Genomic DNA, 72,089 nt, shown 5'->3' with positions numbered 1-72,089 from the left:
TCATGTGGGCACAGGTAAAATTAGCAGAACAACAGGAGAAGCAGTTGAGTAAAATGAACAGTAATACCCAAAATCAAGGTTCTGGGGTTGGAGTGAAGCCCAAAGTAAAAATGAGCCGAGAGGAGGCCAAAAAGAAGTTCCCCTGTCACGGGTGAGGACAGATAGGGCACTGGAGAGATGAGTGTCCATACGCACAGAATGGTAACATCCAAATTGATGATTTAAATCCACAGACGCAGAATGAAAAACCAAGAAAGACCCAGCAACAGGTAAAACAGAATCAGTTGCCCCGTGCACCTAGACCGAGTTTTAAGGGCAAAGCACAGCAGGGTGAAGACATCGAGGTGTGGGGAGGAAAGGAGGATAGAAATGCAGCAACTTCGCAATTTTTGTTGAATGATACCTTCCTCTGTGATGAACCTTACTGACGGTGCCTGAGGGGGGAGGACGAGGAGTGCGTACTTGGCGCCTCCTTGCCGGTAGACCAGTCTGGGACATACATTGAAGGAAAGGTTGAAGGAAATGATGTCACCTTTCTGTTGGACACTGGGGCTACCCGTTCTACTGTAAGAACAGCAGACCTTCCAAACCTACCCCTCTCGGGAGAAGCGATCCAAGTAGTGGGCGTATCTAATCAATTGATTAGTACCCCAGTTACCGAGCCCATGGAGATTACAATAGGGAATTTCAAAGAAATGCATAGATTTGTTGTCTGTGATTCCAGTCCTGTAAACCTATTGGGACGTGATTTGTTGTGCAAAATGAACTGTACCATCTTTTGCACACCAAAGGGCGTCGAAATACAAACCCCAGATGAGGATGGAATATACAAGTTAATGCTAATAAGACCTGACTCAGAAATTAAAAGACTGACAATACAAGACTTACCTTGAGAACTCCAACAGACAGTGAAACCAGAAGTATGGGATTTTACTGGAAAAGATGTAGGATTAATGGCGAATGTGGACCCAATTAAAATAGCCATAAAGGAGGATGCAGTTTACCCAAATACTAAACCATACAAAATGAGTGCAGAAGTGAAAGCAGGATTTGCCATTGAAATAAAAAGATTGCTAGAAGCAAACATCATACAAGAAGTGTTGAGTAGTCCTTGTAACTCGCCCATAATTGGAATCAAGAAACCTAGTGGGAAGTACAGGGTAGTGCAGGACCTAAGAAAGCTAAATAAAATTGTTGTTCCTTGCTGTCCTATTGTACCGAACCCAGCAGTGATCTTGTATCAAATTCCATGGAATGCTGAGTGGTTCACCGTTATTGACTTATGTCACTCATTCTATTCAATCCCATTGCACCCAGACAGCAAATTTCTATTCTCATTTGAATTCGACAGTCACGTGTTCGTCTGGAATCGCGTCCCTCAGGGGTATACAGAAAGCCCCTCGATATTCAATCAGATTCTCAAAAAGTGCCTTGAATCCTTGGTTTTACCTGGAGAATCAGTTTTAGTGCAGTATATAGACGACCTCTTGGTGGCGTCTAAAAGTCAGAAAGACTGTGTTGTTGACACCATTGCCTTGCTGAACCACTTAGGTGAAGGAGGACACAAAGTATCACCTGACAAACTACAGTTCTGTACCTCTTCAGTAAAATATCTGGGGCACCAGATAGAGAAGGGTATCAGGAAAGTTACTTCAGAAAGAATTAGAATAATTTGAAACATCAATTACCCAATACTCAGAAAGAGATCAGAATGTTCCTTGGAGTTGTAGGATACTGCAGACAGTGGATTGTGGGATTTGCAGTCCTAGCAAAACCTTTGATAAAAATTACAATGAAAGGAGCAAAGGACCCAGTGGAATGGGATGAGGAAAGCATGACAGCATTTACAAAATTACGAGAATGTCTGTGTACAGCTCCCGCATTAGGAATGCCTGATTATTCAAAAGAATTTGCACTGTTTTGTGATACACGAGACAATTGTGCACTGTCAGTCCTAACTCAAGAACATGGTTTGACTAGACGTTCAGTAGCATACTTCTCTGCTACTTTGGATCCAGTGGCTGCTGGATTACCCGGATATCTGAAAGCAGTAGCTGCAACTTGCATGAGTCTTGAACAGAGTGAATCCATCAATATGGGACATCCTGTAACTGTGTATTTTCCACATGCATTTGTAATCTTACTGACCAGAACTAAAACCCAGTATCTCACACCTAGTCGGCTGACTAAATATGAGAGGATCCTTGTGGGTGCAGCAAATGTAACCATTACTCGGTGTAACATACTGAATCCAGCTACCCTATTACCAGATTCACTGATTGCAGAAGCAAAGGGAGAGGTTGAGCGTGACTGCATTGACCTGACTAAGTTTAGTACCAAACCACGCCCAGACATCAAGGAAATGCCCCTGCCTGACGAAGATTACAAGCTGTTTGTAGATGGCTCATGTCTGAGACATGAGGATGGAGGCCTAAGTGCTGCTTATGCTGTAGTTACAATATCACGTGCCGTAGAAGCATTCTATCTATTTGGTGTAAAGTCTGCACAAGTAGCCGAATTGATTGCCTTGGCAAGAGCCTGTAAAATTGGGAAAAATAAAAGAGTAACCATATATACTGACAGTCAATATGGTTACGGGGTTGTGCATGACTTCGGCCAATTATGGCTGCAAAGTGAGTTCCTGACTTCTTCAGGTACTCCTATCAGAAATGGAAAGGTGGTACAGGAATTACTGGAAGCAATCCAGTTACCAAAAGAATTGGCAGTGGTCAAGTGTGCTGCTCACGATCTGGCGATGACAATGTGACAGCAGGTAATCGATATGCTGACCAACTGGCCCAACATTGTGCAAGACATCAAATGTCAGTCAATATCAAATTGGGGGGAAGTGGAAACAGCTGCCAACTTATGGTGTTTGAGAATGTACAAACATGGGAGGAACTGAGAGATTTACAGAATGCAGCAGGACCAAAGGAAAAGAGAAGATGGAGAAAGTTTGGTTGTCAACAGAGGAACGAGGATGGTGTCATTGTTTGCTCTGATGGTATGCCTGTGTTGCCTGATAGCTTGCTTGCTCATATGGCCCGGTTAATACATGGAGATGCACACATTGGTAGGGATGCTATGGTTCGTGTTTTCAAACAGACATGGTTCAACTCGGAATTCAGGAAAGTAGCAGAGGCACTCTGCCAGAGGTGCTTGACATGTCAGCAATACAATGCTGGGAAGAAAACAGTAGTTTCACTGGGTAAAATAGGGAAAGCAGAAGGTCCTTTTATAAGATTACAAATTGACTTCATTCAGTTACCCCCTTGTAGAGGAATGAGATACGTCCTTGTCATTGTTTGCCTATTTTCAAAATGGGTAGAGGCTTACCCGGCAAAGAAAAATGATGCCATCACTGTAGCCAAATTGTTATTGCGAGAATTAATGCCTAGGTACGGTTTTCCAGTCACAATTGAATCAGACAGAGGTGGGCATTTTCAGAATGAAATAATTGGTCAGATCTGTGAAGCATTCAAAATTACCAAAAAACTGCACTGTGCATATCGCCCAGAGGCTTCTGGAGTGGTGGAACAACTGAATGGCACTATCAAGTCGAGACTAGGAAAGATGTGTGAATCTACTGGCATGAACTGGATAGAGGCTTTACCTCTTGTCCTAATGGGAATCAGAAGTATTCCAGACCGGAAAACAGGCCTGACTCCCCATGAGATCCTGATGGGAAGAGTAATGCGGCAAGCATGGGTACCAGGACACAAACTGATAAGCATTTCTGATGATTTGGTACTAGAGTACTGCAAGCAACTGGGTGACCAAGTGCGTTCTATCTCTCACCAGATTGGGGAAGACGCCGTCGCCAGGCCAGCAACTCCAGTCCATAATCTGAATCCAGGTGATTGGGGGGTACTAAAGAAACACACCCGTTCAAGTTGCCTTGCACCGAAGTGGGGAAAACCAAGACAAGTGATTCTGGTAACCACAACAGCGGTGAAGTGTGCCGGTGTGCCAAAGTGGATCCATGTCAGCCATACGAAGAAGGTAACCGAAGACGAAGAAACTGACGCTGAAGGTTGTCCAGCTGAGGGGTCTCCAGATGTTGGTCCTGAAGTAGCTGATGACGAACAACCGAGCACCAGTCAAGATGAATGGATCCCAGTAATCGACCTGACATTCAATCCAATAAAAACCAGAAGCCAAACATACTCAGACAGAGAGTGGGATAGTGAGGAAGAGACAGGAATAGAAGGAGATAATCAGATTATCAAAATCCATGTCAAATCTGATGAGGAGGAAGGCCATATAGGGACAGAACAGGTTATCGACACACCTCCAAGAACTCCTGAGACTGAAAAGGGACAGATAAAAATTAGGGCGAAAGTTCAAGCGGAAGAAAATCAAAGGTTCGAAGTGCTTGAACAGGATCAGATAGAAATAGACGAATGTGTTCAGGACACAGAAGTTGAAACGTCCAAAAGTCAAATCCAGTATACACCTGAACAAGGCCAGCTTAGCAACCAGGCAGAAGAAACTGAAACAAGACCTGGGACTAGTCAGATAGAAAGGGGAGAAGAAAACGTTTAAGCAGAAGTGGCACAACTGAACGAAAATAAAAGAGCATTAGAAGAAAGCCAAACAACAGTGCCAGTTAAAAGATTCAAGAAAAAGAATAGAGAACCAAGGTACATCAAAAGACTTAGACTAACACTGAAAACAGTAGAAGAGAAGCTTGAGCAAAGAAAACAAGGTTCCAGTAAAACAGAGCAAACTGGAGAGAACTCTAAGCGGAGAAGTGCCCGAATAAAAAGACTGAACGATAAGTACCAGGATCCTGAATGGACTTACCTGGTGTTGGAGGAATTTGAGGATCTTGATATAAGTGACGAAAGTGATGAAGAATTGACTGCTGACCAGTCTACCGAAGAAGAAGAGCCAACCTGAAGTTGCCCTGTGTAAGCAACCTGTGCAAAGTTACAAAGAGGGGTTGGAAAGCTTCTTTTGCGCGAAAATGTCTGATTCCAATGTGAGTGGAAGACCTAGACGAAATTGTTGTAAAACATGCTGCAAAGTATGTGTATGTAGTGTAGCTTTAGTATTAATATTATGGATAGGACTAACAATTACTATTCCTTATATGATGAGTAAAGATACTATTTCTGAAACTCTACCTGCTGACCGTGTGCAAACCCTGCTGAACGCTTACCTTGCTCCAGAGACCCTCCGGTCCTCCCGCCTGCCTCCCGCCGCCCAGCCGCTCTGTCAAGATCTTGAGCGGGGCCGCCGTGTGGAGTGTGGCGAGGGGCTGCCTACAACTCCCGGCAGCCCTTGAGGTCCCCAGCGTCACTACCCAGCGCCAGGAGGCGCATAAAAGCGTCACTAGTTACGGGGAGCGGGGCTTCCCTTTCTGAAACTCTACCTGCTGACCGTGTGCAAACCCTGCTGAACGCTTACCTTGCTCTAGAGACCCTCCGGTCCTCCCGCCTGCCTCCCGCCGCCCAGCCGCTCTGTCAAGATCTTGAGCGGGGCCGCCGTGTGGAGTGTGGCGAGGGGCTGCCTACAACTCCCGGCAGCCCTTGAGGTCCCCAGCGTCACTATCCAGTGCCAGGAGGCGCATAAAAGCGTCACTAGCTCCGTCTCGCGGGACGCCGGGCGAAGCCCGGGCCAAGGGCGGGCCCGTTTTAGCCCGTTCTAGTCCGAGCTAGACTGGGCTGGGCCACCCCCCTTGGCTCCATCAACTGGGCTGTATGCCCCTTATTCCTTGGTATAACTGAATACTCCCACTTTTTCCAGCTAGTTTCTCCATCATTACCATCTGTGCAAAGCTCTAGGTTTTTCCATCATGACAAGGGGGAGTAGAAGCAAGACGGCCATGAGTGCGGCCCTGATTACCGGTCCTATAGACCAATTTATTTCAAGAGCAAATGAGGCTATCGACCAGAGCATTTCTTTGCTGGAGCGTAGGGTCTCGCAAGATCTTGCCAACGCCAGAAGGTCATCATTGGGCCCCCTAGCCTCTGCACCATCCCCGTTACAATCAGTTACAACTATCCCTATGCTATTGCAACCAAATGTTCTAGTGGAGATCCACTCCATCCCGAATACTGTCGATCTGTCTGCCACCAATCTTTCTTCTGACCCTGATTCTACAGGCAATCATGAAAATACCCCAGATCTACAGTTACTTCAAACCCAAGACCCAGGCCCTGATAAGCAGCTTATGGGGGCGAAGGAGGGTGCCGTTCCCAAGCGGGGCAAAGATAAGAAAAAGGGTAACTCAAAAAAGCCCCATGTTCCTCCTGTTTCTTTTTCAGCTATGAAGAAGGGGGCTACTGTTCATCTGTTGCAGGGTGACCTAAATGTGTTAGGGGTGTTTCTCTTGCTACCGGTCGTCCTACGTAATCCTGTGGTTCATTGAATCAGTTAAAGTTTTGTGGGACTCAATGTAATTAAATTAGGATTTAAAATTACTTCTGGTAAAATCAAACTTTTATTCTGAAGTAATTGTGTTTCAGGAAATTCAGGAAATTCATGTTTTACTTTTGCCAATGCTTGATGACTTTCTCTTTATTGAAAGGCAATCTGTTAGTCGCGCTGTCTCTGTTTAGAATGTGAGCTCTTTTGAGCGAGGCTCGTGCAGGATCGCGCGACTGGGTCTATAAAAAGGTTGCCTTGCCAACGGATCTTTGCTTCGTCTCGTTGGAGTCAAGACGAGCGCTTCTGTTCCTTGAGCTGTGAGCGAGGAACCGTCGTTTCCTGAAACATCTTGTTAATCCGCTACCCTCGAGAATCTGAAATTAGCTTATTCAGGTTTTGATCTTAGTCCGTGATAGCGCCCAGTTTCCCCGCTGACTAACTACTTCCTTTCCGCTGTCAATCAACCTCCCTTTCCCGTGAGACTGAAGGAGGCGGGTGAACAGCAGCTCAGTTAGTTATTTCCCGTCTGATCTCAGCCCGTGTTAGCGCCCAGTTTCCCCGCTGGTTAACTACTCCCTTTCCGCTGTCAATCAACCCCCTTTCCGTGAGACTGAAGGAGACGAGTGGAGTTCAGCTGGCTAAGCGGCAAAAGCGGACGTCTTCATTTCTCGTCTTCTGGTGAAGAAACGGTTCGAGCCTCCAGTCTGCCTTGAAGACAAGTTTGAAGGACAGTAAGATTAACAATTTCAGAAACAATGAAAAAGATCATTTAAAAGCGTTTCTTGTGGAGCAGTCACAGTGTTGAACTAAGTACTGTCAGAGTCTAGGAAAAAACGAACTTAGAAGTGACTGACTATATAATTAAAACAAGCCTTGGCAAAGTCAAGGAAGCAAGAGTGTCATTCAAAAAGAACCTGAGTTATGAACTGTTTAAACCTGCTATTTCATTTTTGATTTATTTTAAAGGCTTAAATGAGTATTTAATTAGTAATACAAGGAGTTATAGACAAGAGAGGTTGCTGTTGTTTTTCTGTTTACCTCTCTTCTACAGAATTTCCCTCAAGTGCAGAAAGTTAATTGGAAAGACTCAGGTATGAATTCTGCATGAAAGTTTTGGTTAATTCAAAGTTAACTTATTAATCTACTAACTCTCAAGTTGAAGCTAAAATCTGAATTAATCAAAGATTTTATTTTAAGGTGTAAACAAGTCAATAAGAGCTGAGCAAAGAACTGCCACAGAAAAAGTGTGAGCTAGGTCGTTAACTTCAATGGTTAGTAACTCTGTTTAATAAGTTAATTGAAGCTAGCAGTTAGTCAAGGCAGAGATTAATTGTTATGATCTGGTGTACCACAGGATTGCGTGAATTCAGAGTTACGCTAAAGAGAAGACAACGACCGGGAGCACTTCTTTGAGAGACAGCAACAGAAGCCAATGTTTATTTAAGTGTTGTCTGTCTCTCTCTCCACTTCCCCTTTCCCTTAGGGAGAAGTTGACATAGTCAGTGTAGTAAATCCTGGTTATGTTAGTTGATCCTTGAGGGAGTTGGGAGTTTGCAGCTTCAAAGGGAAACGTCAGAAGTGGCTCTTGAGACTACGCAACAGAAGACGAAGCCTCTAAAAAAAAAAAAAAAAATCGTTTCCTTTTGAGACTGTAAATTCGACCTCATGGATATCCCTCAGTTGACACAGCTAGTGCAGAAACTGAATGTAGAAATGGAGAACTTGCGTTTAGAAAATCAATCTCTACGTAAGGAATTAGATGAAACCAGGGCGGGATTTTCGGTTTGGAGAGAACCTGTAAAAGACAGAAAACCAATTTTGACCCCAACTAGGTTTGGTTCTGGTGTTCAACCAACACACTCGTTAGGTGATCAGTCGAGTAATCTACCGGTCCAAGTCACAGTTGTTACCCCAGCACCTGTCCCGTTGGCAAATCCTGAAAGGTTTTCCGGAGATAGTGGTAGATTTGCCACCTTCTTTAGTCAATGTCAGTTACATTTTATATGTAAACCTCAGATTTTTTCCACAGATTCTGCTAAGGTAGCTTTTATAATTTCTTATCTAGGAGGGGTGGCAGCAAACTGGGCAATGCCTTTGGTAGATAATAATGATCCTTTACTTCATAACTTACAAAATTTCAAGGAAGCCATGTCTAAGTTATTTGCTAAACATACCTTAATGCAAGCCTCGGACAATGAGTTACTGAATTTACGTCAGGGAACAAAGGATCTAATTTCCTATTTAACTACCTTTAATAGACTTTTAACCGAGACTCATTGGCCTGAGGAGAAAAGAATCTCTTTGTTTTATCGGGGTTTAAAAGATGAATTGAAGGATTCCTTAGCACATATTGTCAATCTGCCTGAGGATTTTAAGGAGTTTCAGGATCTGGTGGTTAAATTAGATCATAGATTAGGGGAGCGAAGATACGAGAAACCAAAAAGTGATTTTAGAAGTCCTCAAATCAAACTAGAGAAAAAGGAGACTGAGGATAGAAACTCAAAATCATTGGCTGATTCAATCCAATTGGGAGGGTTTAGGGGACCCTTAACTTCTGAAGAAAAAGAACGAAGACGTAAGGGTAACCTGTGTTTATATTGTGGGAAGTCAGGACATTTTGCTAAGGATTGTACTGTTAAGCCTGTGAAAAAGAAGGCTTTAGTTATTGAGACCCTTCCACAAGCTCAGTCGGAAAACTAGAGTTCTCGAAGAAAGATGAGATCGTTTCTTCGAGTAAAATAACTTCAAGGATCTCTCAAATTGTTACAAATGTCACAACACAAATTCCAAAACATTTTACTATACGGCTGGTTTTCATTTTGACCACATTACAGAGACATAGTATTCCAGTGCTTTTGGATTCTGGGGCCACAGGGATTTTTTTCGATTTAGAATTGGCCCACAAATTAAATTTAAAATTTATTTCCAAGAAGGAACCTGAGCCAGTAAGGGCAGTTGATGGTTCAGTTCTGTCTTCAGGATTAATTTGTTTTAATACTGAGCCTTTAACTATCGTAGCAGATAATGGTCACACAGAAAAGGTAGTTTTTGACTTAATTGATGCACCAACCTTTGGCGTTATTTTAGGAATTCCATGGTTAGAGTTGCATAATCCGAAAATTGACTGGGTTAAAAGAACAGTTACGTTGGAGTCCTCATTTTGTAAGTTACATTGCTATCAAGAGACTAAGGATCTGGTGATGCCTCTTTATTGTGCAACCTTGAATTCTGAAACAAAAGGTCTTCCTCCTGAGTATCAGAATTTTTCTAAGGTTTTTGATCCTGTTGAGGCAACTAAACTACCACCTCATAGAATTTATGATTGTCGTATAGATTTAGTGCCTGGAGCTGTTCTACCTTGTAGTAGAATCTATGCTTTGACAGAACCGGAAAATGAATATCTTAAGAAGTATTTGGATGAGCTCTTAGAACTCGGCTTCATCCGACATTCTACTTCACCTGTCTCTTCTCCACTTTTCTTTGTTGCGAAGAAGACAGGTGATTTGAGAGCTTGCATCGATTATAGATCGGTCAACAAAGCCACCATTAAGAATAGGTACCCTCTACCATTAATTCCAGTACTTTTAAATCAGATAAAAGGATCCAGTATTTACACCAAACTGGATCTACGCGGTGCTTACCACTTGATTCGAGTTAAGGAGGGTGATGAGTGGAAGACCGCCTTTCGTACGAAATTCGGTCTCTTTGAATATACTGTTATGCCGTTTGGCCTGTGTAACGCTCCGGCAGCTTTTCAATACTTTATCAATGAGGTTCTGCATGATTTGTTGGATGTCTGCTGTATAGTTTATATAGATGACATCCTGATCTATTCTAAGAGTACAGAAGAACATGTGCAGCATGTTCAATTGGTTTTACAAAGGTTAAGGGATCACTCCTTGTTTGCAAAGTTGGAAAAATGTGTATTCAATGCCTCTAGGGTGGAATTTTTGGGTTATTGTCTGTCACCTGAGGGAATTCATATGGATCCAAAGAAAGTTGAAGCAATTTTAACTTGGCCGATTCCAGCTTCAACTAAGGACATTCAAAGGATTCTTGGATTTGCCAATTTTTATAGACGTTTCATTTCTAAATTTTCTGAAATTGTTTCGCCAATTACTCAGTTACTGAAGAAGGGGAAGGTTTTCTCTTGGTCTGTGGAAGCAAATGAGGCTTTTTCTTGTTTAAAAAAGGCTTTCACCACAGCCCCAATTTTAGTACATCCTGATCCTGATAGGCCTTTTTATGTGGAAGCCGATGCTTCACAGACGGCAATTGGTGGAGTGTTGCTTCAAAAAGATTTAGGAACTGGTCATTTACATCCGATCGCTTTCTTTTCAAGAAAGCTATTGATAGCTGAACAGAATTATACCATTGCTGAGCGAGAACTTTTAGCTATTAAAGATGTTTTTCAGGAATGGAGGCATCATCTTTTAGGGGCTAAACATACTATCACAGTGTACTCTGATCATAAAAATTTACAGTTTTATTCCACAGTGAAAGCTTTCACTCCCAGGCAAATGAGGTGGTTACAATTCTTTAGTGAATTTGATTTCCTAATTACTTATCGTCCAGGGAACAAGCAGTTGTTGTCAGATACGCTTTCTCGTTTAGTTTGTGAAAAGAAAAATGATTTAGTACATGATCCACCTAGTATTCTGCCTAAAGAGAGATTGGTAGCAGAGATTCATTCTGAGGGTTTTTTGGAGGCAGTTAAAAGTGAACTGAGAACTTGTAACATTCAGGTGTGGTTATCTAAGAAGGGTAATTCAATCAAAGAGGGTTTATTTTATCACAACAATAAATTGTTTCTTCCTACACAAGCTTTACAGGTTAAAATAATGCAATGGAATCACGATCTAGCAATTGCTGCACATCCAGGAATTAATAAGACTTTAGAATTATGTCAACGTTATTTTTGGTGGAATAAAATGATTCCTACTGTTAATCAATTTGTAAAAGCTTGTCCAGTTTGTTCTCGACAAAAGGCCTTACATTCAGCCCCGATGGGTTTGCTTCAGCCAATGACAATTCCTCCTCAACCTTGGCACACTATCAGCTTAGATTTTATCACAGATCTTCCTAAATCCAATGGGTATACAACAGTCCTGGTTGTAGTGGATTTGTTATCCAAGATGGGGCATTTCATTCCTTTACAAAAAATACCTACAGCAACGGAATTTAGTAAGGTATTTTTATCTACGATTGTAAAATTACATGGTCTACCTACTAAGATAATTTCTGACAGGGGTCCTCAATTTATTTCTAAGTTTTGGTCGCAACTTAGTAAACAATTAGGGATTGAGTTGGCCTTGTCATCTTCTTTCCATCCTCAAACTGATGGGCAGACTGAGAAAGTTAATCAACATGTAGAACAGGGTTTACGTTGTTTATTGTCAACTTCTTCTAGTCACTGGGATGAAGTTCTGCCCTGGGCAGAATTTTCCTATAATAATACCACACATTCAGCCTTGGGTTGTTCTCCTTTTTATTTCCTCACAGGACAACATCCTAGGACACTCCCAATTCTTTTACCTGAATTACAACAGTCCATGCCAGCAGTTTCTGATAGATTAACATCATTGTTAGAAATTCAGGAAAAGGCTAGAAAGCAGTGGATTAAAAGTAAGATAGTTATGAAAAGGAATGCGGATCTTCATCGTAATCCTACTCCTTTGTACAAGGAAGGTCAGTTAGTTTGGCTGTCCACTAGGAATATTCAGTTAGAAGGTCCCAGGAAATTGAAGCCAAGGTATTTAGGGCCTTTCACTATTGAGAAAATTTTAAATCCTGTGTCCATTAAATTAGTTCTGCCAAAAGATTATGCCATTCATCCTGTTTTTCATGTGTCACTTTTGAAACCTTTTGAACCTTCTACTCGATCTGATAATCCACCTCCACCGGTGATAATTGGAGATCATCTAGAATATGAGGTTAAGACTATTCTAGATTCAAAAAGAGTTCGTGGAACTTTGTTTTATTTGGTGGATTGGAAGGGTTATGATTCTTCGGAACGGTCTTGGGAACCTGAAAGGAATGTCCATGCCCCAAGACTTGTAAGGGTTTTTCATGCCTTACATCCTGACAAACCTCGACCTGTTAGACGACCTTTGGGGGGAGGAACTGTTAGGGGTGTTTCTCTTGCTACCGGTCGTCCTACGTAATCCTGTGGTTCATTGAATCAGTTAAAGTTTTGTGGGACTCAATGTAATTAAATTAGGATTTAAAATTACTTCTGGTAAAATCAAACTTTTATTCTGAAGTAATTGTGTTTCAGGAAATTCAGGAAATTCATGTTTTACTTTTGCCAATGCTTGATGACTTTCTCTTTATTGAAAGGCAATCTGTTAGTCGCGCTGTCTCTGTTTAGAATGTGAGCTCTTTTGAGCGAGGCTCGTGCAGGATCGCGCGACTGGGTCTATAAAAAGGTTGCCTTGCCAACGGATCTTTGCTTCGTCTCGTTGGAGTCAAGACTAGCGCTTCTGTTCCTTGAGCTGTGAGCGAGGAACCGTCGTTTCCTGAAACATCTTGTTAATCCGCTACCCTCGAGAATCTGAAATTAGCTTATTCAGGTTTTGATCTTAGTCCGTGATAGCGCCCAGTTTCCCCGCTGACTAACTACTTCCTTTCCGCTGTCAATCAACCTCCCTTTCCCGTGAGACTGAAGGAGGCGGGTGAACAGCAGCTCAGTTAGTTATTTCCCGTCTGATCTCAGCCCGTGTTAGCGCCCAGTTTCCCCGCTGGTTAACTACTCCCTTTCCGCTGTCAATCAACCCCCTTTCCGTGAGACTGAAGGAGACGAGTGGAGTTCAGCTGGCTAAGCGGCAAAAGCGGACGTCTTCATTTCTCGTCTTCTGGTGAAGAAACGGTTCGAGCCTCCAGTCTGCCTTGAAGACAAGTTTGAAGGACAGTAAGATTAACAATTTCAGAAACAATGAAAAAGATCATTTAAAAGCGTTTCTTGTGGAGCAGTCACAGTGTTGAACTAAGTACTGTCAGAGTCTAGGAAAAAACGAACTTAGAAGTGACTGACTATATAATTAAAACAAGCCTTGGCAAAGTCAAGGAAGCAAGAGTGTCATTCAAAAAGAACCTGAGTTATGAACTGTTTAAACCTGCTATTTCATTTTTGATTTATTTTAAAGGCTTAAATGAGTATTTAATTAGTAATACAAGGAGTTATAGACAAGAGAGGTTGCTGTTGTTTTTCTGTTTACCTCTCTTCTACAGAATTTCCCTCAAGTGCAGAAAGTTAATTGGAAAGACTCAGGTATGAATTCTGCATGAAAGTTTTGGTTAATTCAAAGTTAACTTATTAATCTACTAACTCTCAAGTTGAAGCTAAAATCTGAATTAATCAAAGATTTTATTTTAAGGTGTAAACAAGTCAATAAGAGCTGAGCAAAGAACTGCCACAGAAAAAGTGTGAGCTAGGTCGTTAACTTCAATGGTTAGTAACTCTGTTTAATAAGTTAATTGAAGCTAGCAGTTAGTCAAGGCAGAGATTAATTGTTATGATCTGGTGTACCACAGGATTGCGTGAATTCAGAGTTACGCTAAAGAGAAGACAACGACCGGGAGCACTTCTTTGAGAGACAGCAACAGAAGCCAATGTTTATTTAAGTGTTGTCTGTCTCTCTCTCCACTCCCCCTTTCCCTTAGGGAGAAGTTGACATAGTCAGTGTAGTAAATCCTGGTTATGTTAGTTGATCCTTGAGGGAGTTGGGAGTTTGCAGCTTCAAAGGGAAACGTCAGAAGTGGCTCTTGAGACTACGCAACAAAATGATCCTAATACTTCATTTATCAATCTAATAGAACCTACCATTAATCCAACTATTAAGGGCACAGAGGGGGGACCTGTAGATCATGTACTGCAAACACCCAGCTTCTACTTAGCATTAGGGAGCTCCTAAAACATCATCTACAACCCCTCGAACGGAGCATAATGACCATAGAAAAACAACGAGCGAAACTTTCCCTAAAGCCATCTAATCAGCAAAGCCTGGTCCAAACCAACTCAGGGGGGGGGCAAAACAAATCCTCCTAGTTCAGGAGTCCAAGGGGCTCAGCCGGACTGCCGAGCTAAGCCGTCCCAAGCTGCAAAAACCCAAAATATCCAAGCAAAGCCCAATATGCTACAACCCTCCTCTCACTCCACTCCTGGAGGCGGGCCTATGACTAAGACCCCGGTCACTATTCCTTCTCAGTCTACTCTTGACAAGGGTCCCGCCCAGCTATCAAACCAGAGACCCATACCATCTTTGGTGACTCAGCAACCACCATCTAATTCGCTGGGTGAGGGTAAAAAGGGGTTTAGGCCAAAGCGCCCCATTCATCTACCTCCAGAAGCGTATCCTTTTACTGTCATCCTCACTGGGGTCCCGGAGCTACCAGTAACCACAGAGGAACCGTCCTGGTCCCTTCAAAATAAGGTCTTACAGTGGCTCAGCTTAAATAGGCCCCTACAACCCCCACACACTAGCAGAATTTCTACCGTGCGTAGAGTGCCGTGGGTTGGGGTTGAACCAAAAAGCATAAAAGGAGACTGCATTATAGTCAACCGTGATGATCCAGCCACTGTTGACTATATTTGCTCATGGCCAGCCTTGGCCAAAAAGGGGGGTATTGACGCACATCGCCTCTCTTTCTTTTATCCACCAGTGCACAGCTATCAGTATCCCCAGCTCTAAACTGGGATCAGCCCCCGGAGTGTATATGGAACCATGTGGGTCTCTGGCACACTCATAGGAGCAGGAGTAGGGAGTGGGAATCTCGGCCTTGGTACCTTAACAGGGAACAGCCTTCATTGGTGGGATGGCGAGGTATCCCAATAAGAAACAGATATGACTGCTTGGAAACGGTCGATTGACCGTTAGCCACCTCAAATAGCAGTAACCTGATCCAGGGGGTCCCAGGGTCTGCTCAGATGGTAGAGGGAGCTCTAGAGTTACATAACAACACTCACTCTGAACTTCGCGAAGTATTGTCTGCGCCAACTATTATCCGCGCCCAAACTTTTCCAGATCTCTCTCTTTCGCATGACTCCGGGGGTTGTACCCCGGGGGAACTTGTAAGTTTAGCTGCCCCGTTGTCTCCTCAGATCGAGGGCCCTAAGTCCCCCTCTCCAACTGCGGTCTCGATGAGCTGTACCTCGTTGTACCCAACCGACAGTGCCTGCACAGATAACCTCTATGGCCATAAACGTAATTCTTCTTCTTCAAATAAACAAACGACCTTATCCGTTCTATTTTGGAACGTTGCTGGCCTACGCTCTAAGATCAATCTACAACCATGGGTAGACACGGTAAACGAGCATCACATAGTATGTCTCCAGGAGACATGGTCTACTGTCCCCGTCCACCTACTGGGTTTCAAAACTCTTCACACCCCAGCAAGTCAGGGTTGGTTTGGTAGACCTAAGGGTGGTTTAGCAGTATACGTAGTAAACAACCACTCCTCTATAACAACAACTAGATTAAAAGAAGAAGAGTGCTACCAAATTTTGCAAATATGTCTGAACAAGAGTTGTATTTACCTCTTTATAAATCTATATAACAATCTCCAACCCCCTGAGTGTGTGAAGATGTTAAATGAAATTACCACTTTTTTAGTACTGCAACAGAATAAGCCATCGTCTCTCCCTGTATATGTTATTTGGGGTGGCGCTTTTAATATCCCAATATGCACCAACTATAGAAATGGTAACTGTGGACTGTCGGATGAGAATGGTAGCCCTCTGGCCCATTTCGCACACACTATAAATGGCAATTGCCTGAACGAGAGTTTCTTCTCACTGGAGATGGATTTTGCCAATGAATTGGTAGGCCCGCAAGTTGATTTTTCTCCGACATTCCATGGTAGGTGTTAGAAGGGGCTGTCTCTAGTTGGCAGAGGTATACACTTCTGACTAATAGGGACACACCTTTTCTAGTCAGGGCAAGGGGATCACACACTTAGATAACCCCTGCTCACCCCCTTGGTAGCTTGGCAAAGCAGACAGGCTTATCTCAGAGGCAGTGCGTTAAGCATTTATGACCACATACAGTAATAAAGTGAATACACTACAAATGGACACGACACAGTAGTATTATAAAAATAAGTATGTTTATATAAGGCTTAGCACAAGACCAAATAATGACAAAAATATACCACAATCTTAATAAATACTCTTGGAAGGAAAAATAATAGTTCAAGCGTAGTTTCTTCTCAGCACAAAGTCTTTAGTAACAAAAGCAACTCTTCTTCTTTAAAACACAGTTCTTGGCAACAATGTAACCCACACGGGAGTCACACGACATCGAGGCAAAGTTAATCCAAAGGTTTGGCGTCGACCGAGAGGAGCGCTACGTCAAGCCCGGAGTCGCACAGACCCCCACAACACAGTACCCTGGAAAAGTGAAGCACTCGATGATCAGCGGCGTCGAGATGTCCGGCGTCGCGTCTTCGGCGTCGATCGGGCCTCTGAGTCGGGGCGATCTGCTGCGGCGTCAACCGAAGTCAGGCAGGAGCAGCGCTCACGAGGAGAAGCAGGATACGGCGTCGTCGTCGATGTCGATGTTGCAAGAGTGAGCAGCGCTCACGGCGTCGAGAGGGCTCGGCGTCGATGCGATCAGCAGCGGCGTCGACACAGGGTCACTTGGAGCTGGAGCCGAACTCGCTACTCACTGGCGTCGCTACTGGCGTCGATCGGGCCCGGCGTCCGGCGTCGAAGGTGCGGGCCACGGGAGCTGCACTCACGATGTCGAGCTGGATTCGGCGGCGTCCGTCGGCGTCGAGATTGCTGGATTCTTCAGAGGTGCTGGATTTTCAGGTTCCAGCAACAAGCACTTTCAGCAAATAAATGAAGTCCTTTGGCCCTGTGACTTCAACAGGAGGCTGGCACTCTTCCAGCCCTTGGATATTTTCCTTGGCAAAGTTTGAGAGTACACACTCAGTTCCTCTCTCCTGGTTCCTTGGCAAAAATAAAGAAGCAACTGCAGGATTCCCCCAACAAACAGCACTCTGGCAGAAGGGGTAGGCAGTCCTTGGATCAGCAGGCTTCTTGTCCTTGGTTCAGGTTTCCTTGTCAGAAGTGATCTGAATTCTTGGTTCAGGGGTCCTTCTCTTATACCCCTTTTTGGCTTTGATCCCTTTGTCCATGCAGGGGAATTTCCCCCAATCTTGGGTTTGTTGTGGGTGTTGCCAAGCCGAGGCACCTGACCTATTCACTGTGCAGGGCAGAGTCTTCAGCCGCCCAGCAGGAGCAGAGCCAGCATTGTCACTGGCAGGGGCAGAGCCATCAGTGGCCCGGCAGGAGGTGGGGCCAGGAAAGTCCCTGGCAGGCACAGAGTCATCAGTCGCCTGGTAGGGGGGTGGAGCCAGCATTGTATCAGGCAGGGCAGGCTATCATGAGATACTCTTCCCCTACTCTCAAGGTAAATGCCCCACTCACCCCACACTGACTCATTCAGACCTCTGGAGCCACCCAGCTCCTGTCACACGCACACCAGAACCAGCAGAGACCGGTAGACAGTTAGACAAGAAAATAGCTACTTTCTAAAAGTGCTATTTTCAAACACAGAGTCCAAAAACCATCCACCCAAACGGATGCGTTATTAAACCCTGAGTTCAGGGATACCAAACTCGACATTGCACCATGCTCCCCGGGCCCGCTAGGATTATAGCATTAATGATCCTGGCAGCCCATTCTAACTGATGGAGAGCAGGTAACCTTACAATAGTGAAAACGAATATGGCTGTAATTCACTATTAGGACATGCCAACCTTGTCAGGCTTGTCCCACCTTATGCTTACAATGCACCCCGCCCTTGGGCCTACCATAGGGGTGACTAACATGAAGTTAAGGGAAGGTTTAGGGACTGGCAAGTAGGTGTACTTGCACAGTCCTCGTGACAGTCAGACTGCACGTGGTCTAGCAATGGCAGACCTTCAGACATACTTTTACTAGACCACTCTTGTGGGTGGCACAACACGTGCTACAAGCCCACTAGCAGCATTTGTATTTACAAGCCCTGGCACTCCTGGTGCACTCTACTAGGGACTGACAGTAAACCAAATAAGCCAAACATGGAATTCAATCAATACAGCAATTTCACATAGGGAGCACTTGCACTGTGGCACTGATCAGCAGTGGCACAGTGCCCAAAGCATTATACCAGCAAAAACATCGTAAACAGAGGAGGCAAACAGAAAAAATGGAGGAGAGACTTATGCCAATGATGCCAGGTCTAACACGTGTCCCCTCCAGCTGAAATGTGGGGAGAACTACCCTTACCCTAGGGAGTCCTCATCACTAAGGCGGAAAAATCTGGACAGACCATCAGCATTAGCGTGCTCTGTGCCAGGGCGGTGTTCCACCGTGCAGGCCATCCCCTGTAGGGAAATGGACCACCTCAACAGCTTTGGATTCTCACCCCTCATCTGCATCAACCATCTGAGGGGCCTGTGGTCTGTCTGAACCCGGAAGTGAGTCCCAAACAGGTAGGGTCTTAGCTTCTTCAGCGCCCAGGCCACAGGAAACGCTTCTCTCTCTATCGCACTCCACCTCTGTTCCCTGGGGAGTAACCTCCAACTGATGAAGGCTACAGGTAAGTCTCGGCCCTCTTCATTCACCTGAGCTAGAACAGCCCCCATGCCATGCTCTAAAGCGTCCGTCTGGACAACAAATTCTTTAGAAAAGTCGGATGCCTGGAGTATGGGTGCTGTGCACATTGCAGTTTTCAGGGTGTCAAAGGCCGTCTGACAGGCGTCAGTCTAGATCACAAGTCGTGGCTGCTTCCTGGAAGTCAGCGAAGTCAAGGGGTGCACAATGTTACCATAATCCTTGACGAACCTCCTGTAGTAACCCGTGAGACCCAAGAAGGCTCTCACCTGAGTCTGGGTTTTGGGCGGTGCCCAAGCCAGGATGGTATCAATCTTGGGTTGCAGGGGGGCCACCTTGCCGCTCCCTACTTGGTGCCCCAAGTACCCCACTGAACCCTGCCCAATCTGGCACTTACTGGCTTTGATTGTGAGGCCTGCTCTGAGCAGGGCCAACAACACTTCCTGGAGGTGGCGCAAGTGTTCCTCCCAGCTGGCGCTGAACACTGCGATGTCGTCCAGGTAGGTGGCACTGAAATCCTCCAGTCCAGCCAAGACCTGGTTGACCAACCTCTGGAAGGTGGCAGGGGCATTCTTCATCCCAAAGGGCATAAACCGGGACTGGTAGTGCCCATCTGGTGTGGAGAATGTGGACCTCTCCTTTGCCCCATCAGTCAAGGCGATCTGCCAGTACCCAGACGTTAGATCAAACGTACTAAGGTACCGGACAGCCCCTAACAGATCTATGAGCTCATCAGCTCTGGGGATGGGGTGCGCGTCAGTCTTGGTGACTGAATTGAGTCCTCGGTAGTCCACACAGAACCGAAGTTCTGGTGAAGCACCAGGCGCTGCAGCCTTCGGGACCAAGACCACTGGGCTGGCCCAAGGACTGCTAGAGGACTCAACCACCCCTAAGGCAAACATTTTGGAGACCTCCTCCTTGATGTATGCTCTGACCTTGTCAGTCACTCTGTAAGCCTTGTGCTTCACAGGAGTGCTGTCCCCAGTGTCCACATCATGGACACACCACTGAGTGACACCAGGAATCAAGGAGAACAGATCAGGGAATTGTCCCAACAGTTGGCGACAATCCTGCTGCTGTTCAGGGGTCAGGGTGTCAGAGAGAACAACACCATCCACTGACCCATCTTGCTCTTTTGCATACAGGAGGTCAGGAAGAGGCTCACTCTCCTCCTCCATTCCAGCATCTGTAGCTAGGAGCATGCCCACTTCGGACCTTTCTAAGTGGGGCTTTAAACGGTTGTCGTGCAGGACCCGCAAGGGGTTCCTGGGAGACTTCAAGTCCACCATGTAGGTGACATCGCTCTTTTTCTCCACAACCTCAAATGGTATAGTCCATCTGTCCTTGAGCGTACAAGGTTCCACAGGGGACATGACCCAAACTTTCTGACCAGGCTGAAGCTCCACCAGAGTGGCATTCCGGTCGTACCACCGCTTCATCTCTTCCTGGCTGGCCTCCAGATTTGCCTGAGCAAGATCTCTGAAGCGCCTAGTCTGATTCCTAAAGGCCAGCATGTAACTGTATACATCCTAGGGAGGTTTCCTGGGAGATTGCTCCCAGCCTTCTTTGACCAGACTCAAAGGTCCTCTTACCGGGTGTCCATACAAAAGCTGAAAGGGGCTGAACCCTAGAGACTTCTGTGGCACCTCACGATAAGCAAACAGCAGGCATGGCAAGAGGACGTCCCATTTACGCCTCATTGGTTCTTCAAGACCCATAATCATGCCTTTAAGGGTACGGTTGAATCTCTCAACCAACCCATTACCTTGGGGGTGGTAAGGAGTGGTGAACTTATAGGTTACCCCACACTCCTTCCATAGAGACTTCATATAGTTGGAAATGAAGTTGGTGCCCCGGTCTGACACCACCTCTCTGGGGAACCCCATGCGGGAGAAAACACCCATCAGTGCCCGTCCCACCACGGGGCCGTCACTGTTCTGAGAGGGATGGCTTCCGGGTACCGTGTGGCATGATCCACCAAGACCAGGATGAACCTGTTGCCCATGGCTGTCTTGGGGTCCAGGGGCCCAACAATGTCAATCCCCACCCGGTCAAAGGGGGTACTGACAATGGGAAAAGGTTGGAGGGGAGCCTTCTGCTTCCGCCCGCTTTTCCCACTTGCCTGGCAAGTTTGACAGGTCTTGCAATGGATATCTGTATCTCTTCTCATCTGAGGCCAATAAAAATGGGTGACAAGCCTGTAGACCAAATGTGACCCTGACTGATCACCTGTTGTCTGGGCTGAGGCCTGCTGCCTCATACCCACAAGAGAAGGGCACACTTTCTGTTCTGCACAAAATTCTTCCCTGGAGGGACCACCATCCTGCTGCCAGTGGGTCACCTCGGGCAGGTCTCCCAGTTCAGCAACTTGTTCACCTGTGGGTTCCAGGGCATCCCCCTCAAGGTTTGCCTCCTCCTGGACCACGGGAACTACGGGGGCGGTTTCCCGCGCCTCCTGCCTCTTCTCTTCACAGCTGGGTCCTGGGCCATACTTTCAGGCTCCAGAACCCCATCAACACCCTTACTTGCTGTTACCGATCGAGTGGTTGCACACACCCACTCTGGCACACCCAACATTTTCAAATGTGTCTCCCTCTCCACCTTAGCCCAAGGGGAGTCTTCCAAATCATTGCCCAGGAGACAATCAACAGGCATGGCGGGCCTTACAGCAACTTGAAGAGTACCTGAAACTCCCCCCCATTCAAAGGAAACCTGAGCTACCTTGCACTCTCTCTGGGAGTTGTCAGCAGCTATCACAGGGTAGAATACGTGGGGAACCACCTGCTCTCTGGACACCAAGTGACACTTGACAGCTGTCACACTCGCTCCGGTGTCTCTGAGAGCTTCCACTCTATGGCCATTAATGGTCACCCACTGCCTATATTTCTTAGTGTTACTAGGCAGAGGGGGTGGAGGGACCATTTCCATGTCTTCTAAAGAGACCAGGGACATCTCTGCGGGACCCTCCCCACCATGGACAACCATCTCCTCCCCTCCCAGGGCTACACTCGCCAACTGACAGGGGGGGCAAGTGGTGGTGCATTAGAGTTCTTCAAGGGACACTGGGGATCATAAAAACGGTGTCCCACCTGCTTACAAGCGTAGCAGGTCATTGGGCCCCTATGAACAGGTTTACCTGTCAGGGCCTCTGACTTCTTCACTGGGGGAGGCTGGGAACCCTTCCCTTGGTTCCCTTGGGGATTACTTTGGGGCCCTTTCTGGAACTCCCTCTGTTTACCCTTGTCCCCCCCACTCTTCTGCTGGGGACCCTGCCCACCTTTGGCTGAGTCTCCCACTGGACCCTTGTGGACCCTGGTACTGACCCAGCGGTCCGCCTCCTCAGCAAGTTTTCTAGGGTTAGATATCTTGCTATCAATAAGGTGCTGGCGCAGCTCTGGAAAACAGTTATTAGACAAGTGCTCCCAAGCAAACAAATCATAAAGAGCATCATAACTTTCCACTTTGCTGCCCTTTACCCAACCATCCATGGCTCTGCAAAAAAATGACACATATTCAACCCACGTAGTACCAGGCAACTTCTTACATTCTCTAAAGGTTTGTCTGTACTTTTCTGGGGTTAGGCCATACCTAAACATTAAAGCATCTTTCATATGAGTATAAGACATCCTATCCTCCACAGGAATGTCTAACAGGGTATCTCTTCCCTCATTCACAAAGCGACCCCACAACCCCGCTCCCCAATCCTTCTCAGGGACCCGGTGGGCCAACAATGCTAACTCATATGCTTTAAACCATTGACCAATATCCTCATGCTTCTGAAAATCTTTGATCACATCTTTGGGAAAATAAAACCTACTTTCTGCAGGCACAGATGGGATGCTGCCACCAGAGGGATTCAATTCTAAATTCTTAGCTTTGAGCTCCATGTCCCTCACCATTCTCTCACGCTCAAAAGCTAACTTTTCTCTTTCAAACTCCAACCTTTTGATCTCCATATCAGCTTCTCTCCTGCCTCTTGCATTCTCTATCTCCAACTGCCCATCTATCTTAAGTTTTGCCATCTCCATGTTGTATGCTCGCTCCTTCGCCCTTTCTTCTCTTTCTTCAGGAGAAAGACCTTTGGAGGAAACACTGCTGCCGGGAGGGGATGTGGGCCCATTCACTGGCACCTCCTCCTCCCCTTCCCCTGGCGGTACCACCACCGGAACAGAGGAATCTCTGGCCTCTAACCAGGCCTCCAATGCTTTGAGAAATTCTGGTTTGTTTTTGCAGCCTGTGGTAGGAACTTTAAATTGCTTGCAAAAGGATTTCAGATCCTGTAACTTGTAATCCTTTATCTTACTCCTATCAAACTCCTCCACAACAACAGGGGTAGTGACTCCGGCATCACTCATGGTCAAAACTGGCTGTTTCAAAAATCAAGCTCCAGGAAAGCGGAGAACAAAAATAGGATATCCAACCAAAACAGATTGTGGCTGCGCTATGGTCTGCTTTCACTATGTAGCGCACACTAATCACTGCACATGGGTCATAAATGCAAAGTTCAAATCCTCACCGCTGACCCACCAATGTTAGAAGTGGCTGTCTCTAGTTGGCAGAGGTATACACTTCTGACAAATAGGGACACACCTTTTCTAGTCAGGGCAAGGGGATCACACACTTAGATAACCCCTGCTCACCCCCTTGGTAGCTTGGCAAAGCAGACAGGCTTATCTCAGAGGCAGTGCGTTAAGCATTTATGACCACATACAGTAATAAAGTGAATACACTACAAATGGACACGACACAGTAGTATTACAAAAATAAGGATGTTTATATAAGGCTTAGCACAAGACCAAATAACGACAAAAATATAATACAATCTTAATAAATACTCTTGGAAGGAAAAATAATAGATCAAGCGTAGTTTCTTCTCAGCACAAAGTCTTTAGTAACAAAAGCAACTCTTCTTCTTTAAAACACAGTTCTTGGCAACAATGTAACCCACACGGGAGTCACACAACGTCGAGGCAAAGTTAATCCAAAGGTTCGGCGTCGACCGCGAGGAGCGCTACGTTGAGCCCGGAGTCGCACAGACCCCCACAACACAGTACCTTGGAAAAGTGAAGCACTCGATGATCAGCGGCGTCGAGATGTCTGGCGTCGCGTCTTCGGCGTCGATCGGGCCTCGGAGTCGGGGCGATCTGCAGCGGCGTCGACCGAAGTCAGGCAGGAGCAGCGCTCACGAGGTGAAGCAGGATACGGCGTTGTCGTCGATGTCGATGTTTCAAGAGTGAGCAGCGCTCACTGCGTCGAGAGGGCTCGGCGTCGATGCGATCTGCGACGGCGTCGACACAGGGTCACTTGGAGCTGGAGCCGAACTCGCTACTCACTGGCATCGCTACTGGCGTCGATCGGGCCCGGCGGCCGGCGTCGAAGGTGCGGCACACGGGAGCTGCACTCACGATGTCGAGCTGGATTCGGCGGCGTCCGTCGGCGTCGAGATTGCTGGATTCTTCAGAGGTGCTGGATTTTCAGGTTCCAGCAACAAGCACTTTCAGCAAATAAATGAAGTCCTTTGGCCCTGTGACTTCAACAGGAGGCTGGCACTCTTCCAGCCCTTGGAGATTTTCCTTGGCAAGGTTTGAGAGTACACACTCAGTTCCTCTCTCCTGGTTCCTTGGCAAAAATAAAGAAGCAACTGCAGGATTCCCCCAACAAACAGCACACTGGCATAAGGGGTGGGCAAGTCCTTGGATCAGCAGGCTTCTTGTCCTTGGTTCAGGTTTCCTTGTCAGAAGTGATCTGAATTCTTGGTTCAGGGGTCCTTCTCTTATTCCCCTTTTTGGCTTTGATCCCTTTGTCCATGCAGGGGAATTTCCCCCCATCTTGGGTTTGTTGTGGGTGTTGCCAGGCCGAGGCACCTGGCCTATTCACTGTGCAGGGCAGAGTCTTCAGCCGCCCAGCAGGAGCGGAGCCAGCATTGTCACTGGCAGGGGCAGGGCCATCAGTCGCCCGGCAGGAGGTGGGGCCAGGAAAGTCCCTGGCAGGCACAGAGTCATCAGTCGCCTGGCAGGGGGGTGGAGCCAGCATTGTATCAGGCAGGGCAGGCTATCAGGAGATACTCTTCCCCTACTCTCAAGGTAAATGCCCCACTCACCCCACACTGACTCATTCAGACCTCTGGAGCCACCCAGCTCCTGTCACACGCACACCAGAACCAGCAGAGACCGGTAGACAGTTAGACAAGAAAATAGCTACTTTCTAAAAGTGCTATTTTCAAACACAGAGTCCAAAAACCATCCACCCAAACGGATGCGTTATTAAACCCTGAGTTCAGGGATACCAAACTCGACATTGCACCATGCTCCCCGGGCCCGCTAGGATTATAGCAATTCAATTCAATTCAAAAACTTTATTCGATCATTTGTTGACAATAATCATAAAAGTACATACATACATAATACAATAAAATACATATAAAATGCAATTGATTTATAAATACTCATGTGACAAAGGACATATTTTTCCTCAAGTGTACCGACTTTAAAATAAATATGGCAGTAAAAAAACAAATATCATGCGAATCAAGTGCAAATAAAAGCCTCATGGCAGATTTAATAGTGGATACATTATATCTTTTAAAAAGTGGTTTCAGATAGGTTTTACGAAGATGAAGATAAAATGGGCATATCAGTAAAAAATGCTCCGTGCTTTGCTTTGAAGTCCCGTCACATGGGCAAGGGGCATTAGTGTGAGTCTTAATATGCGGGCATGCAACAAGCGTATGGACGGTCCCCAACCGCAATCTTGTCAATACATATTGATGCGAGCGAATGGTAACCATTTTAAGGTATCCTGCGAAACCCGATTCCAACATGTTATACTTATCATAAAAGACATATGTAGGGTACTGAGAAATGGCAACATTACGCTTTAAGGTCCTAGCCCTCATAAAGACTTGTTTAAGTTCTTTCTTAGGGATGTCTGTAACTCTAGATGGATTATCACAGACATGCAGTTTGAAGACATCCTTAAATACACGGATAATGTAATTAAGCCAGGGGATACGGGAACACTTGTCCATGTGGAGACAATCTAGAATAATCTTTCTTGTAAACCCTGTCTGCTCCTTGAACCAAATAGATCTCCACACCAAAAGTGGTTTTAGGCTTATTAGATCGGAAAGATATTCCAGACCAACCTCCTGGTGGATCAGGTTGGTTGAGGCAGAGGGTGGTAAGCAGAGAAGCTTTTTAACAAATTTATTTTCCTCCACCTGTAGCATATTATGATTACAGTGGCCCCATACCCCTGAACCATAGAGTGCCAAGGCAGCACATTTATGACGATATAAATACAACATGTCGGATATACGCCTGGAGCCTAGCTTGGAAGCAAACTTAAAAATGCCAAAGGCACACTTGCCCATTTTAGCTCTTACATTAGTCATTTCAGACGCCCATATGCCCCCACTATTAAATGTAATACCTAAATAGCAAAATTTGCCCACCACTTGTATTATTTGATCCATAACTGTAAAAGGTCTTAAATTTTTGACTTTCTTGCCACAGGCCATAATAAAAGTTTTTGAATTGTTGATTTTTAATTTTCTCCCATTGATAAAATCTACAAATTTATCCATGAGTCTCTGTAACCTAACAGGGGTTCTAGAAAGTAAGACCGTGTCGTCAGCATAGAGCAGTACCGGGATAGATATGCCGCCAACAGTCGGCGCATCAGCACTGACAGCACGTAATTCGGACTCAATGGAATTGATAAAAAGGGAGAAAAGAAGGGGGGCAAGGACACATCCCTGCCTGATACCAGAGCCTACAGGGATATTAGGGGAACACTCACCCAGTTGCCCATAACGTATCTTTGCTGATAGCTTCCTATACAATTGTGCCAGAAAATAAATAATTTCCCGTGGGGCGCCCATATCCAGCAGAGTTGACCACAGAAGACCATGGTCAACCAAATCAAAGGCGCTGGAGAGGTCCGCAAAACAAAGGAACAGTGAGCCTTGCTTAGAGCGTGTATATTTGCCTATGATGAGGTCCAGGTTTATGCACTGTTCTATTGTGCCTAACCCCTTGCGGAAACCAAACTGGGAGTCCGCAAGGATACCCTTTTCTTCAATCCAGTCCTCCAAACGGCTCAATAATACCCTACTCGTGATTTTAAGGGAGGCAGTAAGGAGTGAGATAGGGCAATAGTTTTTTGCCTCTCCTCTCTCTCCTTTTTTATAGATAGGGATAATAATGGACTCCCCCCTGACCTGTGGGGCCGAGGTCGTTGCTGCTGCATTAAACACCTTGGTCAGTAATGGACTCCAAAGGGATACCTCGGCTTTATAAAGGTCTGCGGGTACCCCATCGGGGCCCGGTGCCTTCCCCCCCTTACTACACCGAATGGCCATGTCCACCTCGGTGACTGTAATGTTAAGGGGTAAGGGGGTGTCAGCCACAACATCCCTATCGCTCCCTACGTCTAATCCATCGGGGTTAAAGATGCTAGAAAAATGGGCCACCCACTGTTCCTCGCTCACCTGGGCAGACAGTACCGGGGATTCATCCTTCTGGAGAAATGGACTATTGACCGTGGCCCAGAATAACTTAGTATCCCTAAGATCAACGGCCTTAGTCAGGTTGTCCCAGGCTTCTTCCCTTAATTCCTGTTTCCTGGCCTTCAGGTGAATAGTATAGTTCCTCCTTAGGGCCCTGACTGCTTCCCTATCCCTGGGTTTACAATTGAGGGCAGCTTTTAATTTTTGTAGGGATTTGGTACATTCCCTATTGAACCACCCACAGGTGGTCCCGGTGCCTTTGGGCTTTGTACCAGTTAAAATTTTAGCAATATTTTTATTGATTGTATCAAAGCTAGCTAATATACCGGTACTACCTATATCAGGCTCAAGACAATGCTCTACCTCATCTAGACAGGCTGACACTATGGTACCTAATAGACGTTGCTCATTGTGCCTACCCCATTTAATTCTAGGGCCATTTGGTCTGTGTGGAATAACGTCTGACACTATACCGTGCAACGCCTTTGTCTTATCCCCCCACAGGGATAGATACATTGTTAAGCAGTTGTGGTCGCTAAGGGCTAAGTCTACTATTTCGGGGGTGGTGCACAAAACGATGATACTGGTGGAAACAATGAGGTAATCAATAACCGTTGCACAGTTCCTACCTATAAAGGTTGGTACCGGATTACCCTCTTTGTCTTCCCTAGGTAACATAATACGTAGGTCCAATTTAAGCAAGAGGGTGTTGAGAGAATCGCCGTAGGCCGAGTGTAGAAAATGGGCCTGATCTTCGCCGTCCTCCCCACCATAACCACATACCCTCATGCCAACAAAGGGACACATATGAATGTTAAAATCACCTCCCCACAGAATTTCAAAAGGCACCCTATTTCGACCACACAACTTTTCAACCTCCACATCGAGTTCATCGACTATAACAGTATTTGTGTGGTTAAAAACGTTGTTATAATGATTAATTACTAGAACATTCCGCCCATCCCTATGTTGCAACCATAACAACTGCGAGTGCAGGCCAACGGTCAAATGAGTTTTCACTCGCACCGGCAGCCTTACAGACAGCAGTATCACCAACCCTCCACTAGCTCTACCCCTATTGGAGGGCTGGGCAGTTGTAGGCGACATAGCCATCTAGGCGAACATCTTCAATTGCCCAGGTCTCCTGGAGACACAAGATATCGAATTGGGTTACAAATTCTAGCCACCCTAAACGTTCCGCCTTGTTATTCCACCCGGATATATTCCAACTCCCCAACTTAAACCCACCTACTGAAGGTCTTGGAGCCTCAATGGACGGAGGACCCGTGTAGGGGGGGGATACGTCCCTAGTCAGAGGGTCATCAGATAGCCGGGGGATAATACCACTCGCCGGTGAGACCATAGGGGTTGTGATAACATCTACCAAGGTAAGAGGATCCAGGTTGCATTGAGGCTGCCCAATACTCTCTTCATAGCAGCTGGTGGTACGAGCAGCATTAAACCCTGTAGACAGATTGTCCATAATAAAGCCTCTCTCCACCATACCTCTGTCCACCATACCTCTGTCCACATCCCCCCCTCCGTCTCCACGTGTACCCTCACCCATCTCCCCAGTAGCCAGCTGGCTTCAATCACAATCCTCCAAGCCGCTAAACAGGGCAAACCTATTGGTGGTCTCCAAGGGCGTAAAAGGTTTGAGATGGTCCATTCTCCTAGGATTTTCATTTAGGAGCATCCTGTTTAGTTTTTAATATTGTTGGCCACGCTTACCTGCACGCTGCCACCTTCACTCGCACCTTAATTTGTTTAAACACCGCATTTTGCGGGTCCCTCGCCAGAGTCTCGTTTTTGGGGGCCATATTGGTTGAGGGCTGAGTCATCGCGCGGTCTAGTCCTCGTTTAGGAGGCTGGACCAGCATAAATTGCAGGCAAATTCAGGCGAGTGCCCCTACAGCCTAGCGCATTTCTCCGCAGCGCTCTAACATTGTGCAGCTTCTAAATTTTAAAATATCGCGTTTTTGCTTTTGTTAGGATTTTCATTTAGGAGCATCCTGTTTAGTTTTTAATATTGTTGGCCACGCTTACCTGCACGCTGCCACCTTCACTCGCACCTTAATTTGTTTAAACACCGCATTTTGCGGGTCCCTCGCCAGAGTCTCGTTTTTGGGGGCCATATTGGTTGAGGGCTGAGTCATCGCGCGGTCTAGTCCTCGTTTAGGAGGCTGGACCAACATAAATTGCAGCCATGCTTACGCGCAGCGTCATCGCGCAGCGGGATCGCCGGATCTCCGCCGGAGTTACGCCTGAGTTCAGCCCGTCTGCGCCCGTCCGCGCTGAGGACGTGCTGCAGGACGGGCTGGACATGGTAGGTACCCTTCTACCATCTCACGAGGTACCCAGGCAATACTCCATGCTGGAACTCAGGGCACTTAGGCCTTTAGCGCAACGGTGTTTTCACCGTTTCTCTCCTGCAGGAATCCTACATTCTCAGCAATGTTTCACATGTAGGACTCCCTTTAGCTGCTCTAACTCATGCCCTACCAGATCACAGTCTCGTTCCTTGCGCCGCCCTGTCCCGATATCTAAAACTGGGTTCTTAGTCAATGTGCGATCGTTAATTAAAAATAATGTCGCCTTCCACGATTTTGTGGAAGAAAGACAGCCGGACTGGGTCTTTATTACGGAGACGTGGGCTTCGGAGTCTTCTGGACATGAATTACTTCTGGCCGTTCCGGATGGCTACTCGTGTTATAGACAGGACAGACCTCTTCGAAGAGGAGGAGGAATTTCTGTCCTCTGTAAGTCATCGCTCTTTTGTACCATCAAATCATTGTCCAGGCCTGGAGATGGCTTCGAGGCACTCTATTTTAGTATTCTGTGCGCTCCATCCATCTCTTTCACTGGAATACTGATCTATAGACCGCCGGGTCCAAGGGCAAATTTCTCCTTACAGCTATTGGAAATTTTAGAACCCTATTATGGAAAACCTCAGTTTTCTATTTTGGGTGATTTTAATTTTCATTTAGATGACATCAGCTCTAAGGATACCATGACATTAATAGACTCACTCAGAGCCTTTGATCTTGTTCAGCTGGTGAGTAGTTCTACTCATAAGGCTGGCCATATTCTTGACGGAATATTTTCGAGTGACTCTAGGATAGTCTCTGGCTTGCCCCTGCTTTTGGTGTGGACAGACCATTTCGCTGTGCCATTTGACTTTGTCTCTTCTGTTCCCCTCCCGGCCAACTCGGCCGCCTCCTCCTTTATTCTCAGGAGAAATTTTAAAAATATTACTGATGACACCATTCTTCCTCAAATTCGGGCTCTTGAATTCATCTCCCCGAAGAGAGTAGATGAGGCAGCTCAAAAATTCACTGATTCCATCGCCAGTGCGGTAGAAAAGCTTGCCCCTGCCTCTCTTCGTTATGTAGCTCGACAGAAACCCACCGCACCCTGGTTCTCGGAGCATCTGAGACTTCTTAGGCAAGGCTGCAGGAGTAGTGAGAGAAGATGGAGGAAGTCCTGGGATCCGAAAGACCGAGAGTCCCTTAAGTCTGAATTACGAGACTATAAGCGGAGAGTTATATTGGAGAAGCAAGAGTATTTTACCAACCTCACAGGTTCCCTAACTTCATCAAGGGAACTTTTCAAAATTGCTGACTCCCTATGCTCTCTTCAACTCCCTGACCCGGTGGTCAGTTCTCAGGACCTATGTAATAACATCTCCGATTTCTTTCACAATAAAATTCTTGACATCCATACTGCCCTGGAGTTACAGAGGTGCTCCTTGGACAAGGACATTCCTCCTGCCATCTCTAATTTAGATTCCAGGGGTGAAGGCCCTTCCAAACAACTTGAACAATTTCCTCTTCTGTCTTTGGAAGGATTAAATCTCCTACTTGATAGGACTAAATCTTCCTCCCCTATGGACCCCTTGCCACTAAAAACTTTGAAAGAATGCAGAAACAGCATTCTTCCACCTCTGTTGGAGGTTATGAATGCTGCCATCACTCAGGGTTCCTTTCCTTCTGTGTGGAAGAAGGCGATAGTGAGGCCCCTGCTAAAGAAACCTTCCCTGGACCCGGGCACTCTTAAAAACTTTAGGCCCATTTCTCTGCTTCCGGCGCCTGCGAAAATACTGGAGTCACACCTTAACCTACATCTCTCCACTTTTCTAGAAACCAATGAGTACTTGGACTGCACCCAGCACGGATTCAGAAAATGTCATAGTACTGAGTCCGCCCTCACTGTGGTTGCAGATAACATCCGTCGAAAAGTGGATAGAGGCCAAACCACCATACTCGTCCTATTAGACCTCACAGCCGCATTCGACACCCTGTCTCCCGCCATTCTAACATCTCGGCTTAGGGAGGCAGGGGTCTCTGGGTCGGCTCTGAATCTCCTTAACTCCTTTCTCACGAGTAGAGAACAGAGAGTAAAGCTTGGAGACTTTCTTTCCCCTGCTAAGTCGTTGCAATGTGGGGTGCCACAGGGGTCGGCCCTTAGTCCGACCCTGTTTAACATCTATGTGGCCCCCCTTGCTAGACTAGTAAGATCGCAGGGGATGGAGGTGGTATCCTACGCCGATGATACCCAGATCATGGTGTCTCTGGCCCACTCCTCTGATCGCTTGTCTGCCATTAGCTTTAGGTCATGCATGCAGCATGTAGCAGATTGGATGGTCATCAACTCCCTAAGGCTAAATGGCGATAAGACAGAGGTTTTGGTTTTTGGGAAGGACCAAGATGCTTGGTCTAATGAGTGGTGGCCTCTGTCTCTTGGCATTTGCCCCACTCCCTCCCAATCAGCCAGAAATCTCGGTGTGGTTTTTGACACCTCACTCTCCATGAAGCTCCAAGTAAATAGGATGGTGGCCACATGTTGGGGTGTGATCAGGATCCTGAATAGGATCCGTCACTATCTCTCTCTTCAGGCCCGCAAGCAGATTGTAGTGGCTCTTGTAGGATCAAGGCTTGATTACTGCAACTCTTTGTATGCGGAGACTAACAAAGGTCTTATTCATCAACTGCAAATAGTGCAGAACGCGGCAGCAGGTTTTGTGCTGGCCCTTCCCTTAGCATCCTCTGCTACGACTGCCAGGAGAGACCTTCACTGGCTTCCTGTCCAGTATAGAGTCTTTTTTAAGATTCTATGTCTCACATACAGAGCGCTCAGAGCAGGTCCGGAGGATTCTCTTGGGTCTCTGCTTTCACATTATACCCCAACTAGATCCTTACGATCTGCCGGGCTGTCCCAACTGGTAGTGCCGCGTATACGGCTAGCCACATGGGGAGCAAGAGCCTTTTCTGTAGTGGCCCCTAAGCTTTGGAACTCTCTTCCAACTGAGGTTAAAGTACTTCCCTCAATTGATCTTTTTAAAAAAGCCCTGAAGACCTGGTACTTTACCAAAGCTTATTAATGATGGACTGTTCGTTGATCTGCTAGCTGTGTCATTTGTTTTAGGCGCCTTGACGCCCATTGGGCTAAGTATGCGCATGATAAGACTTACATCATTCATTCATTCCTATAGGAGGAGGAATTATGCCTTGGAGCCACAATGTTCCACCCATATGGGTCGGCTGCCACTGCAGGATAGTGACCAATTAATGGATACCCATTATTATACACGGGTGGACAGTATGGATTTGAATACATTTGCCTGGGTAAAGGTGGTGGAGGGGCTGGCGGAAATTGGTAGTGGGGAGGGAACACCACTGAACGCGGATAGAAGTATATGAGTGGGCGAGGGGTGATATGGTTACTATCTTGATCAGAGGGCCAGTTAAGTATAAAGTGGACAGCATTCTGGTCTCTAAAATTTATGACCACTACGTCGCCCTCAATGGTTTTTGGTCTTCCCCCCAGCCAGGGGAGGCGACGAACATGGACAATATCGCCATTGATATTATTTGGAATGGGTCTATACATGCTCAACCAACGTGTTATTTTATTCTTTAGTTGAACAAAACCCTCGCGTCTGTTCGTCTCTAACTCTGGCACCCCGGTAAGGACTACCACGTAAGGCGCTGCTTCCGGTGGAAGTTCTGGAAGGGGGCCCTTACTATGGTTCCCCCGTGTAGTAGTCCTCCCAACCCCCCTATCCCTCTTCTGATCCCCAGGGGCTTGTCCTATACTCCTCATCAGCCCACGAGTAGATACAGCAGGGGGCAATATAGGTTTACTTTTTGGCAATACAGAGGTAGCTTTAGATATAATTTCTCTAGGGGTGTGTGACATGACCATAGTCTGGGCAGGGGCAGGTGTAGGGGTTACAACTGGGGTAATTGAAGGGGTTGGTAGGAGGGTAGTTTGTAGAACAGGGTTAGAAAGAACCTTAGTGGTAACTAACTTGCTACCCATATCCCGTTCTATCTTCCCGAGCCTACCATCCAATTTATTAAGTCTTTCTACGATAGCAAGAGTGTATGTCCTTATTATGCACTCTATACTGTCGAGTAAGACATGGCTTGGGGATTCCTGTGGTACCACATCCGCGGATGAATTATTAGAGCTGGTCTCCACTACTTTAGGCGTGGGGCTTGTATGTATAAGTGGTGTTGCCATAGTTCCCTGTGCCGGTGCTAGTACCAGCCCTCCCTCTATATTAGTATTAACTTTAATGCCAACATCAGCATGATTTATTGTACGCTTCGGTAAATCTGTCTTTTTCCGCCTTTTTTTATTCGGTGGAGGGCCATAAGTTTTAGTAGGCATAACTTTCTTGGCCCTACTCCTAGCGGGTTTACTTTGCCTCTGGATAGGGGTTATCAATGCCTCAGTTATAATTGTGGCCTTAGTTACACTGGGATTAATAAGATTAATAGGGGCATTCACAATATCCTGGGACCCAGTGACATTCATGGGCGTACGCTCTCTAAGTATTAATGGAACATAATCCTGTGAAAAAGTACAATCATTCTCTGTTAAAGTCCCCTCCAAAGTAGAGATGATCAATACAGGTGAGTCAGGTAGTGACCTATTTTTCATGCTTTCCACCGAGCGTCGGCGCTCAGCCCGTCGTTCCGCTAGAGTAGGAATACTGGGGGTGTCCATAACAGTTTTCTTAAAGTAGTTGTCTAATGACCCATTGATCAAGCTCACTGGCTTATCTGGGCCAACAAGTTCCGGAGTTAGGGCTTCAATAGACATTTTAAGCAAGAAAATAATACCCCAGTGGGCTTACTCTGATAGTCCTCCCCGGGCTGATGTCCGACCAAGGGTTCTGGCCCAGCCCAGCCTTTTCCGGCCTCTGAGGGCCACAGAGGGCCCGCTCTTTGCCCGGTCTTCGCGCGCGTCCCGCGATCTGCGGGAAGGGGCGGGGTTAAGTAGAGAGTGCTGGGGGCAGGAAGAGACACCAGCTGCGCTGCGATGGAAAGCGCGCTGAGGATGCTGGGTCTCGCAGTCCCGTCCCGGTCCCCACAGGCGGCAACACAAAGGGGAGTAGGCGTTGGTTCCCTCCAGGGAACGGCAAGTCCTCGGAATGACCTCAAGGGCAGAGAGTGTCCTCGCTGGGAACAATGCAGACATTAATGATCCTGGCAGCCCATTCTAACTGATGGAGAGCAGGTAACCGTACAATAGTGAAAACGAATATGGCTGTAATTCACTATTAAGACATGCCAACCTTGTCAGGCTTGTCCCACCTTATGCTTACAATGCACCCCGCCCTTGGGCCTACCATAGGGGTGACTAACATGAAGTTAAGGGAAGGTTTAGGGACTGGCAAGTAGGTGTACTTGCGCAGTCCTCGTGACAGTCAGACTGCACGTGGTCTAGCAATGGCAGACCTTCAGACATACTTTTACTAGGCCGCTCTTGTGGGTGGCACAACACGTGCTGCAAGTCCACTAGCAGCATTTGTATTTACAAGCCCTGGCACTCCTGGTGCACTCTACTAGGGACTGACAGTAAACCAAATAAGCCAAACATGGAATTCAATCAATACAGCAATTTCACATAGGGAGCACTTGCACTGTGGCACTGATCAGCAGTGGCACAATGCCCAAAGCATTATACCAGCAAAAACATCGTAAACAGAGGAGGCAAACAGAAAAAATGGAGGAGAGACTCATGCCAATGCTGCCAGGTCTAACAGTAGGGGGTTGTCAAGGATGTATGACGTTACAACGCATACTTTTACAACGCCTACCTTTACAACGCGGTTTTTACCACGCATACCATTACAACGCATAGCGCTTTGGGGTGCTGGATAGTGAATAGTTTAATTTACTATTCCAACTCCAGCCCCCGTGGATAGTAGGGAAGGTTATTGGATAGTAAATTAACCTATTCCCTATTCTAGAGCGCCCCCCAGCGCAATGCGTTGTAATGGTATGCGTTGTAAAAGTTGCGTTGTAATGGTAGGTCGTTGTAAAAGTTTCGTTGTAAAGGTTACATACCGTTGTCAAGCACCATCGACTTTATTCTGTGTTCTCAGAGTATGAAGGGACAATTGGCAAAATTCCACACAGGATCTGAAATTAGTAGCGACCATTTTCCTAATAGTGTTTTAGTCCGACCAAAAACTGTCTCACTACATACCAACGCTACAAGCCTGTTATCACAAAAAACGTTATCCATGAATAAAGCTTCTCTGTAAAGTGGGCAAAAATAGATCCAGAAGTAGTTACGGGGATAGTTCTTAAAAAAGCCCGTCCATGGGTATATGACTGCTTAAGCCCTGATTCCTCACCTCAAACAGTCTTGGACAGCTTTGGTAAGATCCTGGGTACAATAAAGGAAGAATTATCTCGCACCCATACACGCAGAAAAATACCAACTGAGGGTTGGTTCAACTCCCGGTGTCGTAAGGCCCTCTCCAACCTCAAGGCGGCCCTCCGGAACACAGTGAGGAACATCCCTGAGATTACTAAACTTAGGAAGCTCTATAACGCTGCGAGGGCAGAACGCAGGAAAGAAATAAAGACGAACCTGTGGTTACAACTACACGACAGCTGCCGAAGCAAAGATAGCGGCCTTTTTTGGCGAGTTGTTAAATCCCCCTTCTTGACCAATACATCGACTGTTCAACATCTTGATGTCGCAGTGTCCGCCGAAGAGTGGGTTGCCCACTATTCAAAAATCTTTGGCGGATGTCATATAGAGCCCATAGAGGAGGGACTTACCCTAGGTAGTGCGCCCGGTACAAAGAGCTTCCCAATTAACATCCGATTTGAGCACGGAGAGGTAGTCAAAGCCCTGCAAGCATCTAAAACCGGCAAGGCGCCTGGTCCAGATGGGGTCCCGGTGGACATTTTCATGCACAACATCGACCTTTGGTCCCCACTTCTCACCCAGGTCCTGGCTGCAGCAACAACTACCGGCCTAATTGACTCATGGTCCACTTCTATACTCCTCCCTATTTTCAAGAAGGGCGACCGAAACGATCCGGCCTGCTATAGGCCCATCTCGCTCCTGGACTCCCTGGGGAAGGTTGCGGGTCGGCTGCTACTGGAATGGCTTCAGGAGAGGGCATCAAGTAACAACATTATGACCGACCTTCAGTATGGTTTCCAGCCCGGTCTTGGGACCGTGGAGCAGGCCTTGAATTTTGCCCTCCTGATCGGGAAGTACGTGGGAGCCAAAAAGGGTCATCTGTTCCTTGTGCATGTCGACCTTAGCGCAGCTTTTGACTGTGTCCTGCACTCCAAACTATGGCCCATGCTTGGGGAAATAGGGGTTGATCCTGCTCTCATTGTATTTCTGCGTGAACTCTACTCAGATGCAACGGCGGGAGTCAGGTTTGGGATAAATGGAGAACTTTCCCCCTCTTTTTCAATCACAAAAGGGGTTAGGCAGGGAAGTGTACTGGCTCCCTTCTTGTTCAACTTATACACCAACGGACTTGAGGCGGCTATGCTAGAAGGGAGCCAGGACCTTCCTCAAATTAAACATCGTCCATTCCCAACGCTGCTTTATGCGGACGACTCTGTAATCTTTGCTAGAACGCTGAGGCAACTACAAGTACAACTCAACAAATACTGTTCCTACATGGCACCTCGGCCCCAAAATCAAGAATCCTAAAACAATCTACGTCGATAAAACCAGGCTTGAAAGAACAGCCGTCTACCCCTATTTGGGAATCCTGGTGGACGACACATTGAGCTGGCGGCAGGCTGTGGCCAGCAAAGAACTACTTTTTCAGAGAGCAACGGCAGCCCCGGTCTCTTTTTCTAGGAAACTGGGGAAACCGGCTCCTCCTGAATTACTTGCAATCTATTACGCAAAATGTCACAGTGTTGCTACTTACGGCGCTGGGGTCTGGGGTTATGGCCCAGTAAAACCACTCCAAACCATCAAGAATGGGTTTGCTAAGTACCTGCTGGCGGTACCACAAAGTGCGCCAACCTATGCCTCGCTTGCCGAACTGTGTATGGACTATATCACGGACACCATTTGTTGCCAACCTATACTTCTGTGGCACCGCATTTGGACTAATGAGGAGTGTCACCTGACGCATCTATTAATCTTGGATTGCATGGACCTAGCTAATTGGGAAAAAATACCTTTGCTTGTATATGTAAGGAACTTCTGCCGTGATCTGGGCCGCTGTAGTTTCTTTCAGGATCCGCCCAGCATGGGAGATATCTCAAGGAAAGATCTAAAAAAGCTGTGCCTGTGCCACCTAAGAGACCTCCGATGTTTGATGGAGTTGGTCAAACCTACAAATACCCAAATCATTGCTGTCCAGAATTATCTGGGTATTCAACCTTACTTGACATTCCACCTGAGTAACTATGAAAAATACCTTTTGACAAGGTTCCGGTTTAATTCCTTTTTCCGCCTTGTGACTTTTCCTAATTCCCAGGATTGGTCCATCACTATTATGCCGTGTCCCTGTAATGGTCTTTCCTCTCAGTCAACATTACACGTTATCTTCTTCTGCAAATACTATACTTTTCCACGAAAAAATTGGATTTTGCCGCTATTGCGAGCAATGGGCATAAGATCTTGTCGCCGGGCATTCATGGCTCTGCAATCCCTTGAGACCAGTCACATAGCGAAGTGCGTAGCTAACTTTTTAAAATCTTGCATCAAATATCGCCGTAATTTTGAGTAATTATAATTACTTATTATTCTTGAAGTTGCTACTTTTCCTTTTAAATGTTTTTACTTTTATGATTGATTTGTGTGTAAAAAGTTATATTTTTATCTCTCTTGTACTTTTTATGGTTGCAATAATGAGTGGTAACCGAATAAAAGTTTATGAAACTAAACGAATATTGACTCTACAAAGACTGTGACAAAAGACACAGAAGAGCTGACACCACAAAGTGTAGAAGGACATGAGAAAGCACTTAGCATTAGACAAACTAAAATGGACTTAGAAGCACCAGATGAGGAAGGACTACATTATCACGGTATCAAGAACAGGACTCATTTAAACGTATTCGCAAACCTTTTAGTGCATTATGTAGAAACCATGGAAATAGAAGACTGTTATGTTTGCATGAAGCTACCTACTTCTGTAGCTGAGGGAGTGACCTACCATCACTTGCCACTAACATATGGAATTTCCTGTAGTATTTTAGCTAGCTTATTCTATAAAAGAGGACCATTACAATACTATTACTCTAACTCAGACGTGATATTTTCGGAACTTCCTATACGTGGAAATCTGAACCCTGTACATACAAAAAGTGATGTCACACGTTATATGGGAGAATATTTTCTGACTATAGGTACCATAGATCTAGGTGAAGCACATAGAGATAACTTGACCTGTTCATTACATGAACAAGAGAAAATGTTTCTAAACATGGCAGAGAAAAGAAGAGAAAGTTTCCAAAGAAAGGCGAATGATAAAAGACAGAAAACTCCTAAGTGGGCTGAAAACATGGGAAGCACCTCAAATGGTGGAACTAATCCTGCTTTGTTGCTGGATTTCGAAAGAAAGGGGAAACTCTGTCTTCACAGAGAAAAGACTAGTTATTATAATAACATTTTCATTGGTTCCAGTCAATGCGAACACAATTATAAGGTAATTGGAGGTTGGGGTTTCAAAAATGGGTCAGAACCTGTGTTTCCCGGAATTTATTACATCTGTGGAAACAAGGCTTATTTCAAATTGCTGGATCACTGGTATGGAAGCTGCTATTTCGGAATTGTGATCCCGAAAATATACCATGTGAATGAAATTGCTGGAAGCAGTGAAAACACTAACGGTTTAGTACGTAGTAGAAGAGAAAGTATAGGGGAAATAATGGGTGATATATTTAGTGCATTGATACCTGCAGTGGGAGTGGTTCTGAACACAACCAGAATTTGCAAATTATCAACAGTAGTGGATCGGTTATCTACTGACACTGCTGGTGGATTTCTGATGATCAATACCGAAATGGTTGCGATCAGATCTATGGTTTTGCAGAACAGACTTGCTCTTGACACCTTATTAGCAAAAGAGGGCGGAGTCTGTAGAATGTTGAAAGCGCAATATTGTTGCACTTACATACCTGACAAGAGTGTTGAAATCAAAAGGTATGTGAGGAACATTACAAATTTGGAAAAGGAACTCAAACCACTGGAGGTTGACAGTGCCTGGAAGAGACTTACTGATGGTCTCTCCGCTGTAGGCCATTGGTTTTCCAACTTAGGTAAAGGTTTTTTGATTAAGGTACTGATGCCAATTGCAGGAATAGGTTTGGTCATATTCCTCATATTTGTCTGCTGCAAATGTCGCAAACACCAGAAGAAATATACCGTGAACAAGAGAGGAGTGAAACGGAATGTGGATGAAATTGAATTAGAGGAAATGAATAATCAGATTTATAAAAGGGTGAAAAATTCTCACCCTAACAAAGAGACCAAAGAGAAATTGAATCAAATGTTGGAAGAGATTGAATTGGGAAAAATTTAAGTTGGCATCTGATTCTATTATTTTTGTGATGATAGTAAATATCATCAAAGAGGGGATTGATGGAGCAAGGATTCGCACGTTACGCGACTTGCTTGTACTCATGATCCTCGAATAACTATATTGGATTAATTCAACATGTTTGTTTTACTAATTTCCCCGTTATTCTGACATTTTGGGTGTCCCAGAGACGCTTGCATATGTGTGTATTAACCTTAACAACGCTTGTCATTAAAATGGCTGCTGCTTGGCGGGGGTTTCTTCTGCGCATGCGTTGGTCACACTCACGTGACTTGACGTACTCGCAGCTCTGGTGGGAAATGTTTGCTCATGCGCAATACAGCTAAAATGGCTGCTTTGTTTTCTCATATGCTCAGTGCTTGAAAAGCTGCATTGGCAAAGTTGTTTGTTCCGCATTTATCCTAACGCCATAGTTATTATAAAGTAAGGGGTATAGAGTAGCTATTCATGGTATACAGTGTGTTCATTTTTTCTGTATTTCTAAATTGTTTTCGCTTACTTTTCATGCATCGCATTCTTTGGGGCCTGAGGAACACTCGTGATTCCATAGTGAACAGCCTTTCTGCGCATGACAGTCTTCTGAAACCTTGCCAACCCGAAGTCCCAGCCAAGATGTGCCTGGGAAGATGCACCTTCGCCTAGCAGAAGAGGCTGAACTGTTCTCAATGTATCATAATTCACAGATGCTCTATTGTAATGTAGAGACTTAGGTCATGGGAACCCCAAATTCAATAGGCGGTCCCAGATCATGCAAATTAAGTCTTGTAGAAGTGAAATGTGGTTGGTGTGTTGACCTATCCTACTTGAGGACCAATCGAAATTGGGGATTCTGACACTTGCAACATTTGGGGGGTGGTACACTGACCCGAAAACAGTATAACTAGCCTAGGTTTAGCTAGAGAAATTGTCCGACTTGTCTGAGTAGCTGACCTGTCACTGACCCAAAGCACTCAATAGGTGACTGATACAGAGGGCTGCGGAGCACTCTGTCCCAAATTTCCAGAGACTCAAGGGGTTTTGTTGAGAAACCTTAAGTGCTGGCGGAGCACTTTGCTGGGGAATTCGATAACCCAATCGGGGTTCTGACTGATAGCTGCAGAGAGGGTGGAGCGCAGGTGTTGCTTGCAAACTGCGGGTGCTGGTCTTACCTTGGTGGTCCTGTCCTGATCCTAATCTGGTCTTCCTGTCCTGTCCTGGGGTGTCCATTTTGCACTTGCTGGCCTACTGGCGACTGTCCTTCCTTGGGGTTTCTCCAGTCCTTAACTGACCCGTGGCCAGGGTTGGTCTTCACACCATACTAGGTAATTATAGTGCTGAAAAGTCTACTCTGCATCTTCTATTTTTCCTTTCTTTTGCTTTAATAAAGTCATACTCGTGCATATTTGAATTTCCATGCTTTTTTGCACCATTAAATGAAAAAAGTCATACATTGTCGTTGATATTCTAGCATGTTCCTATTTTTTCCCTTCCTTTAAGTACAATTCCTCTATACCGTTCATGAAAACTAGATGTGTCTTATTTTTACTTTTTGCTGACTAAGATGGTGGTTCTGGAATTCTAGCGTGTTCCACTTTTTCCTTCCCCATAGTTATATGGTATCCCAGAGTTCTCGAAATATAAACCAAAGTTTTTTTCTATACCCACATCTCAGGGGTATTTTACAACTGTGACATTCTAGTATGTTCCGTAATCTTCCCGTCTTTTGTTATTCCATTTAAAATCTAAACTCTGACATTTCTGATTAATATGTTCCCTGTTCTTACCTTCCTTTAGACTCATAAATAGTTGGCCTGATTTATTTCCTATATGGATATGTGCTCTTTGAAATTTTGGTTATTGATAGTTTAATTGCTGTAAACCTAATGCTTTCAGAACTTGATGAACTTTAGATAAAGGTTTTTAAACTTTCTTGTGTCTGTGGTTATTACATGAGTGCAAAGAAAATTACAATAGTTGGTATTTTGTATTTGCCTTTCTTTTACAGCTAGCTCCCTGATCCGTTGTGGTCATAGGTACCCGTAACGGTGGTTTGGTAAGTCGGGTACCGTAGGAATAAATAGGAAGGAACAAGAGATACTGGTAGTAGAGTGTAAGGTCACCTGATTAATAAATATGGTGAATTGAAATTTATGGGCCCGATACGTATGTGGTAAAATTGTTGGTCGGGTGACCTGCGCGCTCTATCACCCTTGTATCCCTCTCACCCTCCCTTGGTGCTGTGACTGCGTGCCCCCTCCGACCCCACTTAATGGAATTCTGCTCTCCTAGTTTTTTGGGGTATTGACCTCAGAAATCTACTATGTGTATATATATGTATATAGAGATAACTCTAATCAGTAGTATATGCAGTAGACATTTGTACTCTCTACCATTCCTATGTGACTCTTAGAGTATTTCCATTTGTATCTCTTCCTTGTGTGACTTTACTACTTGTACATTTGCAATTTTTCTTTCTGTTTATATCTCTTCCTTGTGTGACCACATCTTGTACATTTGCAATTTTTCTGTTTGTATCTTTTATGTAACGCATGTAATCCTAAGTCCTTATGTTTTGCAACTGGTTCTTATGTAAAGCGCTCTGACACCTTTGGGTAAAGTTTGCACTATAGAAAATCGCATAAAATAAAATAAATAAATAAAGTATGACGAATTAACACTTGGAGGGACATTCTGGCGCATGAGCATAAGACACATGGGGTATATTCAAAAGAGCGTGTGCTAAACACCATCAAAAAATGCTAACGCACCTTTACACATCGCAGCCGATCGCCTGTGTTAACGTAGAATTCACAACAAGGCGGTAGCATGCAATAGTCTGCTGAAACCGTGGCAAATGTCTGCGATACAACCACCTCGACGGCGATAAAAACACAAACCTCAACGCGAAAAAACCTGAGCCCTGACTGACATCGCTGAAGTCATGATGCAGAGAGAAGAACATCTGTCCGCTCAGACTAGCTCCAGCGATTCCAGCCGTGAGCTGGCACTCATGCGGAGGCTCATGGAAGACAATGTAGTGGTGCATTGCGATGCGACAATATGGCGCCTCGATATGATACGACGGTCCGGTGCGATAAGATGGTGCCCTTGATGCGATGTGAGGAAGTGAAGGTGATGCGTGCATGCCTGATGGGCATGGGGCGAACTCTGTAACTTCTGTGCCGTGACAGGCCATGTGACACGCTTCTCTGGTGATGCGACGATGACCCTTGCAGTGGCGACACAATTCTCCAGTGATGCAACGACCAAACAACTGCGACGGAGACACGCTTTTCTGGTGATTCGGCAGTGAAACGCTTCTCCGATTATGCCACGGCAACAGCTGCAACGACGTCACTCTCCCAACAATACGCAGGCTTTTGCATCCAGAATCCCCAGCAAGGGAATTCAGAGAGGATCTGGTGGTGAAGTCGTGTATCCCTGAGACTTCAGCAGGAGGCAAGCATAATTCAAGCCCTTGGAGATTCCTCTTCAATATGATGAAAGCTTCAATAAAAAGCCTTTCCTTGGCAATAAAGAAACCACTACAGGCCAACCCCAGCACATAACACATTGGCACAGGGGTAGTCAAAATCTCCTGCAGATTCGCTTGTTCTTCTCCTTGGCAAAAGGTCTGTCTTGATTCCCAGAAGTGACCTAAAGTCTTGGGTTCTGAGCCCCAATATTTATACTAGTAAATCCTATGTCCTTTGAAGGCAGAGGGTGCCTGTACCTAGCCAAAATCAGTTCTTTGCAGCTTCTTGGCACAGGGTGGAGACAGCATTGTTGAAAGCAGACCTGGCCCAGGTAGCTGAAAGGAAATCTCTGCCCCCACTCTCTATTCAGCCAAGGACCTATTCAGACCAGCCCAGCTGGAGCCCACACACTCCTGTCACTCACAAACCAGACATGCAATACACAACTTAGCAAGGCAGGTTGGATGGCTAGGCAAGAAAAATACCTACTTTCTAAAAGTGGTATTTTCAAACATAGAATGTTAAAATCAACTTCAGTAAATGATGTATTTTATCATTCTGAGTTCAGGCAAACTAAATTCGTTTTTCTACCATGTTCCTTGGGATAGTTAGGATTATACGATGTTTTAATCAAACTACCCATTCTGCCTATGGGGACGGTAAGGTAAAATGTTATTGTGGAGTTTATTAAAACCATTACAAACAATCTACGTTTTACACAGTTTCAAGCAAAAAAAAAAAGAGGACAACAAATTACAATAATAGTTCAACACTAAAGGACTATTTCCTCAGAATACAAGATAAAAACTATAAAACATGCGGTTAATAATTTATTAGCCTAAAGTATACGTGAAGGCTAGCCCAAAAATTCCCCTATTAGAGCCTTTTCTACAGCAGAGGATGTTGGGAGGGGAATAAGGTGCCATGTGTGCTGAATATTAAGAGCCTTAGTAATGCCATCAGGGGGCAGTTGGAACAGTTTCATTACTCAGTGCCCATATGGGATTTTACTGGTTTTAAGAGCAGTTAGACAGATCTATTTATGCAAGGTTGCCTTGCAGATATATTAGACAAAAAAGTCAGGGCATAATTTAAGTTTGTGCTTAGATGCTTGATTTACAAATATTTCTGGGGTTAGTCATCTTGACAATCTTGGCCCGACGTGGGCTAGGGGATACATAGTTCCAAAATTATGATTGATGGGGGGTGCAATGCATCAAAGATTGGCACTTGGAGCTTAGCTGGAAATGCAAAATGCACTTAAATTATGAATATTTCTAGAAGCAGAGCTCCTTGCCAGGATAAGCCTGGCGAGGACTAAGAGGTGAGGAGGACTTATTATGAAGAAGGGCATAGCCAGTTGTTACAGGGCAGCAAGGGTTAGACCCCCCGGAGTTAATTAAACTTGCTGGGTCTCCCTTTCAGCCCAGCTAGTTATCAGAACCTTTGGCACCAGGGGTTGGCATGAGATAACTCACCGTATGATTTTAAACTATCCTTATTTCGGTCGATCAAAAGTTTGAAACTTGTGATACCAAGAAACATTCATTAAAACAGAGTAATTTTAAAGTTGCAGCCGTTGTCCCTTCAGATGAAGTGTCTTGGATCAAAAAGCCCCAATTGCGGACGCTGTACTTCCTGTTTCTTCGCTTGGGCATTCAGGAGCTTTTCTCCATGTGGGTCATGAAGGTATGTTCTCCTCTGCATCCATACTCCTATCTCCTTGAAGTTCTTTTTGTTTTTTGATTTTTGAGGCCAGCTTCGGCGGCTGCTAGGAATTTGACCATCCAGCAGCTCAGTTGGATGTCGTTGCCACAAAAGCATGCCAGCACCGCTTGCCTGCAAGACCGTCTCCGTTTTCTGTTGAAGAACGGTCTCAGGAGGGCCCGTCGTTCTTGTAGTAGTTCCCTACAAATAGTTATCGTATTCACTATGTTTTCCTCAACTTCACTGGCGTCATCCAGGGCTCATCCCTCAGTCCGACGCTGTTCAACGTCTACATGGCCCCCCTCGCATGAGGGGCCCGCCAACACGACCTCAACATCATCTACTACGCCGAGGACACCCAGCTCATCCTCTCCCTCACCAAGGACTCGCACACCGCCAAAACCAACCTCCACGAGGGAATGAAGGTCATCGCCGACTGGATGCAGATCAGCCGTCTGAAACTGAACTTGGACAAGACGGAGGTACTCATCCTCGGACCCACCCCCTCAGCCTGGGACAACTCCTGGTGGCTGACCACACTGGAAACAGCACCGACACCCACCGACCATGCAACCTAGGATTCATCCTCGACACCACTCTCTCCATGTCTAAACAGGTCAGCGCCGTCTCCTCCTCCTGCTAGAACACCCTCTGCATGCTCCACAGGATCTACAAGTGGATCACGACCGAAACAAGAAGAACGGTGACACACGCCCTCGTCAGCAGCAGACTGGACTACGGCAATGCACTCCGCCCGACTGATCGTCAACGTCCCCCACCGCAGCAACATCACCCCCCACGTGAGAGACCTACACTGGCTCCCCGTTGACAAGAGGATCACCTTCCAGCTCCTCACCCACGCTCACAAAGCACTCTACAATGCCGGACCAGCCTACCTGAACAGCAGACTCAACTTCTACACCCCAACCCGCCAGCTCCGCTACACCAGCCTCGCCCTCGCCGATGTCCCCCGCATCCAACGAACAACCTCCGGTGGCAGATCCTTCTACTACCTGGCCTCCAAGACCTGGAACACCCTCCCTACCCACCTACGTCTGACCCAAGACCTGCTTGCCTTCAGAAGACTCCTCAAGACCTTTCTCTTCGAGCAGTAGCAGCACCCCCCTCCCCTCAGCGCCTTGAGACCCTCACGGGTAAGTAGCGCGCTCTATAAGTATTCTGATTGATTGATTGCTGGTGTCTGAGCCCTAAGCCAAGGGGGTAGATGATTTGCCGAGGGCAGCAGCCTGAGGCGCAATTTCACAAATGTCTCTTTAGTTTTATTTGAGAAGCCAGTCTGGAGGTATCCTTGAGGCAAGGGTTTAGTGTAGGATTGTACCGTAAGCCAGCCATGTACAAGCTCTCCCAGGGACGCTTTATTCTGCCAAAGTTATTCTTTCCTGACAGTCTTGTTTACTACTCTTTTGAAGCCTGCCGGGTCCCCTGGGACTTCCCAAAGCTGTCGTAGTCGCAGATGGTTGATGACGGCCTCCAAATAAAGTCTTGCAGGGCAAGTTTCTTTCGTTTGTAGCTCCTTCCACAGGAGAGCATTTAGCGTTTTCGGTTCTCCTATGCTTATTTTGTGCCAGCTTTTTCTATATGATCCTTTGCATGCCAGCTCTTCTCTTGGGAGCCCGAATTTAAGTCTCATCTGTGCGGGAGATGTGTAACTTGGCAAGCCTAAGATTGTGCGCAGTGCTCTTGCTACGGTGCCATCAACTGTAGCAGCGTCCCTCCCTCTCATAGCTTCACTGCCATAAGTAATGGCTGGAATTAATTTTGCTTGGATCACCTTAATAAGAAGAAGGAGGCTTGGACCAATGATCTTGTTTTTTAAGTTTCTTAAAGCTACCGCAGTCATTAGACCTCTCTTTTTTATGGCATCGCATTGTGGCTTGAAATTGCCCTTGTGGTCTATAATAATCCCCAAATATCTGTATTTATCAACAAAATCCAGCTTCCTTGATGCCAAGAACCAGTTATATGTTATTCTCTTTTTATGGGTATTAATGCACATGACTATGGTTTTCTCTTGATTAATGCTAAGCATATTTGTTGCAGAATATCATGACGTTATGTCCAACAGCCACTGTCAGCCCACAGGGGTACGGCTAATGAGTTCCAGGTTGTCCGCAAAAAAAGATTAGACAGCTGGGTACTACCTAGATCGGGTGAGTGCGAATTTCTTTCTTTCAGCAGAGTTGATAGCTCTCCCTTAAATAGATTAAAAAGTGTTGGGGCTAGCACACAGCCTTGTTTAACCCCTGTGCTGGTTGGAATCTTCCTCAATAGATATTCTCTATTACCTAGCTTAACTTGCACCCACATGTCACTATGTTGGAGGATTAGTTGATTTATGAGCAGTGACGGGATGTTCAACTTTTTTAGTTTTTGCTTCAGATGGTTTCTGTTAACACAGTTGAATTCGGTGCTGTAATCGATGTGCACAGGTATAGGGGTTGTTTTGCTGTGAGAGCGGCGTCAATCATTACGGATAGAGCTAGAATATTGGTAGTCGTCCCTGTGTTTTTGCAGAAGCCGGTTTGATTGTATGGAACTGCAGTAACTTCTGTTGTCCATGATGTTAATTCCTGTAGTAAAAGTCCCGCAAAGTATTTGGCCTCGTTGTCAAGTAAGGATACTAGCCGGTAGCTTCTCGGGTCATTTCTATTTCCTTTTTTGTAAATTGGGAAGATGATGGCCCCCCTCTAGGGTTATGGGATTAATGACGTTTGGAAGATCTTATCAAACAACAGTTTGAGAATGGCAGCCCACTTAGATCATTGATGTTCCAAAAGCACAGGTTAAGAGTGTTGGAAGAGTTCTCATCTTTGTACTTATTTTGTATTTGATTTTGTATTTTGACATTTATAGTCCTAGAGAGCCAGCTCCAGTCTTGATAGGCAGGGCTTTTCGTGACGAATTATCTTTTATTGCGTCGCTCTCTGGGATGTCGGGGGTATTGCTGCAAGCGCCATGCGGTACCGAAAGTGGTTGTGGATTTGAATCGTATTGACCGTTCTCTTGCCGTTGTTCACTGTCAAGTATCTTGGTTTTGAGAATGGTTGGAGCTTTATACCCCAGATGTTGAACTTGGCTTGTTCCTTTCAGTACTCTCTGAGCCACTTCTGTGCTTGACCAAACTGTTTTTGTTGCTTCAGCCCCTTGGTTATCCAATATTTCCATTAACTCGACCGACTCCAAGTCGCTGGTGGATATACTTTTAGGTTAATAATGGACATCAGTAAGCATAATATATTACCCCTGTTTAGGAAGTCGATCGAGCCCTTTGGTTTATACTCCGGGAAGAACACGATTGTGGGGCTGTCTGCCTGCCCCATCTCGAGTGTTGGGCTGTCCTGAATGATGATGGGAACGTCCCCTGAGCCATGGTTTTCCTCGCGCAGAGCTCCGTGACTCTAAGTGCTGTTTTCCTTTGCCCGTGTTGACTCTAGGTCGGCGATAACTGCTGAGGTTAATATGGACCCTTGTGGGTGACTCGTTTCATTTCTGTAAGTGGGACTAGAGACAAATTTGCTGTTTTGAGTGGTATATTTGTCTTTTTGCATCTCTTCCTGGTTCGGGCTTTCGCTAAGATTATGGACCAAATCTTTTTCATTGCTCCTCTGAACATGTCCTGCTTCTTTTTTGTGAGTGGCGCTATAGGCTGTCGTTCTGTTACGTGTGGTATTAATTTTGGTCTTTTGCCTCTCTTCTTGAATCGGGTTTTCTCTTAAATCGTGATCCGTATTTATTTCTTTGCAGTTCTCGGCTGACATATCTCTTTTCGTTGGAATTTCTTTCTTTTGGTTACTGCCCTACCTTCTCTGATTTCTTCCCTGTTTTGTAAATTGGAGGTGTTCCAGTGATTCTTTAATTAATGGGGTTTCACCCAGCAGCGTTATGTTAGTAGGTGGGGGCTTTTGGCATCCTCTGTTCCTTAAACTCCTGTCTAATCCTTAAACTCCTGTCTAATCCTTGCTTTGTTGAGTCTGCGACTTCCTCCTCATGCTGTGCTTCTTGAGTCGGCTTTGTAGTTGCCAGACTTGGTGCCCAGGAGCCTGCGCTCTGTAATGGCCATGCTTTGTTTCTTGGCTGGTCCAAACCCTTTGGTGGATTATTTTTTGTAGCCTCCCCGATGTCTGAGAGGAGATTACCCATTGCCGTTGGGAGTGTAGCCAGTTTGTCTACGATTGTTCTGCATGAGCAGTTGGTTTGTATTAGTTATGTCTCTGCTTGCGCCCTTCTTACCAAATTATTGAGCTCTTCTAACTTGCCATCAATATAGGCAACGAAGATTGAAAGCGAATTAAGGACAGACAATTGGAGATCCATCTTGTCCGATTGATATTGGATGGCGTCTACGGACATTTGCATTGTATGCAAAAGAGATGCCCAAATGTCTTCTTTTGTTAGTGAAGTTTCCTTGCCGGATTTGGGGTTTGGCGCACTCTTATTCAAACCTGGGAGTTCATCAATGGGGGCCATGGAATAGGAGGATACCAGTTCTTCCCACTCTTCTTGAGTGAGATACGAGGATTCAAAGTCCGCAGTCTACAATGATTTAGTGGGTGGGGTAGCTGGACCCGGAGTTTGAGTTTGAATTTGGCTGGGAGCGTAGCTTCTCTTGAGTTCCTCGAGTTATTGGTCAGATTGATGGTCAATGGAAAGAGGTACATGCCGTTCTTGCACTGTAGATTACGGTTAGATTGATGTATGTGGAGACCTTCTCTCTATCGTGTCAGCCTATATTTTTGGGCTCGAAGGAACAACATTTGCTGACCCCATATTAGGCTCCGCTATGCTTGTGTGGGCTGCCCCTTCCATATTGCTCCCCTCTTCTCCAACTTCTCCAACTTCGGCTAATTCTCTTTAAGCATCCGACTCCATCCCCAGATGCCTTTGCCTCTTTGGTAGAAGGGCCTTGCTGGGTTCCAGAGGGGATGGCAGGCTACTTGCGTTGCGGCTGTTCAGACATATGACTGAGCCGACACCTTTAATAAATGAGAACTTTATATACATTTTCGGTTGGTAGCCAGGCTTGGGCAGGTTAGGTACACTTGCTGCTCCTCTCAATTTGCTGTTTGGAGAGGGTTGCGGACTAGTGAGTAGAGGGATCAGGGGGGTCCAGCAGATCAAGAGTGTTTCTTCCTTCTCCTCCTCCTTCCCCTCCTCCCCTTTCTTCCTCAACTCGTCCTCACTGAACTTCATAAGGTCTTTTTTAAGTTTCTTATTTGTCCTCCTTGTTCTTTTGATAGGATTTGCAGGTGGTCCCTTGACTTCCCCGACCTCTTTGCTTCTTTCCTTAATTGGTCTTGGTCTTCTTGATCCTCTTAATCGTCTCTTAGTGCTCTCTCTCTCTCTCTTTCGGCCCTTGCTCGTCCTTGGCTCGTCCTTTGCTTTTTTCCTCTTTTCCTCCTTTGCCTCTTTTCCTCCTTTGCTCCTGCCACATATTTCCAGTCTGTTCTGTGGCGTCAGTTACAAGTTATGCCCAGGCTTAGAGGTGCGATCGATGGGAGGGGGAGTGGGGGGAGTGTGAGTTGGAGCTGCTTGCAGCTGCTTGTAGCTGGAACAGTGGTGGTGTAATAAAAATCCCTCACCACTCCGCACCCCTATACTGGGAGCACCAGCTGCAGTACCAGACGCTGTAACAGACAGTATAAAGATGTAACGAGCTAAGTTAAGCTGGAAGCGGAAAGGCAGGTGGCTGGTGGCTGGTGAATGTTGGTTGGTGGTTAATGATTGGTCGATGGCGAAGGTATTTGCCATTAGCGGCGAGCAATGAGAGCAGTTTAATGGTGCTCATAGGCTTGTCAACTAATTTTCTGTTTCCTGGATTCTGATAGAAGATAGTCCAGTAGGTCTTTTTTTCCACTCCTGAGTAAGTAGGGTGGCGGGAGGAGCCCCTGGGCTGGTGGGCCGGTGGGAGGAGCGGGCAGTAGGCAATAGCACAGTAGCAGCCAATAACAGGCTAGTCGGCCTAGTAGAGGAGGGGAGGATGGAGGGAGGATGGAGGGTGGAAGGGTTTAAGAAGAAGAAGAAGAGAGGGAGACAGAGAGTGGGGTGGAGAGCAGGGTGCTCTGGTAGCCGCAAGCCAACCCCATCCTAGTTGGGTCGCTTTCCGCACTTACCTGGGCTCTTCACTTAGCAGCCGCCCCTAGGGGTGACCAGGCTCCCGCACCCCACTCACCACTACTCACCTGCAACCTCTGCTCCACTTCGGCTCCACACTGCAAACCGTGCCTCAGTACAGCCAGACTCTGCGCCGGTCTCTCCTTCTGCCTCTTAAAGTCCTTTAACTAACTTGTCACCTGTGAGCCTTGGGAAGCCTTAGAAAAGACTCACGGTCACCCTGCATTTATTCCCCGTTGCAGACCACCACTTCCTTTAACTACGGCAGCCTGGTGCCGAGCAACGCAGAGCAAGAGTAGCCGTGACAGGGGAGGGCAAGGCAGACAGGGCCGGCAGAGCAGGGCGAAGCGGCCGCGGCTCCAGCTCCAGCTTCAGTGCTCGGGCTCTAATCCTCGGCTGTGGGCTACGGGGACAAGGAAGTGCGGAGATACGGAGATACGGGCCGAGATACGGCTGAGGGCTGCAGGCTCGAGCGTCTCCTCCTTGCACTTCCACCTCACGCTCCGCGCTCGTACTCTGAGCCTGCCACGCCGACTCAGTACAACTCAGTATAACCAGTGATTGCCGATCCACTGATGCAAGTGAGCTGTCCGGTAGGTTTCTGCCTTTCTCTATGGGGACAGGTAGCCTTGCAATAGTGAAAAATAAAATTGGCTGTAATTCACTATCAGGACTTGCCACACACATCAGGGCATGTCCTATCTTTATCATACAATGCACCCTGCCCAGGGGCGTACCTTAGGAGTGTCTGATATGTAGAAAAGGGAAGGTTTAGGGACTGGCAAGTGGGTGCACCTACCAAGTCAACATGGCAGTACTGGATTGCACACAGGCTCTGCAATGACAGGCCTGAGACACACTTTACAAGCTGCTTCTGTGGGTGACACAATCAGTGTTGCAAGCCCACTAGCAGCATTTGATCTACAGTACTTGAGCTCACATGGGTCACTGTACTAGGGTCTGCCAAGCAAATCAAATAAGCCAATCATGGAGTCACCAATTCATTACAACAATTTAACATAGGGAGCACTTGCACTGTGGCACTGAATAGCAGTGGCACAGTGCCCAAAGCATCTAAAACCAGCAAAACACATCAAAAATAGAGGAGACAACAGCGAAGAATGGAAGGGAGACTCACGCCAATGGTACCAGGTCAAACAGTCATAAGCGGACTTCTATGCCTCATACAAGGTAGCAAGTAGTCACTTGTGGGGATCTGCACCCTGTGTAAAATACCTGCAAATGGTCAGTATTTGTTTAAATGGAAGAATGGGAGGAAAGAGCTGTGTGATGTCCTTCTTTATCCAAGTGCACAAATCCTCTTCACCAAACTGATACCATCTGTTTATTACGTGCCCAACCCTGCTTTATCAAACAAACAACGCAGATAGCAACTGCAAACTGCATGTTTTTGTACAGAAACAACACAAAAATATAAAAAGTCAGTAATCTTGGCAAAATCACGTTTCTTCCCCAAGAAAATTACTGCTGCTAAAAATACAGCTAGAGAACCTTTTAAAACAGTTTCTACCTTAGCCAAGTTTGGCAATAGCAAACAGTTTAGTCCTAATTGGCAGTTCTGCGACAAATTAGCAGAGTTATTTCATGATAAAGTGGTAAAAGTTTATGAAGAGTTCTCTAACAGCAAGGCTGGAGTTAATTTAGATGGGCCAAACAAAGATGGGGTGATTATGCAGGTCTATTTATAAACATTTAACTCCTTAATGCCAGGCCGAGTCGAGAAGCTTATAATGTCAACAAAGTCACGATCTCCATTGGATCCTTATCCTGCTATGGTCCTTCATACATTCCCTAACATTATTGCGTACCATTTAATACCCCTTCTCAATAACATTCTGGACTCAGGTCACTTCCCAGCAATCTGGAAAAAATCCCTCATCAGGCCTACCTTAAAGAAACCATCCCTTGATCCTATGGAGGTTAGTAATCTCTAAATGAAGAATTGTTGTCTTTGCTATAAACGATAAACTTGACCCAGCGCAACATAGATTCCGGCCTCTGCATAGTACAGTCAGCATTGATGTGTCCATCTCTCGGCCGCATTTGACATGGTTGATCACCAAATACTCCTCCAGCGTCTGGCCAAAATAAGGATTGTAGGCAAAGCTTCGGATATTCTTCGATCTTACCTCACCGACAGAGAACAAACGATAGTGATGGAAGAACACAAATTGCACCCCTACGCTTTGCCGTGCGGGGTACCCCAGGGATCCTCACTTTCTCCAACTCTGTTTAATGTTTATGTCAGCCCATTGGCTAAACTCATACGCTGTCACGGCTTCACTGCCATTTTTTATGCCGATGACACGCAAATAGTCGTGTCTTTATCATCTAGGCCGGAGGATGTGGTAACACATTTTAATGATTGCATGAGTCATGGAGGAGTTGGTGTAACGGCTAAGGCAGTCGACATCGAATCTGGGGAACTGAGTTCGAGTCTTGACAATGATGCTGTACATCCTGTGATTCTTGGCAAATCACTTGATCTCCCCGTGCCTAACAAAAATTAATGTCTCCTCATTATAATGCAACTGGTGGTATGTAAAGTGCTCTGATACCCGATTCTGGTCAAATTCTCACTATATAAAACTCTGTAAAATAAAATAAATAAAAATGAAATTAGGTGGATGCTGAATAACTGCTTGAAGTTAAATACTGGCAAAACTGAAGTGGTTATATTTGGCAGGAATACTTCCCTTTGGAACTCCTCCTGGTGGCCGGAAGCAGCTGGGCCCTGCCCGCAGCCGGTAAGAATGGTTAAAAACCTCAAGATCATACTAGATGACCATCTATCATTACCTAATAAGGTCAACAGCATCACTTCATCGTGGTTCTTCACGCTAAAAACCTTTCAACAGATTTTACCTTTTATTCCTATGGTCCTCTAAAAAACAGTCATCCTTGCCCTGGTGATATCTAAAATTGATTACTGTAACGCTCTCTACCTAGGAGCAAAAAAGAGTACTATACGCAAGCTGCAGATACTACAGAATGCAGCTGCTCGCCTATATCTTACGATTCCCAAAAACAGCCCTATAAGCCAAGGCATTCAAGATCTGCACTGGCTTCCAGTTCAGGCAAGGATCCAATTCAAATCTATGTGTTTCCTGCACAAGACACTTAGGGGCAGATTTACATTTCCTGGTGCAGACCTGCAAATCAGGCAGGAAAGATGCGTCATGTAAGTTTACCCTTGCGCCTCCACAGATGACCCACATTTGCAATCCGGCGCGTCATGGTGCAAGGATAAACAGATGTGTGTCGCATCTGCCGGCGTAAGGTTAGAGCAGTGCTGGAGTTGTATTGCGGGCACAACGTAACTCCAGCACTGTTCCAACCTGGCCTATTCTCACCATGGTGCGTCACGCCTTAAGCCTGGTTCAAGCAGGCGCAAGGTTTTGACGGAGCGGTATCGGAAAAGTGACTGAGCGAAATCTTGTAGATTTCACTCAGATTCTTTTTCGAGGCGTTCGTGCAACGGAACGCCCCCCACTGCGCTGGAACGCCCACATGAACCCTGACGCAGGTTTCATGTGGCGCAGGGATTTACAATGTGACGCATCTCCCTAGATGCGTCAAGTTGCAAATAGGGCGCAACGTGATGCATGGTTTATGCCGCCGCTGCGTCACAGAAGTGAAGCAGCGACAGCGCAATTGTGGCGCACAGGGCCGTAAATCTGCCCCTTAATGGGGCTGGGCCTGCCTAGCTCAGTCAGCATATTAAGCGTCATTCCCCACAGCCAAATCTCAGATCCTCATTGGTCTCCTTACTCGTGGTTCCTGGGGTAAATACCGTAAAATGGGGTGGTAGAGGTTTTCTCCATCTGGCTCCTAAAGTATGAACACATTACACATTAGTCTTAGAAAACAAACCAATTTGCAACTGTTTAGGAAAGCACTAAAAACATGGCTATTTTTCCCAAAACCATAGCCGTTTTATCTCTCGTTGCATAGATCGATGAGAGCTAGTGCTACAACGCCTCGTCAAACACACGCTTTACAAAACCTTCATTTAATTTCATTTCAACAAACTTGTCCTTAGTGCCTTTGATGAGCTTGATCCCTATGATAAATACCCCTTCCTCTGACTGCATCTCTTTCCCAGTGCACAACCTGCTGCTCAAGCCTATTGTCCCTGTTCCAGGGTGGGTTGGTAGGCTCAGTACTTCTCTGGAGCAACTGCTCTGTTGCGAATTTGGCACAGTGAAGCAATTACCACTCCCAAATCTCCCGGGGTCAAGAGGGCAGTACCTTCCTATCCACCCAGGGCCCTGCAAGTCCTTCAGACTGTGGTGTACATGTAAACTTCATAGGAAAACACAATTAAATCTACCAATACTGTGTGGTTCTGTAATTACCACATATCTTATAATCATGATTCAAGCAGAAAAGGCAGCTTCCACCAGAATCGGGACTACCGAAATGTCCTTAATAAAGGCCTATGTATGTTTGTGCATCTCAGCGAGTACCGCCAATTGTTAATGATAATCAATGTGTTTTGATTCAATTATTTTGGTACTCTTGCTGTTAACAGCATATCAGTTAAATACATGCTTGAGCCATCCTCACATAGGTCAGGAATTGAAGTGGGCAAAATAAAAACTACACACATTTCTTTTGTTTTCAGCAATTTGTCCAGAGACATTATTTACAATGACAATAGCTCTAACACTCACAAATGCTAGACCTATTGCATTGCAAATGATTGTGTGTGTTTTTAGCAGCCTGTTTGACTGCCAGCCCAGTCATTGACCCCCGCCACCACCGCACTCTGATCAGAGTTCTCACTCACTAAAAGGGCTCGACGTAAAGGAATACAGCCTCGAAATGCAGCACTTCCAGGCCATCTTCATTTACATGTACTTGCAGAGCCATTGGCGCCCCACTGGTACCTCATCCACGCCCCCTGGGGGGGTGCGCCCCCAGTTTGAAGACCTCTGCCTTAAGGGATACAGGTGCCAGTGTCACTATGGTAAGCGATAAACTGGCTTCTCCAGAGCAATACCTGACTGTAAAGCCTAGTCACCAATGCTGACAGCGCCACTACTAACCATGCCATGCCTTGCTGATATTAGACAGGGGGGAGGTTACTGGCCTGAAACAGGTAGTGGTCTTTCCAAAACCCACAGCCGCATGTCTGCTTGGAAATGATCTGGAAATCTCAGCGTGGGCTGAGGTAGCGAGAAAGACACATGCAGCCATGCTGCAAACCCCAAGATAGCGTGTGTGAAGACAAGAACAGAAACTCGGGTACAGGGTGAACAAGGAGTGTTGGAGCCTGAAAGGATGGCCAAACCTCCCAAGAAAAAGCGTAAGAAGACTGGGGAACCATCTTCTACACAGCTACAAGCTCATAACCCCTCACCCCGGTGAGAGGACTTGTCAGCCCCAGAGGGAACTCAGCCGATGGAACTTGGGGGCATATTATCAGCAACTAGCGATATTTATCGCTAAATAAGCTTAGCGACCATTTTTCTATCGCCATGCATCACCGGATTTTATCGCAGAGATAACGTGCTATTAGCAACGTTTATCTCAAATGCGATAAAATATCCGGCGATATCGGCTTAATGCGTGAATATAGCTGGAAATCCAGCGATATTCAGGCATTAACGCCAATAGGGTCTTAACCTGAATATCCAACTCCCATTGGATATACAGTTTAAGAACTGGTCTGAGCAGGCGTTAGTTTTCAGCGATATTCACGCTTAACGCAAAGTTTTTTTATCGCTACGTCTGCCTTGCTAATAGGTGATAGTGATGTTAGCGACTGCTTTCAGTAGCTAACAGGTTGGGTACGCCCAATTTGCATGTCATTAGCGATAAATGTCACTGACATGCAAAGCGGGCCCCAAACAGCTCGCTATCACCTAAAAGCTGGTGGCGACAGCTTGCTAATAGGGCGATGAAATTATCGCCGCTTTGCGGCCAAAAACGCCCGCAAAAGTGGCGATAATTTCATTTCACCTGCCTTGGTAATATGCCCCCTAGTGTTTTAAAGATGTGCATGGGGAATAATATAGGTATGCTGGTGAAAACATATAGTAGTCTGGGGAGCATCACCATTTTGGTGATTGTTACCCTACCCCCCACTGATAGAGGTAGTGATGTCGAGAACTTTATTTGCGATCTTAGAGTATTAATCGCACGGGGTATGTTGCCATCTACCATATGTCCACTTCCCTATATATCTGAATACCTAAATATTTCAAAGTTACCGCTGCTGTTTCAAATTTCCATGGGCCGAAATATAGTGGGTCCTGCATCTCACAGTCCGTGAATAAAAATGCGTTTGATTTGGTATCATTGATAGAGAGACCGGACAAGGATTGGAATTTCAGGAATATATCCGAGAGAGGTGTGTGATCTGTCCTGAGATGCTCTAGGTACAATATACATTAATCTGCTGTTAATATTGGCCGAGAGAACAATATCGGCGCATTGGAAAGCACGAAAACCACCAGCGATCATAGACTGGTATAATGAAGTGATTCGATGGGGTAGGGCTGAAGGCATAGAAATCCAAAGAGAAGAGCAACGTGGGGTACGCAAGAAACCTGGGGGCATATTATCAAGGACGGCGTTAAAATTATCGTCGGTTGAGCGGCAGAAAACTGCTGCTAAAGCGGCGATAATAGGCTTGATAATATGCACTGGAGAATTCCTATAGAAGCCCAGGTTCACACCAGAACTGTTTTTTTAACTGTCAGTAGCATGGAGATAGCGCTCCGGCGGGGCATGATGCAAGTGTTATGCCCTGGCCTGCAGGAGCAGGTTACTGGCAGTGCATGCTCCGAGTTACACAAGACCAGGCTCTGTTAATTGAAGCTGCAGAGGACTCAGATTTCTGCGTGCTGAAATCAGAAGGCAGGACTCTGGCTTCACAGGTGTGGCATAACGAGGAGAAATATGTTTATTTCTCCTTTTTTTTGTCTCTTGAATGCAACACATATAGGGGCAGATTTACAATAACTGGCGCATCCCTGCAGATCAGCAGAGATGCACCAGTTATTTAGCGAGAAATCTGGAACCCCTTGCGCCACCATGGTTGAGCCACATTTACAATGCGGCGCACCGTGGTGCAAGGAGAGACAGATGCGTAATGCATCTGTCTGCGTATAAGTGACACAGTGCCGGAGTCCTATGCTTGCAATGCTGTGTCACTCTTTACACCTGCTAGAAGCAGGCGTAAGATTTTGATGCCGCATCGACGTAAAAGTGACTCCGTGAAATCTTGTAGATTTCACTGCATCACTTTGACGGTAGAACGTGATGCATCTCACTAGATGCGTACCGTTGTAAATGTGGCGCATAGTGGCGCATAGTTTACGACGACGCTGTAACAGTGACGTAAAGATGACGCACAGGGCTTGTAAATCTGCCCCACGGAGAGAGAAAGATGCCTCAGGGGATTGTTTGGTGTCCCCTTCCTGCACAAAAACAATCCTGCCTGTGACTCAGGCATGCGTGCACGATGGTGCATGGGTGCAGAACTGATGAAGCCAACTTTGCTAGAAAGTTGTCCTCTTCATTGGGGCTCTCCCCAATGTGTTCTCTGGGGCCTAATCCCCCTGTGTGGTACCCAGGCTCCCAGAAGCTGACTCTTGGAGTTAAGGGTGTAGAGACCCTTACTTCCCTAGAGATGGGAGGATTGGTATTATCCTCCTCCTCCTCTTCTTCCTCTGACCTGGTGTCACCCTGTTCAGAGGGGTGGCCTTTTGCATACTCAACCAGGAGCTCCTGGGGCCCTTGTTTGGTTGGATGCTTGCCCTTGACTTGAAATTCAAGTGGAAGTAAAGTGTGAGGTTGAGCTCCTCAACCAGGTCCACGTTATCTTCACTAATAGCTGGGTTCTGTTGAGACATTCTAACCTGACAGTTCTAACCCTCTACCCTAACTATAGTGACTTTTATTTCTCTGGAATTCTAATGGGACTTAAGCAAGGCCCTACCAGACTTTTAGTATTTTGGAAAAACCAATTTCAGAATTCTAAAGGCAATTTATGAGTTCTGTCGTGTGATCAGATGGTAACCAAGTAGTCCAACAAATGCAAGTTTGTATACCACCGCTAATCCACCATTGTGAGAAAGTGGCTCTATATATACTGGACCAGAATAAGTTACAGTGTGTATAGAGTCCACAAACCCCAGAGGTATAACAGAGGTTAAAGCCAGGTGTGACCTTATTTTCTAAAGTGGTAGCTTGGTCGAGCAGTAAGGCAGTACCAGAGGACAGTGTAAAGCATTTGTTGTACACACTCAGCCAGCAAAGGGTTTCACACACTCAAAGACTGAACTCCAGGCCAAGTGATTCTATATCAAAGATATAGTTACTTTATTTCTTTTGTACCGCTTTGTTCACCATAAGTTGGCAGGGTATGCTCAGACGTGAATCCCTTGCTCACTTTGCCACTGGATTCAAGCAAGCCGGGCTGAAGACGGCTGAAATGCCAGAAACCGGTCTAGGAAGCTTGTTTCCGGTCCAGGGAAGGCATGGCTTGGCAGTTCGGGCTGGACTGTTCCCATGAGGCACAGGGTCAGACTGATTTGCATATGGCCATGTCTGAACTGGGGTGGCAGATGGGGCTAAAGAACGGTGATGGATTAAACCCAGATCTGTTGACTCGGTGTGAGTGTTTGATTGGTTCAGATGCTCCGTCCATCACCACCCCCTTTTGTACCGCTTTGTTCGCCATAAGTTGGCAGGGTATGTTCAGACATGAGTCCCTTGCTCACTTTGCCACTGGTTTCAAGCAAGCCGGGCTGAAGACGGCTGAAATGCCAGAAACCGGTCTAGGAAGCTTGTTTCCGGTCCAGGGAAGGCATGGCTTGGCAGTTCGGGCTGGACTGTTCCCATGAGGCACAGGGTCAGACTGATTTGCATATGGCCATGTCTGAACTGGGGTGGCAGAGTGGGCTAAAGAACGGTGATGGATTAAACCCAGATCTGTTCACTGGGTGTGAGTGTTTGATTGGTTCAGATGCTCCGTCCATCACCACCCCCTTTTGTACCGCTTTGTTCGCCATAAGTTGGCAAGGTATGCTCAGACGTGAGTCCCTTGCTCACTTTGCCACTGGATTCAAGCAAGCCGGGCGGAAGATGGCTGAAATGCCAGAAACCGGTCCTCGGAAGCTTGTTTCCGGTCCAGGGAAAGCATGGCTTGGCAGTTCGGGCTGGACTGTTCCCATGAGTCACAGGGTCGGACTGATTTGCATATGGCCATGTCTGAACTAGGGTGGCAGAGTGGGCTAAAGAACAGTGATGGATTAAACCCAGATCTGTTGACTGGGTGTGAGTGTTTGATTGGTTCAGATGCTCCGTCCATCACCACCACCCCCTTTTGTACCGCTTATTTCTAGAACCAACAGGTATCAAAATATACTGTTCTCAATATGAGAGGTCTCAGATGAGTACTTTGCAGAAAGGCAATAAACTTTGTAAACACAATAGGTACAGGGCTTGCAGCAGCCAACATAATTCTTCATACAATTTAGCATTGAGCTCAATTGGTTTTCGTATATAAACACGGCTGATTACTTTGTAGATTACTTTGGTAGTTCCAGGACTGGATCCTAGATTCAGTCTGGGATCTAAGCTGGAAACAATTTAGTAAAAACGGTTTAGTTATTGCAGTGATTTTTCTGGAATATAAAGCTATTTTAAAAGTTCACACTTAGAATCTTTTCAACAGAAATCTGGCAATGTTATCCAATAGGAGAAAATTCAGGTTGCGAATAAAGTCCGATCTCGTTACTTTTGTAATCCAGTACTGGGCTCCTGGGTCCAGCACTGGGGTCTCAACTTAAAACAGGTAAGTAATTATGTTTCAGTATTTCTTATGATTTTTAAAGAATATTTCAAGTTTTCAAAAGTTGACACTGAAGAAATGTCATAGAAAAGCAGACAATGGATTCCTAAGGAGAAAATACAGATTAAGGGTAAACCCGGTTTGGATTACTTTTGTGGTTCAATACTGGGCTACAAGGTACAGTATTGGCTTCTCTCCTGGTCACAGGTGAGAACTTCGGAATTCGTTACTCGGCTGATTTTATAGGAATATATCAAGTTTTCAAAAGTAGGCACTTAGAAGATTTTTCGAGTCAAACCAGTCAATGTTATCCAATGGCAGGTAAGTGAGTTACCGGTTTCCAGGTGAGTACTCGGCTGGTGAAGTTACGGTTCTGGGCAATGACACAGGAGTCCCCCAGGGTCTGGTAGGTACAGTTGGTTCACCCTCAGTGGCACAGGGGCGGCCGGGTGCAGAGGTAGTTAGGCCCAATGTTATCCAATGAGGGGAAGGGGGCCTCCGGTTGGTGGCTGCTGGCTAGCAGGCCACGCGGCTGTGGGAGCTGAGCTCCTGGCCACATGCTCGGGGCAAATGGGGAAGTAGGATAGGGCAAAGGTGGCATGGCCAGCATCACTCGGGCGGCTGGGTGCCATCGGGCGCTCTATGTTGTTCAATGGGAAAGGTCACAAGTGAACAAAGGCTGCAGGCTCGGGGACGGAAACTCTTCAGGGGGGGCCACAGCTGCGAGAGATAAGTTGGGATCTTGGAGCACAGGTAGGTACCCTAAAGGAAGGCACAGGGGGCTGTAGGGCGCCGGGTGCAGGGGTGTCTTTAGGTGTTGTGAAAGCTTACCCTCGGCTGGTCGCGGTTGGAGGGGCCCCTGGTTCTGAGTCTGCAGTCGTCGTCTGGTTCGTCGAGGAGGGTCTTTGGGCACTGGACTTCGGGTCCCAGTCACCGGGGGGACGTCCTCGTGGTCTTGGATCACTCGGGCACGGGCCAGGCTTGGCGGGTGCAGAGTGGGCTTGTCCGGAGCTTCCTGGCTGGCACCAGGGGTGTTGTTGCACTAGAGCCTCCGCTGATGGGAGTCCCAGTCTTTAAGAGGGTCAAGGCAGGCAGGTCCACTGGGTTTCCCAAGGTTACTGTCCGCTGGAGTTGCTGAAGTTTGGGCAGGAGCAGGTTCCAGGATCGACAGGCTGGTAGGGCTGGGGCCAAGTCTGCTGTGGTCGTCCTGTTGTTAGCAGCTGCACAGTGGGTCTTCCTCCTCTTGATCTTCTTTCTTCTTTTCATATCGTGATCTGAGGAAGGAAGGTTCAGGGAGCCCCTAAATATTGAAGTTAGTGGCGTTACAGGTAGGGCAAGGGCAGGGACCAATAGGTCCCTGTCCTGGGGTGGGTACACCTCCTAGCCTGCTCCTTTCTCCTGTGGGAGGGGGACAGGAACCTAGCTGTGATTGGGCAGGGCTCCCCATCTTCAAGATGGCCGTAGCCCAGGGTCATACTTCACTTCGTCTCCCCCACCTGAGGGGTGGGGTTGGCACAGGCTGGCACACACCCCTTCCTGACGTAGGTTTTCCCGCCAGTCTTCTCGCCAGAGTGGAGGTCAGGACTGGTGGGGGAAAGTTGCTGGGTACAGCAAATGGTCTGGAGAAGTTCACAGAGGCGGCAGGCCTTTGAAGCTTCCCCCTGCCCATCCTGGGGGAGGAGACCTTGCAACTCGCCCAGGATGTGCATTGTTGCGACCCGTGACACTGCTTGCATGTAAGGCCGCCCCCCTCACCGCACAGCTCCTCCTGTGTTGTGTCTGCCTTGAGCCACCTCCTGCCGCCTCATGAGTTTGCCACCCCCCCCTCCGCTGGTAAAGCGGACTGTGTCCTTCTTTCCTGGTATTTTGTTTTCTCCTAAATTGTACTGTGCCTTATTATTTTATTTCTGTTGCCCTGCACTCTTGACTGCTCTTCGTGCCCCTGCCCCGCCCCCTTTGCCTTCCGTATCTCACCGTCCTGTTCCCCTCCCGCCACTGCCTCCCTGTGGCCCCGCTCTCCCATTCGCCACCCCGCTCCCTCCTTCCGGGTGCTCCTCCCTCCCACATCCCCTTATATGGCGGCTGCTGGCGAGCCGAAGGCGCGCCTAAGGCAAGCCCGTGTGCACCCGTCTGCGCATGGACCGCGCCCAGCGCCAGAAACCCTGGACACCGAAGACACCGACTACAGTACGATGTGAGCACCCTCCACGCACTCAATCCCGGACGAGAACACACCTGCTACCGGGTCACCCCGAAGCGCACCCAAGGGCCCTTCACCTCTTTTTAAAAATGCCAATTTGTAACTTACATGTGTGCTGCATGAAGTTACAAAATGGCATTCAAGGTTTGTTTATGTGCAGGAAGGAACTCCTTTCTGTAAATAAACAAACCTCCCTGCTCGCAGACACTCTGGCACTCTGGTGCAAGGGTGCCTGCACTGGCGATAAGTTGTAAAACCTTGCGCCATCGCAGGGGAAAACGCAAGCCTTCACCATGTCCTTGGTAATATGGTGCAGCCTAGCCTTTCTGAGGTGGAGAAGAGAGGGCTTAATATGCTCCCTGGTTTTTTATGGCAAAAATGTCTTTATTACGGCATTATTTTGGCTCTCTGCTTCCTGAAATTGCCTCTGTTTCTATAGAAGTTAATAGGGAAATGCATTCTCTTGAATATTTATTCTCCCAGGGAAACACCCGTTACAACGGATGGAACGCATCGCGATGCCATCGCACCGCAACTATTACATCGCGCTGGGCTTCACAACGCATGCTATCCGTACGCATGCTACCACATCGAATTCACATATACATCACAAGCGATGCCAACGTGTGAATAGCGATGACAACGTGGGAATGTTTGGTGTTGTTTTAAGGGGAAAGAAATATAAGCATGCCAACGTGTGAATAGCCATGACAACGTGGAAATGTTTGGTGTTGTTAACGTGGGAATGGGGTGCAATAAGTGTGCAATAAATAAAACTGCAACTTTTTATGGTCATAATGTATGTTTTCATTACTATTGCGATGGGATTGGTGTTAACGCGGGAATGGTGTGCAAAAATAAAACTGCAGGGCCACACAAAAGGGGAGACGATGTTCAACTTAAAGGGGAAACGATGTGGTACGATGCATGGATGGATGAATGATTGTTGGCTGGATGCATGATGGATGGATGGATGCATGAATGGGTGGGTGGGTGCATGAATGATTGTTGGGTGGATGCATGATGGATGGATGGATGCATGAATGGGTGGGTGGGTGCATGAATGATTGTTGGGTGGATGGATGGATGCATGAGTGGATGAATGATTGTTGACTGTATGCATGATGGATGGATGGATGCATGAATGGGTGGGTGGGTGCATGAATGATTGTTGGGTGGATGGGTGGGTGGGTGGCTGGGTGGATGGATGGATGCATGAGTGGATGAATGATTGTTGGCAAGATGCATGATGCATGGATGGGTGGATGGATGCATGAATGATGGACGGATGCAGGATGGATGGATGGCTGGGTGGATGGATGGATGCATGAGTGGATGAATGATTGTTGCCTGGATGCATGATGGATGGATGGATGCATGAATGGGTGTGTGGGTGCATGAATGATTTTTGGGTGGATGGGTGGGTGGGTGGCTGGGTGGATGGATGGATGCATGGATGGATGGATGCATGGATGGATGAATGGTTGTTGGCTGGATGCATGATGGATGGATGGATGGGTGGATGGATGCATGAATGATGGATGTATGCTGGATGGATGGATTTGGCTGGGTGGATGGATGGATGCATGCATGAGTGGATGAATGATTGTTGGCTGGATGCATGATGGATGGATGAATGGATGCATGAATGGGTGGGTGGGTGCATGAATGATTGGTGGGTGGATGGATGGGTGGGTGGCTGGGTGGATAGATGGATGCATGAGTGGATGAATGATTGTTGGCTGGATGCATGATGGATGGATGGATGGGTGGATGGATGCATGAATGATGGATGGATGGATGCAGGATGGATGGGTGGGTGGGTGGGTGGCTGGGTGGATGGATGGATGCATTAGTGGATGAATGATTGTTGGCTGAATGCATGATGGATGGATGGATGGGTGGATGGATGCATGAATGATGGATGGATGCAGGATGGATGGGTGGGTGGGTGGCTGGGTGGATGGATGGATGCATGAGTGGATGAATGATTGTTGGCTAGATGCATGATGGATGGATGGATGGGTGGATGGATGAATGAATGATGGATGGATGCCGGATGGATGGATGCGTGGGTGGGTGGGTGGCTGGGTGGATGTATGGATGCAGATGTGGATGAATGATTGTTGGCTAGATGCATGATGGATGGATGGGTGGATGGATGCATGAATGATGGATGGATGCAGGATGGATGGATGGGTGGGTGGGTGGCTGGGTGGCTGGGTGGATGGATGGATGCATGAGTTGATGAAGGATTGTTGGCTGGATGCATGATGGACGGATGGATGCATGAATGGGTGGGTGGGTGCATGAATGATTGTTGGGTGGATGGATGGGTGGGTGGGTGGCTGGGTGGATGGATGGATGCATGAGTGCATGAATGATGGATGGATGCATGATGGATGGAGGCATGATGGATGGAAGGATGGATGGATGGATGGATGGATGGATGGATGGATGGATGGATGGGTGGATGGATGCATGAATGATGGATGAATGCATGATGGATGGATGGATGTTTGGGTGGATGGATGGCTGGGATAGAATCAAGAGATTAACTGCAGACATTTTGGGTGGCCTTCTTTCGTGGCAGGGTGGCACTGTGACAATCAGGATTCAAATCTGTACTCCGACTCAAAGATTAGCCTGTATGGGGAGAGGTTGGCTTGTGGGGATGGGTTATTGACTCTTCTTCAGGCTGGAGAGCCTTATAAAGGCTTTCTGGCTTCACTCCAGCAGGTACTCTAGGAAGCTAGAGTAAAGGGCATACCCCAGCTGAGGTTGGCCCTGATCACACTAAGGGCATAGGGCACTGCATTAATGATGGAGAGGAGAATACTGGGCTGTCACAGCTTACAAGATTTGGGCAACAATACACAGAACACTACCTTAACATCCTATGCGAACAATACTCCTTTCAGATTGTTGAGACCGCAGAACCACTGTAACTCACGAAATAGGACAATAGGATGAAATCACTGAGAGTACAGACATCCACAACCATGCTTCCAGGCTACTTCTCTTCCTCAGAGTGCAACGTTGACCCAGATTCTGTTCCTCTCAGAGGCCGGAACCATGAGTTGCAACAACCATGGTACATGTGGTTTAGCTTCAGTCATCTTAAGCAATACATTTTAGCTATTGTGTTCTAGACAGCAAAAATCGGCAAGAAGTAGTCTGCATCTATAAACAAGACACTCAGGGGCATATTATCTAGATGTGTGTTATATAACGCACATCTCCATATCGCCGGCTGTCGCCGGATGTTTTCGCCGTGTTAGCGCGTAGTTATCAATGCGCAACACGTAGGCGAAATTAAATCCGGCGATAGTCGACGATATGGAACATTAGCGCATGAAAACAAGCGTTGTTTTCACGCGCTAATGTGTGCCTTGATAATATGGGGGGGTGGATTCAGCGTTATGATCCACAGCCCCATGTTATCAATGCCTTAACACCTGGTCAGAGCAGGCGTTGGGAGACCTGTGCCCAACGCCTGCCTTGGTAATAGGGTGTTCCCACCTCCAACCACATTTTACATGTGGTTGGACGTGGGAACGCCCACTTTGCATGTCATTAGCGATGTTTATCGCCGACATGAAAAGTAGGCTTGAGGCAGGCGTTAGTATGCCCCTGTTAATAGGGCTCTGGAAGTATCGCTGCTTTCTCGGCACAATTCGCCGAGAAAGCGGCGATACTTTAGCTTGCTAATATGCCCCACAGTGTGTGCACAAATAGGCCCTTTGGTCCATTTTGCTCAGATATGCTGTTGGGTGGGAAAAATTGGAAATTTCTTTTGCACACAAAATTCTCTTAAAAATTACAGGTACGAGGAGGAGCTACGCTGGCATCCAAGATGGTCGCGTGAGCAGAGGGCTCCCGAGACCCGCGCCCCGCTTCTTGATTTATCCTGCAATTATCCTGGTCACTTCGACGGGCTTTCGAAGTGCTACTCTCACTGATACCGCTGATCCACTTTTGGTCGAAATCGGACCTTGGGGACCATTTTTACATCGACCTCAATTCTCTGGCCTAACCCCCAGCGCTGCCGGGGTCTCTGCTGCTGGATATGGCCGAGCTGTAATGCAACAACAACGGCTACCTGGCATCTGCTCCACCGGTGGTGTGCCACTTTCACTTTCGGTTTCCGGCCCTCTCGCCTCAGACGCCTTGGGACCCGCTACTTCATCCTGCTTTGCTGCTCTCGCCGAGACGGCTTTCTCTCCCGGTGCCGGCTAGGTGGCCCGTGGCATTTTCACGCAAATCTGGACTTTTTGAGCTCAAGGATCGACACCATTCGGCGACACCTGGGTGTCCCTGGCCGGTGCTGAATACATCATGGCGGCGAAACCCGAGGCGGAGAAACGCAGGAAGACTATCACTCGCGGAGGGTCGACCCAGTCCAACATAGAGCGCTATACCCAACCGAGAGGTTCCCCCGGACCTGCCAGTCGTGGCTTGGAGGACCCGAGGACGGATATGCCATCTTCCTCGGAGGTGTCCCTTCAGGACCTGCTCGCCGCCATTTCGGGCCTCAAGGCCGATATGAGTCAGCAGTACGAAGCCATGGTGTCCAAGATAGACACTGTAGCGGTGGATGTTACCCTTATTCGTGCTGATTTAGCCAAGACGAACGAAAGGGTCAAGGCGCTGGACGTAAAGGCATCGAGCTTGGTGACGGATATGGTGGAGGCACAGACTGAGATAGGGAATTTGCGTTCCTCTCACGACCTTTTGCTCAAACGCATGGAGGACTATGATAATCGGGCCCGGCGGAACAACATACGCTTGGTTGGAGTGCCGGAAGATAATGGAACTGCCTCGATTGATTTGCTGGTCGAGGAACTCATTGTCGCTCAACTCGCTCCCGCAAGACTCAGCAAGTTTTTTGCGGTTGAGCGTGCCTATAGCTTCCCAGGTGGTCAGGTGAAGCCGGGGGGGCCCCCGAGGCCTATCATTGCTCGACTGTTTCATTTTCGGGACAGAGACGCCATCCTCCAGGCCGCTCGTAAACACGGCCCGTTGAAGTATGATAATAACTCTGTCTCGATCTATCCTGATTTCACTCCCCAAGTGCAACGGCAGCGTTCCGGCTTTCTTGGAGTGAAGCGTCGCCTGAGGGACTTGGGACTTCAGTACGCAATGCTGTTTCCTGCACGCCTGCGGATTGAATTCAGAGAACGTGCCTACTTTTTTGATCAGCCTGACAGTGCCAGTGACTGGTTGGACTCTTTGCCTAAAGACGATACTGCGAGTGGAGGACCCGGCGGCGTGGAAGGTGGGGCGATGGTCCAGGGTTAATCCTGTGCCCCGGAGGTCCGGCTTGGAACTGTGTACTTTGCAGAGTAGCTATGTTGTATATGTTTTTTGAGTGTGCCCGTGGGGGCGCGGGTGCGGGTGTTTCTCCCTTCCTCCTCGGGGGGTTCTTTGTGTAGATCAGATGGGGCGGCAGGCACACTGCAGTTTGGGGTGGCTCTTTAGTCAGCAGGGGTGCAGGGTGGGGGGCGTTGTAACGGGTTTTTGGTTGTGGGGTGGTTGGGGGGGACAGGGTTTCGGTGTGTGTTTTCTGTTGTTGCTTTGTTTTCATGGTATGTTACTGCTTACAAGCATTCTGGACTCATGGTTGTGGGAGGGAGTTGGGGTGGGTCGATCTTCCTGGGATGGGGGGGGGTGAGATGAAGGTTCTTTCTTGGAACGTCAATGGGTTGGGGGACAGGATTAAACGTGGCATTGTGTTACAATTTATCAGACGTCATGCCCCTGATGTTGTGTTTCTGCAGGAAACCCACTTGATCGGAAATGTATGTAAAGCTCTTGACCGTCGGGGCTACCGTTTGGCTGCCCATGCAGGTTTCACCTCCGGCTCACGGGGAGTGGGTATAATGGTTAAATCCTCCCTGGCCCTTGAAATTGATGAGGTGGTCTTGGATGATCGGGGCGATATGCTGCTGTCTCGGGGAGATGGGAGGGGTGGCCAATTGTGTTACTGGTTGTCTATATCCCCCCGGGGCTGCAGGCAACCACGTATGCCGACCTCGGCAAGACTCTTCTTGGTCTCCCCGATGGTTTGCTGATCATGGGTGGGGATTTTAACTCTGTGATGTCTGGCGAATGTGATCGACTGCCCCCTAGAGTTCTGCCGCAGTCCCAGATGTGGCTTCATGATATGGCTGAAACTTTTGGTTTAGTGGATGTTTGGCGTTCGCTGCATCCCGCCCAGACACAGTATACTTTCCACTCTGGTGCACATGGCAGTCTCTCTCGGATAGACTATTTTTTTACGCTGGCTTCTACTCTATCCTTGGTACGGGAAATTTGTCATCTCCCCCGGGGCATCTCGGACCATTCCCCCTTGCTGCTTAAGGTCTCTGTGGGTGGTTTTGCTGGTAGCAGGGTTCCCCCTGTTCCCCCCTGGCACTTTCGGAACCCCCGGCTCCGCTCCGATTTGGTGAAGGCTATTGATTGTTACTTCGATGAGAATGTGGGCTCGGTGATCTCCCCTACGGTTCTCTGGGAGGCCTTTAAAACGGTCATTCGGGGATCCGCACTGTCTCTTATTGCTGCTGAACGAAGGGCTAAGAGGGAGGCTGTGCTGACCCTTGAGACTGAAATTATTGCACTTGAGAGTGAGCTGGGTGGGGATGACACGCCCGCGCTTTTACATACTTTAGAATTGAAACAGGCGGACTATAAGGCTTGTGTGACTGATGCTGCTAAGTTGATGCGTGCGAATCAGTTGGGTCGACTGTATGATGTGGGTGATAAGGCCAGCAAACTCCTTGCATGGCTGGATAAGGCTGATAGAGTGAATCGTGTTGTGCCCGTCATTGTTCGCGAGTCTGGTGAATGTGTGTCTGACCCCGATGAGATTGTGGATTGTTTTGTTGATCATTTCCGTACGGTTTACACCCCGGTGAGTGACCGTGATGAGGCTGATTCCCGGTTACTATTGCGTGATATCGCTCTTCCATGTGTCTCGGAGGAGGAGGGCCTTGCTCTGGAAGCTCCCTTTACGGTGGACGAGATTGCCCTCGCTGTTAGATCCTTGCGCTCGGGTAAGGCGATGGGGCCCAACGATCTACCTATCGAGCTTTACAAGCTCCGGCCAGACAAAATGGCTGCCCATCTGCGTGCCATGTTTCTGGACGCTTTCGAGGCCAGGGTCCTCCCGCTTGAACAGCGCCTCGCCACCATAGTGGTCATTTATAAAGATGGCAAACCTCGTGACCGTTGTACTTCCTATCGCCCCATTTCCCTGCTAAACGCGGAACCTAAAATCCTTGCCAAGGTTCTGGCCAATCGGTTGTTGACGGTGATTTGTGACCTGATCCATCCGGATCAATCCGGCTTCATACCGCATAGGAACACGGCCCTTAACTTACGTAGGCTCCATGGTGTTCTCGCGAGAGCTGCGACTCTTACGGAACCTGCTATTGTTGCCTCCCTAGACGCTACGATGGCTTTTGACACCATTGAATGGCCTTATCTTTGGGCGGCCCTTTCCAAGTTTGGCTTTGGCCCTACTTTTATCGCTTGGGTGAGGCTTCTATATGAACAACCGCTGGCCCAGGTTGTGGTGAATGGTAGAAGCTCTGACCCCTTCCCGTTGGGACGTGGCACCCGTCAGGGATGTCCGATTTCCCCGCTCTTGTTTGCGCTGGCGCTTGAACCCCTCGCGGCGTGGCTCCATTGGGAACCCTCGATTAAAGGGATCCGGTGGTCCCCGGATCTGGAAGATCGCGTCTCATTGTATGCCGACGATATCCTCCTTTCTTTCACTTCTCCCCAAAAGTCCTTGAACGTGCTCTTCGACGTCCTTACATCCTTTGGTAAGAACTCCGGTTTGGTTATCAACTGGACCAAATCCTGCGTTTATGTCATAGCCGGGGTTCTGCCGCCGCTGCCTCATAGGTTTCCGATTCTCATGGCAGATGATGGTTTTAAATACTTGGGGATCTATGTCTCCATGGTTCCTGCGGTGCGTTATGAACGGAATCTCTATGCTCTGCTCCGTCGTCTTAAACTGGATGTGAGGCGATGGCGTGAATTGCCCTTGTCTCCGCTAGGCCGAGTGGCCCTCTTCAAAATGATGTCGCTCCCTCGATTTCTCTACGCGTTGCAGAATTTTTTCGACCCGGTCCCTGCGCGTTACTTTCGAGAGATCGAAAGTCTACAGCGGCAATTGATCTGGGACGGTCGTGCCCGTATTGCGCTGTCTAAGCTTACCCTCCCCTGGTACGACGGCGGTATTGCCTTGCCGGATATCAGACGGTATTACTGGGCCGCGCACCTGAGCGCCATTAACCACGTGACGTATTCATCGGAACCCGCTCCTGCCTTTGCCCTGGACAAATTTCTATTACCTGGTGGCAACTTCAATAGGGCTTTGTATTCGAAGTCACCGTTCTGTCTCCTCACGGGTCCTACGAAGTGTGCGGTGCGGGCC

The sequence above is a fragment of the Lissotriton helveticus genome, chromosome 8, assembly GCF_964261635.1.
Source record: "Lissotriton helveticus chromosome 8, aLisHel1.1, whole genome shotgun sequence".
Lineage (NCBI taxonomy): Eukaryota > Metazoa > Chordata > Amphibia > Caudata > Salamandridae > Lissotriton > Lissotriton helveticus.
Note: the sequence above shows the minus strand (reverse complement) of the source record.